Here is a 60,174-nt window from a genome sequence, read left to right on the forward strand (position 1 = left end):
GGGGGGACATCCGTGCTGAAATGCTACACGTTTTTTTCACGGGACACTTGGCCTCCGTAAAATCAAAAAGTGGGGGGGGGGGGGGGGGGGGGGCGCACTTCAAAGGCGGCCATTATGCAATCTACGCATGTGCGTATATTAAGGGCCCATTGTAAAGGCGTTGGGGCTTATTTTTCATATTCCTCGTTCATATCACAACTCTCTACCATTTTGGGAAACGATTACTGAAAAAAAAATAATCCGAAATTTTAGGGCAACTTTTGTTTTCATCTCGAGGGGCACATTTATGCTCGAGGCCGAGGGCCACATTTATTTCGGCAAAAGGGGCACTAGGGTAAATGAGGGGGGGGGGGTCTATCCCCCCCCCTGCTTTGGGTTACTGAAAATGCCAATGATGTAAAAGTTACTGAAAATGCCAATTATGTAAAAGTAGTCATTTTTTTTCATCCTAGAAACGTAGGAATAAAATAGTGTAGGACAATTGTTTTCAAGATTGAAAACAATTCATTTTCAAGATTGTTAAAATTTTAATACGTCATTAGGCAAACTTTTTTTTTACAATAATTTAAGGGCCTACATAATGCTTTGCGACAGTCAATATTGTAGGTAAAAAGATTTTCATAAAATTTGTAAATAAAACATTCATAAGCGTATATTAACTTCATTTGTAGAAATGAAGCAGGAGCTTTATATGTCAAGTTATGTTTAAAAAATAGACATAAAATAACGTCAGTACAAAATCAAGGCAATTCATAATTTAGATACACACATCGCAAACAAATTTTTAAAAATTGTGCAAGTGTACGTCTCACCGAATATACTGGCTAATTATATTAGCAAAAGAAATTCTTTAGATCCTGAATTTGTATGCAAACATGTATACAAAAGAAATATAATCCCGTCAATATTAATTGCTTCATTTTTCTGACATCGCAATCATTTTATATTTAAAGTTATATTAAAAAAATAGATATATAAAATGACGTCGATATAAAATCAAGGCAATTACTTTATATACATACATCTAAAACAAATTAAAACAATTGTGCAAGTGTACATCTCACCGACTATACTGGCTAATTCTATAAGCCAAACAAGTTTAGATTCTGAGTTTTTATACAAATATTGATACAAAATATATAATCCCGTCAATATAAAATTGATTTATTTTTCTCACATTGCAAACAATTTAAACCCCTAAAAAATGTACGTCTGAACAAAAAAATACTGGCTAAAATATTACCATCTTCAAGCAGTTTTGTTTTGGGTAAAATGGATTCCAGAATGACTGAAATGACTCAAATTTGTTTTAAATGGCAGTGATCACTTTGCCCGGTATCACCTGTGAATGTTAAGCAATGACCTGTTCTTGCTGATGCAACCATATCAAAATGACGGCAATATCTGTTGCTTAAAATTTAAAAATACAGTTCCGGGTTCTTTTTTATTTATTGTGTTTTGTGGATTTGAATAATGCAATTTGTAGGGTCTACCGTCACCTGATGCCCATGAGTATCAGTCGAATCACCGCCGTTGAGGGCCGTTGTTGTGGGTCTCTCTTTACACACCATTCGCCTAGTCGAGCCAGTACCGGCACACCGCACCAATGCCCGATAGAATGCAGCACCAGACCCAACTGAAAGATGTCGCTCAGTTGGGTCTGAGGCGCTGCATCCTCCACCAGCTCCGGGGCTAGATGCGCGTGATACTGCCGACATTGTGCCTTCTGTGCCTCAGTCATGTGGTATACCCTGGGATGAATCGCCAAAGTACACAATCCCACGTCTATAATACATGCACGCCAGGTGCCCCTGACATTACGCAGCAAGATGTTGTCTGTTTTGAGATCGTTATGAAGGAGGCCACTGTCGTGCATGCATCGCAGACCGTCCAGGACATCCAGTGCGACGGTGGACCAGGCCTGTGGGGCAAGCTTCAGCCGGTGTGATCCCTCCAAAGCAAAGTTCAGGGTCAGGGACTTCAATGTGTGATGGTCACCGATGAATTCCATCACCAGGCCACGCTTCTGGCTATCTGCCACGATGCCGTGTAAAATGGGGAAGGATGGATGCCCTGAAAGAAGACTCATTGCCCTTGCCTCCCTCTCGGCTGGGAACCTATCGGCAACCCCGACGTACTTGACGGCAACTGCGGTACCGTTCATGATTTCAAGCCGTACAGTGCCGAAGGCACCACTGCCCAGTATCACCTGACCACAGGGCGGCAGTTCCAAGTCGTAGGGGTCTACCGTCCGAACCGCCGTGTCCAGTGGCGGCAGCAGAGCCTGAAGGGCCAGCGATGGCAGGCTGAGTTGGAACTTCGCCATCGCTTCCTGAATAATTTGTTGTTGCTGCTGATCTGTAAGAGGTTGCGTTGTTGGTGCTGAAGGCAGCTGTGTTTGGCACTGTTGAGGGGGCTGGTTCTGTAACGGTGGTGTTGGTGACCGAGGAACCGGTGGGTGTGTCGGATTCGGTAATGCCGATGGCGCGATGGCTGAAGCCAGCTGGCCTGAAGCTGCGAGCGCCATCGAGGGAGTTGGTGTTGGCGTTGATGGTACACTTTCAATTGGTGCGGGAGGGGATGCTGGGTTTGCATTTACACCTCCTAGCCATCTCAGAGGGGGAAGTGGTGGCGTATTTGACGGCGTGGAGGCCAAACCCCTTGAGGATAGAAGAAAATAAGTTCCAATATTGCAACGATTTTCTGAGAAGACTGCAACAGTTTATACTTAAACATTTTTTTCGCTCTACCTGCAAAGGTTTAATAAAGTAATCAGCTGTTTGGTTCAATAGGAATTCTCTGACAGAGTTTAGTTTTTTCCGGTTATTTGATGGATCGCAAATCTTAGAAATGAAAACATGTATAGTACTTACCCACTGCCTCGGGTTCTTTGCTTTGATGGGCCGGGCTTTGGGCATAAGGACGTCTGACAACTCCAGTGCTGGAAGAGGAAAAAGGAAAATATATATAAATATAACAATAACAATAGTTGAGCCTGATTCAGTAGCTCGTTTTTGATTTACCTAATACTTGCTTGACAGTGGCTGCGGATATTGTTAGCCCCAGAGTTGTGTACAAAACTTGAAACACTAGTTTGGCCTTAAGAGAATTGATGTTTGCAAAGCATTGGAACGTTTTGTGACACAACTCCCTCAGTTAAGCTCCAAAAATATTGCTCCTGGCTTGAACCGGAACCAAGATTTGTGAAAGCACCCAAAATATCTCTTGAGATAAAAATGAACCTTGAACAAGTGTATACGCGCTCCACAGAAGAAAAATTGAAAAGTCCAAGTTCTTTGAACATAGGTGTCAGAGTTTGGCACTTACTGGACATCGTGCGGACGAAAATCCACAGTCCACGCAGGTATCACTTGTGGAGGGTTGAACAAGTAGCCCAACCTGAAAAAAAGATCCCAATGCTTGAAATATGTAGCATGTCAATATTTCCAAAACACAACTGGAAGACATTTTAGTATGACGCCCTAAAAGGTAGTAATCTTGCAAATTGTGGTAATACGGAGGACAATGAGGAAAACAAATGAATAGGACAGACGCTTAATTATTCATAATGAGAAGAAATGGAGCTGATGAAAATAATTTTATCGAGCGAGGATTGTATCGACAATGCTACGTCTACTCTTTGCACTAAACGCTTGTAAAAAAAACCAGTTTGGGAAATTTAAAAGAAATTTGTTAATGAGTCTACTCACTGGTAACCCGCAATCCACACATGTCTCTTCTTGCCCACGTAATACCATATTGATATCCATGGTTCCCTGTAAGAAGGTCATTTGAAATCACAAGTTAAATAATCTGAACTTCCCATTGTAAGGCTCAAAAGGTGAGTCACTTGTCTTCGTATGACAAAACGCAATACATGTACATTTTTAGAGTTACAAGTAGTTAGAAGATGGCAAATTCACGTACAACAAATTAACCTCTCAGCGTTGACAAAGATGCAAATAAAGGTAAAGTCAATATGTATACACTGAAAATTGATATATTCGCCGGTTTACAAATATTACAACAAATATAATGCAATGAGTCAGGCTATCATTGAAAAAGGAGATCGAAAGCGTTTACTCACTTGCGTTCTTTCAAGGAGATCTCTTACAGTGCTGTCTGATGTCTCAGTCAGAGTTAGTCGCAAAAATCGGCGAAATGCGCTGAATCGTAAATTCTCCACACGCACAGCTGCGAGTGCTAAAAAGAGCGTCCGTTCTCACGTAAACCTGTGAGGGGTCTGATTTGTGTTGCTACAAAACAAAAACGCACCGCGTGGAACGCGCACGTGTCCCCAAGAACATTCAACAAACGCGCCACTGTGACGTCACATAATGGTATATAACGAGAGCGCCCTCTGTCAATTGTCTATCCATTTTGACGCGTTCCTAGAATTTTGACAAAACAATTGAAATACAGGTATTTTTTTCGCATGTACAGTGACAAAGAAGTGCCTCCATATCTCGTGGCGTCACTTGAAACAAGGCTACTTGCAATGAAATGACTAGCGATTCACTTCTGATCTGGTACGGAACCATTGATCTCCATATACACAGTATATGGAGATCAATGTACGGAACAGAGATGATAGTCTTGGTGCGAGACTGAATTTGAATTATATTCCCCTAACGCAGCCGGTCCCTCTGAAAGAAAGATGATTCTAGACTATCATTTATATCCTGATTTGAGAACTTTGGCAACACGACGCAGGTGTTGTCGCCCACGTGCGCGGTGGGGGGGCCTAATGATCAGTCTATTGTCCTTTATAGACCATTCATAAATACCTCAGACAGATTAGCTATTCCTATTGGTCGAGAGCCCGTCACGTGGCTGGTCTTAAACGGATGATAAAGACATGGCTAGCTGGTCTTAAACACTTTTCCAGTGTCACAATAAAATGTGGACTCCTAAAAATCCAGTGCCTCTTACCGTTTCATTGGTTGAACGTTCACAATCCTCACGTGCATGCGCAACACTACATGCGAGTCAGAATTTTATAGTTCTAAATTCAAAACGCAACGCCCCAGGTGCGTTCTGCGTGACATCGCGCAGAACATGCTACGCGCGCGTCAATCTCCATAAAAGGGTTGTTTACATCTTACTCGCCAGCTGAACACTCCATTATTTTGCTAGAGGGATGTTTCAAAAAGCATGAAGTGAACTTGTTGAACAAAATCGGGATTTTTTGAACGAATTATTTGATATTTTTTTACGGATAAGGTATTTATGAATGGGAATAAATATGTGCTCGGTCGGTATTTATCACTCTGTTTAATACCGCTTAGAGTCTGGGTAATTATTAGCACCCAGACTCTAAGCGGTATTAAACAGAGTGATAAAAACCTCTCGAGCACACATTTATTCCCTTATTATCATGTTGTGGCCATCTTGATTTTTTCCCATTCAAATCAACGTAACCAACGCGACGTTGGAAGAAAAAAATAGTCTAGTTCCTTTTGGCACAAATAATTATACCATTAAGTACTGTAATTGGATACAGGGAATAATACTAAAAATAGTGGCAGCATGATAAAGGTCTATTGCATCGTTTCTTGTTTTTTTCACCGTTGAGGATAGCCTTTCAACAAGGCCATCGTGGCTTAAAGGGAATATACAACATTTGCAAACATCAAAAGATAAAACTACCAAGTTTTTTTCCGAAATACCTTACTAGGATGTTGGTAAATGACAGTCTAAAGCATCCTGTAAGGTTATGGCACCTTGTGTGAAGTCATTTTCAAGAAAATGGTATTTTTGTATACATTTCCAACGGTGGTCGGCCGACCACCGTTGAAAAAACCTAACTATTTTTCAACTACTGCTCCAACTTTACACTTTTTTCAGTCCAAATTTTGTTTGCTAGTGGTTACATGTTCATGAACGGGTGCAGGCCAGCTGGACTGGTTCCCTTACCTTACAATTTTCCGGCATCTATAAATTGATCCATTTTATCTTTAGTGGAGTCAAGGAACCAGACTAACAAAAACAGTAAATTCGTACAAAAACAGTAGGTGTTGGGCTGTCAAGTCCAGCCCAACACCTAATAACATTTTATTGACTATATAGAAATATCATGATATAAAAATAAATAATTTAATAACGTGATTTGAATGCCTCAAATTTGACGTTTTATCAGGTTTGTTGAAGCGATATTATCAAAAGTTATTACCAAATGTTTTAAACAAGATTTAGGGATGAACTATGATTTTATATACACACTTTTTAATAACGTGATTTTAATTGATACGTTTTATCAGGTGTCAAGGCGATAATAAATTACTATCAAAACGTTTTTACCAAATGTTCTTAACGAGATTTAGGGATGAAATATCATGATACATGTATGTAAACAAAGTTTATGGCCCACAAAATGCTCTAATACCTGAGAATTTGAGGGCATGCAAATCGTGATTTGACAGGCGCAGGCAACTACTGCATCCTTATAAAATGAGTCCCGAGAAAAAAAATACCGTTTTCAGTTCTTAACCTCGTAAATAGAACCTGTCCACAAATGGAAATACTGATATTTAACAACTTACAGTTTAAGATCGAAAGCTGATCGCTCGAACACTTCATGGCGTCACCGATCTTTATTTTTTTGAAAGGTCAATCCACCCACAGACTAACATCGTGGAAAGCAAGTTCAAATCTGTTTCCACTTTCAAATCATTAGGCACTTCCGGTTTCGACCGGAAGGAAGGGTCACGTGATTTGACGCGCACTAGATAAAATGAAGATCATATATTATCAAATCGATTCCCGCAAAATCATATGTTTCTAGTTAATCATAACCTATATCTTTTACAGCTATCCTTACCCATAACCAATACCAATACCCAAACTCCATTATTATCAATTACATGCACGTCAATACCAATATCACATACATCCACACCCATAACCATATCAATAACATATCAATAACAAGTACCACACGACTACCGCCGTAACCATATCAATAACAAATCACACATTTGCAGAAAATCTTTTAGAAGCTTTGTAAACGCAGACAACATTAACACAGAGGATAATTATTGAAACAAGATAAAAAGAAAACCCGTTGTTTTGAACAAACTTTAGTTCTACGGCATTTAACTATGAATCGAACTGCATAATATCAGCTGTCACATACAACATAAAATATTCACAAAACTCTATAAAGTAATGTTGTGTTAATAAACATTTTAACGGCATAACTAATTTTATGCTCGCACTCTAAATGGTTCCCATTGAAACTGACTTCGCACATAAATCATCCAAAACTATGCAAAACAATGTGTTGTTGAGAAATGCAACACAGCCTTTTCAATGCAAGTAGCTTGGAATTAACAAAACAACAAAGTACATGTTTATGCGAAGTAACCGATCATAAAGGCACTCTCATTTGTTTTATTCGCTCGAACGTTGCGCAAAATATGTAGATTAAAACAACCTTCAAAATATTAAAGAGATGCATGAACTCATACAAAAGAGGACAGAAACAGAACATTTTAAGCTTCTTCCGAAAGAAGCAACACCTTTTCTTCTTCTGTCGAGCTAGCCTTCACACCAACCCCTTCTTTCGGCAATCTCCTCCTGAAATGATCAAGACCAATTAATAAGTTAAATTCCACAAAGTTTGAGCTTTACAAACGACAGGAGGACAGACTCATTGCATTCATGCGTATTTTTATAGAAATGACACAATCGGTAAAACAAAACCGCACCCTCACATCCCATTTTAATCAATATTTGTTTCTTTACACTAAAAACTAAATACATTGTGTTATTATTCAATAACTAGTAGAAGCACAAAATAACAGATTAAGACAATACTGTGATCCATTTAGCCCAGCCCAATGTAATTTTGGTCCAATACTGAATTCGAATTTATATTCTCCTATTTTGCAGTCATTTCCGGGACAAACGCAGCTAATTTGACGCGGCGGTGAAGGTTGCTATCAATAAGATGAATACAATTTATCCAGTCTTGGCAATATTGGCAGCGCTACCCACGACTTTCCGCACCATACCTCGGGCGCATGCGATAGCTTGAATACAGCGCGCGTGAGGTGTGCTCGGAATTTCCCGGGCAGCGCTGCCAATATTGCCAAGTCTGGATTTGTTTCATGTTGTTGGAAGCGACCTCGCTTGACACGGACAGGCTGTGTAAGAGTAATGATCCAAATCCGAGTCTCGGACCAAGACTACGCCGAATGGTTTGGCCCACCACAGCCGCGTGCACAGCAAATCAGACATGCGAGCCCACACGTATGATGCGCACGTCTCGAACATGCAATTAAGAATTAATTCAGCAACCTCGTTCCCCAGTGGTAAGATCTTTCTGCGCCATGTTGTTCCCCATCATGCCTTGCGCGATCTTAACCCTGGATTTGTCTCATTTAAATGTGTCAACAATCATAATTATTGCTAAAATGAATAGAAAAGGGCAAACATACACGCGAATCTTATGCTTACGAAACTACTAACCGGAAAAACTAACAATTTCAAATGTCCAGCGTTGTGGATATGTCGACAATCTCCCACAATGCACTGGGAAAAACGAACTCTCTGTGGCAAACCCTTGATGGAGCACTGCATTGTGAATCGCCCGAATTGGAGGTGTGCACTCGCTAGCTGCACACGTGTGCAGTGGGCGGGGCTTAATTGCTCTATTTATAATTGGCTTTGCGCCCCGCCCTAAAAAAATATGCATATTCATGACAAACAGTTGGAGCACTTACCCCTTTCCACATCTGTACTCCCAGACTCCAAAGAAACAACCGATCAGCATAACAACAACAAACCAACTTGCGATTACTGTTGTAAAATATTCAAATCCGTAGTGATCAGTCAAGGTACCACTGACAATAGGACCCAGCATTGCTCTATCAAAATAAAAATGAATGAAGTTTCAATTTAATCAGAACATACAACCCTTTTCATTTCAAACATGAATGTAAATATGCAAAACTTGCCAAAACGAATTCAACTGACATATTTCCGGTTACAAAAAAAAAATTTGTACGCACTAGTTTGAAAAAAAACCCCAAAAAACAATACATGTATTTGGTGCAGCAGCAGCAACCACAGGAGCAGCAGCAAAAGCAGCAGCAGCTTCAATAGCAGCAGCAAAATCGATCAACAGCAGACACAACATAAGCAAGTAATGACAAATATGCAGAAGCAACAGCATAATCAGTAGCAACAGCAGCAGCAAAAACATCACAAGCAGCATCAATATTAGCAGAAACAGGAGCAGGAGCATCAGCAGACACAGCTACAATAACATAAAAAAGTAACAGCAATAGCAGAAGAGGCAGCAACAATGAGAGACACAGCAGCAACAATACAAAACAATAGATAGAGCAGCAGTGGTAGCAGCAATCAGCTGAAGCAGGAATATAATTAGCAGCAACAGCAACCACAACAACAGCAGCAGGAACTGCAAACATCACTAGCGGAAGCCAGCATCAACAACACCAGCAACAGCACGATCAACAACAGAAGCAACATCAGCAGCAGCCACAACAACTGCAGACAGCAGCAGATGCAACAGCTGCAACTGCGCAGCGAAAGCAGCATAAACTCAGACGCTGGAACAGCAGCAGCTTCATCATTCCAAGAAAAAAAAATAAGTAACAGCAATAGCAGAAGAGGCAGCGTGTCAGAAAGTAGTAGATGTATTGTTGTGCTGACTAGCGCCCTCTTGTGGTTTGCATATTCATTTGGCTTACTGCTGGATAGCATGTAGGGCGCCCTCAATAATATCCTTTTTTCCAATCACATTTATGTCCGTTGAACTTCCGTTCCAGCGTTTGATCCAAACTTGACCTGTTTTCCCATTTACAACAAACCAGGTTGCCTAAAATCCCATTCCTAGTTATCCCATAATCATCCAAGATCATTCCTGTGCGTGATTTTGAATAAACCACGGGAAAATCTCACCGGGATAACTTTCAACCTCACGTTTTTTCATGGTCCTTCGAGCCGGATTCGAACCAGCGACCTATGGATCGACTGCCAACATCCACCCGTCCATCCCGGACTGTTCGTCCACCCAAGCGCTTCGAAGATTTTGCACTTGGTTCCCCTACTGGTAGCCATCGCACTTCCTCCACAACTTCACATCACTCAAGCCGGTCAAGCTGTTCCCACATCTCCCAACTGAGCGACTCACAAGCTGCGAAGCTCACCGCCATGAGGAAGCAATCCCAGCTTCAGGAACTCCAACGGCAGATAGCCGAAGATGAGTTATACGACACACAACTCAAAGAGCAGGATGACCGAGCCAGAGCAGCACGTATGCAGCTTGAGGAAGTTGAACGTCAAGCGCTAAGAGAGCGAGAGACAATTACGACGCGTCTTTCTAGACGAAGAAGACTGCGTCAAGCCGAACTGGAACTACGAGATGCCGAGGCTGTTCAATCATTCTGCAAGAGGATGCAGATCCAGCTATCCATGACATCAGTGAGATTCCATGCTCCCAGCCAACTGAGCAATACATCTTTGAACACCCCAGATGTAGCCGAGACTGACCAGACTGTACTGACCACTTCACAAGTCCCTGTGAATGGTTCACCTCCCAGTGCACCCACCTGCTCTAATACTGGACAGCAACCAGTTACTCCAGTGAGCACCCTGCAGGAAACAGGATGTGACTCCCTGAAACCAGTGTTCCCAACCAGTAACACGCTCCAACAGTCGAATCATACTCCTGTCTGCAACCCCGGTGCACCACCGTCATCAGTCATCACGCCAACATCTCCTCCCACTTTGGGAACTGTTCCAGAAATTGCATCAGTGAACACCAACCTCATGGATCTCCTCATGGCATCATCCCTCGGTGTACCGAAACCAACCCTGCCGAAGTTTTCCAGTGGTAGGGAGAAAGACTTTGCGCTGCTGAAGATTGCTCTCCAGAACCTGGTTAATGTTCACCCGCATCTCAGCGAGCAATACAAGTACCAAGTGCTAATCGGCAGTTTGGACGGCAAGGCCCTGAAGCTTGCAAAATCCTACCTCCATAGCAGCCAGCCATACACCAAGGCATTGGCAGCACTGAGCGACAAATATGGCCAACCCCGTCAGCTGGTGCAGACTGAAATAGCTGCAATTATGATGACACCGCCAATCAAGCACAACGATACCGAGTCCTTTGAAGACTTCTGTCTCGATGTATCCTCCTTGGAGGGCATGCTTGAATCCTTAGACGGCCAAGCCGAAGTGGAGCTTCGATGTGGCTCACATGTAGACAAGCTGCTGAGCAAACTCTCCCCGAGTCTCCGCACCAGTTTCATAGAGCACTGCATCAAGAAGGGTATACTCAAGCCGAACTCAGGTGAAACGTACACTCTTCCCCAGTTTGCCGCGTGGCTGAAGTTGAAGTCACAGTCGCAGATGCTCGCCAAACAAGCCGTTACCGGTCACATCCAAGATCAGAGTAGTTCCAGAGTAAACCGAGATCATCGACCGGTGAAGCAGAAGCCAACTCCGACATCTGCATTCCTAACAGGAGGCAAGCAGGAGAAATCTGTGAGCCCCAGATACACCAAGCCGAAGCCAAAGCCGTTCTGTCCGTTCTGTGATGGGAAAGATCACTTCTTGAATGGCTGTCAGACCTTCAAGGCACTTTCTACCGAGGAGATAGTGAAGTGGATCCAAGAGAATAAACGCTGTTGGAAGTGTTGCCGCAAGCATGAACCCGATGCATGCACCTTGAAGAAACCATGCCACCAGTGTAAGGAAGTGCACCTTACAGTTCTGCATGAGGCTGCCCAGAAGGCTACAAGTGTTTTCATGGTGAAACCTACAAGCCGGTCCGTTTATGTGGACAAACCTAGCCGACCATGCAATACCATGCTGAAAGTGGTAAGAGTTACCCTCCACGGTCCAGACAGCAACATTGACTCTTATGCAGTACTTGATGATGGATCTGAGGGAACCATGTTCCTTCAAGATGCAGCACAACAGCTTAAGCTCAGTGGAACACCAGAGACTATGCATCTACGAACAGTCAGAGAAGACCTTGTCATCTGTCAAGGTCAATCCGTGTCTCTGTCTGTGTCACCCCATGACAAGCCAGATGTGAAGTTCTCCCTGGATGGTGTCTTTGCTGCTGGTAACCTATGCCTGTCCGAATACACGTATCCAGTCAAGATACTGCAAGAGTGCTACCCACATCTTCGTGACTTGCCACTGCCTTTGGTTGATAGAGCTCGACCAGTCATCCTAATTGGGTCAGATCACGTTGACCTCATCGCCCCAAGACGACCTATCAGGTTTGGCCCTAGTGGGACACCGGCAGCCGCTCTCACAAGACTGGGTTGGACTCTCCATGGACCAGCCAGCATTTTGAAGCAGAAAGCTGGTGAGCAACGGTGCTTCAAAGTCTCAGCCCAATCAGAGACAGCCGAGCTGATGAGGCACGTTGAGAAACTTTGGCAAGTTGATGTTGTGCCTTATGTGAACGAAAAGCACGTCGTTCGCTCCAAGCAAGATCAACGTGCGGTGCAACTTCTAGAAGACAAGACAGCCCGTGTGGATGAGGGAGGAATTCAGCGTTATGTAACTCCCCTCTTGCGAACTGACAACGCCAAGTTCCATGCTCCAAAGGAGGCTGTCCTTCCAACCCTGAGAAGAACAGAAAGGCGCCTTGCAACCCGACCATCGCTGGCAGAGAAACACAACGAGCTGATCCAGAAGCTAGTAGATGCTGGTTACGTCAGAATCCTGGCAGTGGAAGATGCTGCAAAGTCTGAAGAATCCTGGTACATTCCGCATCACACAGTCGAACACAACGGGAAATTTCGCCTTGTGTTTAATTGTTCCTTCCAGTATCAGAACCAGATACTCAATGAGCACCTACTTCCTGGTCCATCCCTCGGTGCATCGCTCCTTGGGGTACTGTTGCGTTTCCGCCAACATGCTGTAGCAGTGTCAGGGGACATTAAGGCAATGTTCCACCAAGTAAGGCTGCAGCCCACCGAAAGATGTCTCTTCCGCTTCCTGTGGAGAAACATGAAGACCGACACCGAACCCAAGATCTATGAGTGGCAGGTACTACCCTTCGGAGCAACATGCAGCCCCTGTTGCGCCACTTATGCGCTACGTAAGCATGCCTTTGATCATCGAGAGAAGTCTGCTGAAGTTGCTGATGCAGTGGATAGATCGTTCTACGTCGATAACTGCCTAGTCAGTGTACCACAGGAAGACGAAGCCAAGGCTCTCGTCCACAACATGCGTGACTTGCTTGCCAAGGGTGGTTTTGAGATTCGTCAATGGGCCAGTAATGTACCCAACGTTGTAGCCGATCTCCCTCCTGAAGCACGTTCAGATGGCTGTGATCTGTGGCTAACGTTTAGAGAGACAGACTTGGCCGAACCCATGCTCGGACTCCAGTGGGACTGTAGCACAGATGATCTGCAATACCGGCACCGGGTAGTCAACTATGATTGCCTGAACATGAGAAACATGTACAAAACCTTAGCCAGCCAGTATGATCCAAATGGGTACCTCACACCATTCACTGCCAGAGCCAGAGTTATCGTACAGGACTTATGGAAGACCAAACGTGACTGGGACGATGCCCTGGAGCCCGGAGAGATTATGGACCGATGGCAAGCCTGGGAACTCGAGCTACCAAACCTGTCTGTCATCAAACTAACTAGATGTTACACGCCCCCTGATGTCAACCCAGAAACAGCCAGTCGCCAGCTTCACATCTTCTGTGACGCGTCTGAGAGGATCTACGGTGCAGTCGCCTACCTCCGGACGGAAGATGAGAAGCATACCATACACACCAGCTTTGTAATGGCCAGGTCCCGAGTTGCGCCAAAGAAACAGCTCTCCATGCCCCGCCTCGAGCTCTCGGCCGCTTTGGCAGGGGCTCAATTGTCCAGTCTCCTTCAACAAGAGTTGACTCTACCCCTAGAAGATATTGTTCTCTGGAGTGATTCTACGACAGTCCTGACATGGCTGAAGTCGGAGTCCTGTAGGTATAAAGTCTTTGTGGGGACCCGAGTGGCCCAGATCCAGACCCTGACTAACGTGGACCAATGGCGCTACGTTGACACGAAAAATAATGCAGCTGATGATCTGACGAGAGGGAAAAGTCTGCTGTCACTCAGTCAACCCTGCAGATGGCGAGACGGGCCACCATTCCTATCCGGAAGCCCTGATCTTTGGCCAGCCTTCCCACCTGCCCTAGCGGAGGATTCCTCGGAGCTGAAGAAATCCTCCTTCTGCGGTATAGTGACCGTGGAACTGGCTGACATCCCAGACCTGGAGAAGTACAAATCTATGGATGAGCTCATCGAGGCATCTAAGCAGCTCTGTGACGGGGCGGCGAAGGATGATGGTCCTGTTGAACTAACAGCTGATCAGCGAGCAGAAATTGAGCTTCACCTATTCCAACGAGCCCAGAAATCCAGTTTTCCCGAAGAGTGGGGTACCCTCAAGGATGGTAAGGAGCTCCCTCGAGGAAGTAGACTGCTGCAGCTCTCGCCAGAGTGGGATGGAGATGACCAAGTCATCAGAGTTGGGGGCCGGCTGCGTCATGCTGAAGGAATCCCGCTATTCACCAAGCATCCAATTGTGCTCGACCCTGCACATCCTGTAACTAAGCTCCTTATCCAGGACTTTGACAAGAGACTCATGCACTATGGTCCAGAACGTGTCCATGCCGAAATCAGAAGAAGATTCTGGATTCTGCGTGGTCGACAGGCTGTCCGCAAACATCAGCGTCAATGTTTTGACTGCCAGAGGTGGAGAGCCACTCCAAGTGTCCCTAAGATGGGGGATCTTCCTTCTGCCCGCCTCCGAATCCAGCAGCCACCATTCTACTCCACAGGCGTTGACTGCTTTGGGCCGATGACTGTCAAGATAGGCAGGCGAACAGAGAAGCGTTGGGGCATCATTTTCAAATGCATGACAACGAGAGCAGTGCATTTAGACCTACTTGAGAGTCTTGACACCGATGCCTTTCTGATGGCTTTCCGAAGATTCGCCTCCCGAAGGGGGAAGCCGTATGAGCTGCTGTCGGACTGCGGAACCAACTTCAAAGGGGGTGCTTCCGAGCTGAAGGAAGCCTTCTCAGCGATGAATCCAGCCCTACAGCAAGAGCTTGCCAAACACCAAGTAAGATTTCGTTTCAACCCTCCAAATGCCCCACATTTTGGAGGATTGTGGGAGAGAGAGATCAAGTCAGCCAAGTATGGCCTGCGAGTTGTCCTCAATGATCAGACGGTACCAGAGCAAGTCCTTCGCACCGTACTCATCGAGGTCGAAGGAATTCTCAACTCGAAGCCTCTTGGCTACACATCCTCAGACATTGCCGACATTGACCCTGTCACACCGAATGTCCTTCTGATGGGGCGCTACGACCCAGCTTTACCTCAAGTTGTCTATCCAGCCAAAGACCTGTTGGGCAGACGTCAGTGGAAGCATAGCCAAGTTCTTGCAGACCACTTCTGGACCAGATTCTCCAAGTTCTACCTACCTTCACTTCAGAGTCGTCAGAAGTGGCAAAGAGATGTGGTGGGTTTGTGCAAGAACGACGTCGTCATGATCATTGACCCGAATCTCACTCGGGCGCAGTGGCCTATCGGCAGAGTTATTGAAACCTTCCCTGGACCGGATGGTCGTGTCCGGAGTGCCGACGTGAGAGTCAGAAACAAGGTCTACACACGTCCTGTAGCTCGGCTGATTCAACTCCCTGAGATGAGCAACAACGATGAACTCAAGGACGCTCCGACCTCATAGGTTGATGAACAGTTGGATGGTTTCACAACATGCTTTCTTTTGTATTTATAAATTTGTTTCCCAAATTTAGGGGCGGCTGTGTCAGAAAGTAGTAGATGTATTGTTGTGCTGACCAACGCCCTCTTGTGGTTTGCATATTCATTTGGCTTACTGCTGGATAGCATGTAGGGCGCCCTCAATAATATCCTTTTTTCCAATCACATTTATGTCCGTTGAACTTCCGTTCCAGCGTTTGATCCAAACTTGACCTGTTTTCCCATTTACAACAAACCAGGTTGCCTAAAATCCCATTCCTAGTTATCCCATAATCATCCAAGATCATTCCTGTGCGTGATTTTGAATAAACCACGGGAAAATCTCACCGGGATAACTTTCAACCTCACGTTTTTTCACAGCGACAATAGAAGAAGCAGCTGCATCAGCATCAACAATGCAGAACCATCAACAGATGGAGCAGCAGCGGAAGCAGCAACTGAAACAGGAATATCATTAGCAGCAGCATCAACAGCAGCAACGACGCAGCGACAGCAGCAATACCAGAAACATCAATAGATGGAGCAGCAGCGGTAGAAGCAGCTGAAACAGGAATAGCATTAGCAGCAACAACAACAACAGCAACGACGCAGCGACAGCAGCAACAATACCAAAAACAGCAGCACTGGCAGGGTCCACATCAGCTGCATCAGCAGCAATAATGCAGAATCATCAATAAATGGAGCAGCAGCGGTGGAAGCAGCTGAAACAGGTATAGCATTATCAGCAGCAACAACAAAAGCAACGACGCAGCGACAGCAGCTGCGATACAACAAACAGCAGCACTAGCAGGAGTCAGCAGCAGTCGCACTAGCAGCAACTGCAAACAGCAGTAGCTGAAGTCAGCAGCAAGAACAGAAACAGCACAAGCACCAGCAGCACCAGCAGCAACAGCAGCAACAGCATCAAGAACAGCAACGCGGCAACAACGGCAGCTACAACAAATTCAAAGTAGCAGCAGCAACATCACTTTAAGCAATAGCAGCAACAGCAGATGTACTAACAGCTTCAGCATTTAATGTAATTGACTCACGGATCCTAGACACCAGGATAAACGACTGTTCTGAGCTCCAGTACAAAATGCACTGAGCGGACTTGCCTTAATTGGTTAGACGCGTGATAATGGGCATTAATCGCGAATTTTCCAGATGTGCCATTGTGTTGGGTTTTTGCATGACATCTTAAACGGAAATATTCATAAAACTGTAAGCAAAACTACTTCTTATTTAAGATATAAATGTTCCAAATTTTTAAAGAAATAAATACTTCAGGATATAACAAATGGTATTGTGCAGTTTTTGTCGTCATAGATGAAGTATTTACCCGGTAAATAACCGTCAAATTTCGAGGAGAATATCGTTTACCAAAATTTCTTTTTTGATGAGGCTTTTATTAAAAAGTTTTAGAGAGATGTGATGCCGAACCGATGAAACAAAAGCGACATTTCATTGTTCATCTTAAAGCTAAAGATATTGTGCTCGGCATTACCATGGTTATGTACGTAGTTATCACTTATCAGAATTCAATAATAAAGACCAAAAACGTAGACTCATGAATATTCAAAAATATAATTCGCTGGCTTGACAGACATCGAGGCCAGATCGGGCGCAGAGCCTTGCAAATCTGAAAGCCACCGCGCGCAGTGGTCTTTGTTGAAAAGTATTCATGGTATTTACCACCAGTACGGGCCGTTATCACGCGTCTAACCAGGAGTTGGGCCGTTCTGACCATACCCCCTTGTAGGGTGATGTTCCTTTCAGGACACATCACCCAACTATTTTCACAATAGAAAAACATCACCCCAGAAGAGAATCTTTAGAAAAAGGGATGATGGGAACACAATGCTATCACCCCACAATTCCGTCTGGCTGGAGCGTCCGAGTCGTTTATCCTGGTGTCTAGGATCCGTGATTGACTGACGTACCCGAAAGACATGACTGCATTCCACAGACCTGATACAATACCGATCAGTCCCAGATTATCAGGAACTCCATACCATCTGGTTGTTAACACGGACAAAGTGAAGAAAGAGTGAAACAATATCTCAAAGACTAAAAGCTTCCAGTCAGTGACAGTTTTGAGAGTAAATGTTAATGTTTTATATGCGCGTGGAGGAAGATGGCACTCAATGGTCCCGCATTTTTTATTTTGTACCATTCATGAAGAGGTACCTGGGCTCACATAATTTTTGGATGGTGTACTTAAATGGACAAAATGCGTGTACATTGTATACAATTCGATGAGACACACACACCATAGATAAATGGACTTACTTTGCTGTGATGAGCATGTCTGGCAATGTTGGGATAGTCATCATGGCTAGCATAATCGCGATAAATGGTAAAACCACACCAATTAAAACCACGGATCTGTAAAACAAAGAACTATATTAAACAAAACATTCTAATAAGTTAAATCACCACTCAGAATAACGACTCTGCAAGTATGTACAGTCGACTCTGGTTATAGGACGAGATTCCGGTTTAAACGAGCATATTTTGCAAGTTCCAACCACTGATCTCTATAAAGACTGGATAGCAGATAAAGAGCCGCACAATGAATTGACCTATCGCCGTTTGCGAGTTAGCTTCGTCCCTTAAACATCACTATGGAGTTTTCGTAAACTAAGTTTTTGCGCGAACCACGTCAGTGTGGGTTTAACGTTTGCGACCGCGCATGCGTGACGTGCGCGTGCTGCATGGTCAGTGTGCGACGAACGCATTTCAAACTCAAACCCTCACCGATGACTACGCGTTCGTGCACAAGATTGAGGGCGATGTGTTCCATCCAGTCTTACCAATGGAGATCAATGGTATCAGCTATCTATAGTCGTTATAATTATAGAGATCAGCAGTCCCAACCTATGTGTGCACTATGAGGGAAAACAAACTTAATACGATACGCGTTGACAAAATGAGAATTCGGTTAAGACGAACGCTTTTTCGGTCCCCTTGAGGGCAAATGCAGTTATTTATTCATTTCAACGAGCCTTTTGGGGACTGTTATTGAGAAACAATTATTTAATACTCACGGAGTAATGTTAAGGAGGGGAGAAGGCCCCAGTAAAAGGAAACCTATCACAGTGCCGAACGCTCCCAAAACCATTAGGGTTCTGGTGCACCCCTGCAATCAAAATTAATATATAAATTTATTTCAAAAATTGAACATTATTATCATTTTTGCCATGTTTGGAAAACATAAAATTCAATACCCATTTAATTTTTATTTTAACAGGCATTTATACATACATACATACAATTTTACATTATTCGTCTGCAGGTTTCAATCAACAAGAACTATTACATTGACAAGTTTAACAGGAATAAGTCGAATTCTGGTTTGATGTACAAGTGAGAAGTCACCTTTTTATCAACGATGTAACCCAACGGGATCGCAGAGAAGGCGTAGAAGGCTCCAAAGGCTGCGAACGTTAAGCTTCTGCCAACAACGCCATAACCAAGCTGTGAAGAAAATTCAAACCAACAACAGTGCTAAACATTGCCAACTGAGCCTAATGTCCTACTCTTACTGACTGACTGACTCAATGATTGACTCAATGACTCATTAGTGAGCCGGCAGTGCTATCGTATAGCATTACCCCGATGATCGGGATCAGTCACTTTGCTTGGTTGTTTTTACAATCCTGTGGTTTTTTTTACAATTAGCAAGTTTTCCCATGACGTGTTAACTTTACACCCAAATTATTATCTAAACACATTTGGTTTTGTATTTAGGGTATTTAGCCATTATCCCGTAACACATATCCGCCTCAAACACCTATACATTTGATGTATCATATAAGCTCGTTGGATTGGTCGTTATCTCGTAACCATAGCAACGTACCTGTTGAAGATGAGGCGACAATACTGGGTCCATTGATGAGAAACCGACCGTGCTTGTACAAAGGAAAAGTAACAGCACCCAAATAGCTGGTATCTTCAAAACTTGCACCATTGACCCACTTTCCTCATGTTCACTCGCTATCAAACAAAAGCGTGGTTTCACACTAATTGTCAGTGTTTTATTTATTTGGTATAAATCACTATTTGAAAAAAAAAGTATATTTATCCCTCGTTAAATTCATATGGACGAACCCGAACATAATTATAGACTCGTGCGATTGGTGATCGCTGTTGTATGTGCCGCGCCCGGTTGGTATACACAAAATTACCTTTGGCGAGACAAAACAATTTGCTGCTCGCGTGGGCGTGGTAATAGCACTGATCTCTATATAAAGACTGGATAGCGGATATGCATACAACATTCACACAGTAGACTTTGCATATTGACCAATTCGCCCCCGGTCTCACGAAGATGGCCGCGTATAATACGAACGTTCTACGCGTAAATACGCGCGCGTTGTATCAACAGTTGACGCGCATTTTGGTCACGTACACATATTACGATGTTCTAAAAAGGACACATTTCCGTAGTGATTATTATTTCAAAAACGCCGAAAAAGTGATTTGCGGCATTATAAAAGTAACCACGACGTAAGAAAAATTGTAGTAAACCGTGGTCAGTTGGTCAGTGGTGGTGGCCAAAATATAAGTCAAGTGAACCGCGACGTTACAAAAGAAATCATGCTGTCTATAAAGACGGCAACTTGTCCTTTGTAGATCACCAGCCGGTCTCACCAATATGGCGTCAAATTCGTACATTGTGCAGCTCTTTATTAGCTATCCAGTCTTTATATAGAGATCAGTGGGTAATAGGCGTGGCCATGGGGCGATACATGGACGTGGTTATTGGCGTGGTCATGGCGTCGTCGTGTCATGGCATCGTCGTGTGTGCATCCATATGATACTAAATGGCTATAAACAAATTATGATACTTAAATATTAAAATTAAACATCCTTGTAATTAAATTATCTGCATGGATAGCCGACTATATTAGAGGTAAAGTCACTTTCATTATTTCTTTTTCGATTCAACCTTACCATGATCGGGCATCAGGAAGTAATTGATTGCAAAACAGACCAAGACCAGCCCTCCAAGAACAAAGAACGGGAGCTTGAAACCGCCCGCCTGTTCAGAAACAAAACATGAATATTCATGATAGTTATTAACAAATTGCTCAACAACAAAACCACTCACACTGTCTTGGTTTGTTTTTCCCATCATGTTCGTGCTGATCATTTTTCTCTCATATTTTGGTATTTTAAACTATTTGTGAGTATCTTTCTGGGAAAGCTCCGAATAAATGAAAATACTCTTTTTTTCTTTTTCTTGTATGTTGCTTACTGTCTATTTATTAATCGTCATATTTATAAACTTAAGGTGAATCAACGATTATTGATACTTTGGTACATTGTCATTTTCACAAACTAACACTGATCTTAATTTCTTCAGTAAAAGGGTTTTTAATTAAATATGTGTGCAAGCCCACACGTATTATGGATGGATTAAATTCGTGTCAAACATTTCAAAGCGTTTTTCTCCGAAATGTATTTCTGCAATATGCTTGAGTCTTTAGTTCGTGAAAACCAAAAATCATTCTATTCCGCGTCAGTGTCCCATGTACTCGCGCACAACCGGGTGTTAATAGTGTGTGAAACCAAAATTGTAGATCACGCGGTTTTCACAAAGTAAACGCCTATTACTAAACCTCATGAATATTCATCAGGCAACCACGGCATTTCATTGCTTATAATTCCAGCAACTCAACCGTGTGACAGTTTTTACAATTTCCCCACGTCTCCGCACGCGTGCGTGACTCGCAAAAAACAGGGAGGTACTATCACACACCTGGGTGGCAGCCTTATACCAACGGTTTATGTGCGTACCATGGCGATCGATAAACATGGGTCTGTGATCAGAGAATGCCGACCCAGGCCTGCAAGATATACCTACTAGTCTATTACGGTATACATCAAAATGGCGACCGGCGGTGTTCGCTTTGCAATTTTTACTGAGGACAAATTGGCTGAAATTTTGGACAATTATAATAAATCCAGTGTTTTGTGTGAATATTAAAATAATGACACAATAACTTGTTATTCTGTTTGTCCCGTTAAATTAAAATAAATGTTAAAATTTATCCAAATAGTGTACAATCAAAAACCATGTTGTATTTGTATACCAGCGCATGAGTGTTAGCACGTGAAACGGTAATGACGAATTGATGATTAAAAACTGGCTTGCTGGTGCTGATGGCGATGATTGGGGTTGGTGGTGAAGTGATGGATAAGGTCAAAGTGGTGCGTGTGGACTTAGTGACGGTGGTGCACATTTTGGTGGTGATTGCTGGTTGTGAGTGAAAATGATGAGCTCTGGTGACTAGGGTTTCATTTAGTTGGGTGAAGTCCCAATTGATAATAGGCCTACTCACATTATAGATCAGTCCACCCATTGCAGGTCCAATTGCAAACGACATTCCGATGACACATTCTAACAAACTCTACGTTCGGAAGAGAGAGAACACTGTGGTAAAGAAGCCGTGATATCTGCAAAGATATACTGTTAAAGTGCTATAGTAAGATGATACATCACCATGTTAATACAGTGAAGGACACACCTATAGCGCGTAAAGTCCGCGTGGAAAATATGGGCACTGGGCCCAATTTCACGGCGCTGCTTAACAGTTAGCAGAAAAGTTGTGTTTAGCATAGGAGAAAAATGTGCTTACCTTAAGCACTATTTCACGGCGTGTGTGTGCTAACGGTCGCGCGTGCATGGAGATTCTATTGTTACGTCACTGAGTTAAGCAAATTTTTCCTCTGAAGTAAGCGTGCCTTTTGCTGTGTTTTTGCTTACGGTCTGCATGAAATAGACGGAAGCTCAGTTAGCAGAAAAACGTGTGCTTAGCAGCGCCGTGAAATTTAGCCCTGGTCGTGTATATCTTCATTGAAGATAAGAGCGCACGTGAGCGCGGCGGCTAATTAGTGGTGCACATTATATGATCGTGCGTAATAAATTGATCCATTTGAATCAATCGATCCATTAAGCCCCGCCCTGTGGTGCTTTGACCATTTTTATGACCAATTACACAACCGTGATTTAAGTCGGACACGCGGGAACAAAATGTCCGACCGTGGTGAGCACGCGCGTACGACGCGCGCGTGCTCCGTCATTTTTATGAATCATCGACTTGAAAAATAGTTTCGATTAATTAAGACTCGGTTTTATCACATTTGAAGGTCATTTTCGATAGCTTTTGTGGCGCAAACTTAAATAAATCCGACCCAAATACACAATACTATATGTTTTCTATAACGATCGCGGTGCGGCGAGCCCCACTCAATCCCACAATGCACTGCGGTAAACATTGCGTGACGTAATTAGTACAGAGGGTTATTGAGATGACCTATTGCCGTTTGCAAGTTAGCCACGCCCCTTAGACAACCCTATGGAATAAGTTTTGTTGGTCTCAATATTGCGCGGTCCGCATCCATTCGTACATGACTCCGTGCTCCGTGCACAAGTATCCCATCAACGGCCAGAAAAGGAGAGTTGGGGTGACCTAGACTGGTTCCCATGGGCGTCGCGAGGGGGGGGGGCAAGGGGGGCGCTTGCCCCCCCCCCCCTGGAAAAGCAAAAAAAAAAAAAAAAAAAAAGGAAGAAAAAAAAGAAGAAAAAAAAGAAAGAAAAAGAGGCGCGAAGTCATAGTGGTGTAAATTTAATGAGTTGGTTGGGGGGGGGGGGGCAAAATGTCCCTGCCCCCCTCTAAAACTGATACATCGAGCATTTGTTGGGAAATACAAGAATTTTTAGGTAAAAATATGTTTTGCCGCCCTCTAGAAAAATCCTGGCGACGCCCATGCTGGTTCCCGATCCATCCACTGCATATTTCGAATGTATCCAAAGTGATTGGGGCGGGGATTAGTTTCGGAGACAATCGCAAGTGAATTCTAACGTATTAACTTCGCGCGCGAACCAGTACAGTACGCGCACGGTGTGTGTCCCGTCCCGGTCTCAAAAGAGGTAATTATGCGCCCTCTTTTGTTGGCGTACGGAGCCCATAGTTCAGTCTACTTTTCTTTATCGTCTCGTTCCTTTTTTTCATCGTTGAGGGGGTACGATAAATGTACACTAAATCCTCACCATTGCAGCGCCGACATTTTCTGGAAAGGTGAAGCTGATGATGGCACCACTGGCAGTGTTACAGGCGGACGATCCAAGTCCCTCTAGGGTCCGTATGGCAAAACAGAATGCAGTAAAAGTCGCTCCAGGAGCCATATTCTCAAGAAAACTGCAAGCCAATTAAAAATCTGTTTTTTTCATGAATGGCACTCGCAAGCTACAGTCATTTTAAAAACAAAACTTTTCTTTCTTTTGTTCCAAAAGAAACTTCACATCACAAAATTGTTTCTTTTTTATGAATCTCTGTAAAAGCTATCCCAGTCCATCATTTGCAGATCTCCCAAAAGTAACTGACGTCATTATCGTTGAAAAAACATTCTCCGAAATCACTTGAATATACGGCTTGAGGAAGGATGGATGACTCGTATTTCATCAAAAAAGGGGAAGAAAATTATCTGAGTTTGATATCTGGCCTGAAAACAAGCCTTCTGTTTGCGGCTGACGTGCTGTAGGGTGCCCCCAGCGCGAGTTAATTGAATTCCAGCTCCTTCCAACCCCAAAATCACCCCCCCCTCCTTTTCGCTCAAATTTCAAAATTGCTGTATTCGGTTGACGGTCTATCGGTCTCTTCCGATTTGGGAGCAAATCATCATGGAAGACAAATGCGATGATCATCGAGCCTCTCGGGCGAGTTCAAGGGTCACTCGCTCATCTTCATCATTGAGTGAAGTAGCCAGAGCCCGTGCCAAAGTGGAGGCGGCGAGAGTCCGTGCCAAAGTGGAGGCGGCGAGAGTCCGTGCATCTTTTGCTGAAGAAGAGGCAAAAATGAAGTTGCAAAGAGCCAAACTAGATGCAGAGTTGGGACTGCTGGGCCTCCAAAGAGAGGCAGCAGCAACCTTGGCTCAAGCCGAGGCATTGAAAGCAGCCATGGAGTTGAAAACTGGATTGTCGGTCATCTAAATAAGCACACCACTTCCTCCAGTAGACATCGCTCAGCGCAAGAAAGACTACATTCAGCAACAAGCTAGATTTCAAACCGGTTTTTCGTCAATGCCAAGCCTCGAACCTGCTTACAACAGACCCCTCTTCACTGCATCCTGCCAATGCTGCAGTCACATGTCGTCCTTTGCAATGCAGTTCGCGACGTCAGTGGGAAACCGGACATGTCCCAATTCCCCCAGAAGACCCCTGCAGGAGACCAAGGTTACGACTTTGCCAAGTATCTTGCACTCCTTGAGTTTAATTGTCAACACAGGAGTCACATATTTCGATGATCGACCCGCGATCATCATTTCACAATGCGACAAAGGACCTGGGTGTAACACCAAGCGAAGAGCTCGACCTACTAGTGTAAGGGCTTGGGAAACAGTCACAGACAGCGTCAAAAGAATCCGCGCCGTGCACATTTATAAACGACCCGACAACAGCTCTGAAGAAGTCATGGGAACGGTTGAAAGAGCAATACGTAGCACCAGAGTTCATCGAAAGCGCCTTCTTTCGCAGACTGGAAGGTTTTCCACGCATCAACAGCAGAGATCCTCTCAAGTTGAGACAGCTTGGTAATCTGCTCATGGAGGTCCAGTGCGCAATTAAGGAGGACGGATACTTACCTGGTCTTAGCTATCTGGACACGGCACGTGGTGTCAATCCCATAGTTGAGAAATTACCACATGGCCTACAGGAGAGATGGATCACCAAGGAATCAAGGTACAAAAAACCCCACAATGCCTGCTTTCCCCTATTCTCCTTCTTTGCTGGATTCATCTGCTCAGAAATGATCAGAAATCCAGAAATGATCCAAGTTTCACCATCTCCAGCAACAACAGTGGCGTGAGAGCAGAGAAACCCACCACTAGAAACACTATTATGAGAGCACCAATATCCGTACACATTACAGATGTCTCCACAGTGGCTGAATCGAGTGCAGACTCTTATGCAAAGAAGAGCGATCCCGCTAAAAGCTTCCCCATCCATCAAAAACTTCATCCCCTCAAGAAATGCAGGGCTTTCAGAGCAAAGCCCATAGAGGAGCAAAGGGCCTTCCTCAGTCAGAGAAAATTGAATTTGGTTCAAGTGCTACGCATCATCCTATCGTCTTGCAAAGGACTGCATTATTCCACTGACATGCAACAGTGATCATCACAGCACGGCCATGCATTCTGGTCCAGCTCCCTGGACACTGAAGGCCTCCACCCCTACACCACAGCATGGCGGGGAGGAGGAATTTGCCTAATCCAGCCCACCTGTTTTCAACTCACAATGCACAGAGGTATGCGATGAGGGCCTACGCCAAAATATGCCTGGTGAAAGTGCACCCACAGAAACAACCTGAAAGTGCTGTCGAGATGTACGCAATAATTGCTGCCCATCACCCTATTCCCTAAGAACCTGTGCAGGAGTCATATCTGAAATGACTGGGAGGAAAGCTGATGGTTTCCAGATTGAAGCTGCGAATTGAGGAGTAAGCCTGCATGCATCTCCCCCTCTCATCGAGTGCAACAAGATCCTAAAAAAAAAGAGCAGAAATCCAAACACCTGACGTAGCCTTTCAAGACGCCCACCTGAAGTATAGCACCAAACATCCCCAAGTTGGACTTGCATGACCATGAATCCTCGTTAAAAGTAAAACCCGGATTGAGCTGTTATATCAGGGTGTTCGTATCTCCGGATTTTTTCTCCTTTGGGCAGTTTTAGCACCTGAATGCCTTCCACCAGCAGGGGACTGATTAGTACCGCTTGACTGAACGACTTGCCAGCATGCCTGAATCGATCCTCAGTGGCCTACACGCACCTAGATTTTAGGCTGGGTTTTGGTCGGTGAAGTTTGACTGGGGATGCACAAGTGCCAACTGTGAACAGCTCCAGAACCCACGTTCTTAACAGTGGACGCCCCTCTTTTTTTGGCTCCATGCAAGAATCACGTGTGCCTAAGATAGAAGGTGACTCACGTACAGCGGGGAGCAGCAGGATGTTTCATCCCGGACACTCATCAACCCTGTCAGAAGACCAGCTGATGACAACCAGACAGCTCTCTCCATTGAAGACACAATTTTTTATATAGATTATGGATGGAGAGTTCAAGAAAGATGACACAAACAGCTGGGTAGCTCCACTGCCATTCTTGGTTGGTTCTTGGTTGGTTGGTTCTTCTCCTAAATACTCCACGTGGGAGTTTATACAGGAGGCCAGAAATACCGGGGCAAACCCCTTCTCTTAGCGATAAGTGTAACTGGGTTCTTTTAAGTGCATTTTCACAACACACGGGACCTACGGCTTAACGTCCCATCCGAAGGACGAAGCAATAATGGTTAAGTGCCTTGCTTAAGAGCACAAGTGTCCGCCTGCGGGCTTGAACCCACGTCACTGTTGCCTCTGAAACACCAGAACGTGAGTTCGGTGTTCTTAACCGCTAGGCCATGACACTCCACATTCAGAATGCCCAGGCATCATATTCCAAACAACCGGGAGCATGCTCTCGCCCGTCTGTTATCTCTACTACGCAGCTAGAAGCCAGAGATGAACAAGCAGTTTATTGGCTTCATTAAAAAGATGATCAAAAACGACCATGCTGAATTAGCTCCTCCTTTGAGAACCGGAGAGGAGTGTTGGTACCATCCTTTGGAGTATACCATCCACATAAACCCAGCAAAATTAGTCTTTGACTCGAGTCCTCAACATAATGGAGACTCCCTCAATGATGTTCTACTCACCGGTTCAGACCTAAACAATAGCCTGCTTGGAGTTCTAATAGGAAAGAACCTGTAGCGATTATAGCTGACATCAAGCAAATGTTCTACTCATTTGTTGTGAGAGAAGACCACCGCAACTACCTAAGATTCATGTGGTATACAGAGACAACGACACCACAAAGGATGTCATTGATTACCGCATGAAAGTGCACGTCTTCGGAAACTGTTTATCCCCTGCGGTAGTGCCATATACGGTCTGAGGCGAGCTGCGCAAGCAGGTAAACAAGAAAATGGTGAAGAGCCAGTGGCGACAAGTGCAGAGTCTCGCAAGCAAGTTCTGGTCCCGCTGGAGCCACGAGTATCTCCCCACCTTTCAGGGTCGGAGAAAGTGGACGGAAACTCGTGGAATCCTTCAAGAGGGAGACCTGGTGCTCTTGAAAGACAAGCATCTTGCCCGCAACGAGTGGGCCTTGGCGCTGTAGTTACTTCAACCTGCGCAGGAGACGATGGGAAGGTCCGCACCTTAGAGGTGAAGGTCACCGCGCAAGGTACCACCAAGTGTGAGACCCATCGCAGAAGTCGTAGACGAACTTTGTGTATATATGTTCCCGTAGTAGTGACATCTTAAAGACTTTAAGTGGGGGGTGTTCTGGACCGTTTGTCCAGTTTTCTGAAATAGCGACCTGTGTTGATCACTTCATAATTATAGCCAGTTTTTCTAACATGTTCATGTAACGTTTGATGACAAATTTATGCAAGTTTCCCGCATTTTGCAACTCATTTATTGACACCCGATCAACTGCCGTCCCTGCATGTAGTCACATGTAAAAGCACTGTCTGTAAGTTTATGTCATGCACTATATGCAGCTAAATTAGAGGTATGTTAGGGTTATTTTCGGACTCAGACTTTATGAAAACAAACTGTCTATGTCGCTCGGCCATATCGAAAGTAACATAGACACATGATTTACATGTACACATCTGAGTTTTATTTTTGCTTAGATTTATTTTGCTAGGTATTATCTTTTATTCAAAGGGTCGATATAATCATTGACATATATTACCACTGCTTTTCTTTATTATTGCATGTTATGAGATTAACGATTATGTGGTGTTAATCAACTTTGAATTGTGCACTAAGCGCTCATAGCCTTATGAGCCACAATACTTATTGCAGTTTTCTACTTCTTGTTACACAGTTTCATTCCTTTTTGTCACTGCCGATTAAACGTGGAGCTTGGACGCTACTTCCTGACTCCCTCGTCGTTCTTTGATAGGAGTTTGGCTGGCTGTCTAAATTTGGTTCGATACACCTAAAAGAGAACAGTACATTATATTCCCTACAACTAACAACTTACCCGAACAATAAATTGCAACCGCCGGTAACAAACGCTCCCGCCAGAAATACAAAACGGGCACCAAAAAGCGGCAGCTATATAAGAAAAACGAAAGAGAGACCAGTGAGGATAATAAGTCAAGTTACTAATAATAATAAGTTCCTAATGACGGGAAAAATTGAGGAACCAGAACCACTGAAACCAAAACCAAAACCAAGACCAAGACAAAAAACAAGACAAAAACCAGACCAAGACAAAGACTAAAAACAAGACCAAGACAAAGACAAAGACCAACGCAGAGGCCAATGACCAAGACTAAGACCAGCACAAGTACCAAGACCAAGACCAAATATAATCTTTACATATTTTAAACAAGAAAATATGTAAATACATGTAAATAAATGTAAAAAAAAAACTCTCACAACTTTGCCAAAGATGGGCGCACTTATTCCAGACGCGACGGAAAAGCTGCTGAACACAAGGCCGACGACCGTTGGTGACATTCCTTTCGCTGCAGCCTGCAAAAATGTTGGGAGAAATGGTTCAATGACAGAAAATCAGATTGTTTCTATTATGATCGCAATTCATCAAATATTAAATTTAAAGAGCAATGATTTTACCATATTACTGGGGAAAAAAAACTCCAAAGTTTCTGAAAAAGTTTTTTGGCAAAAAAGCGTTGCCTTACCACATTGTATGATCAACGGCACCTTTTAAATTGGATAAACCTGTTACAAAGGGCGCCCTCGCCAAGAACAGGGCTTTTTTCCTCCTTGATACTCACGAGTACGCACCTTAAAATATATTTAATTACACCAAGAAAAGCAACTCTCACTGATGGCGCTGAGGGAGTAAAAGAACCCTTCCAATAGGCATAATTCCTGAACAAATGAGGGCGCTGTTTAGTCCATTTGGGGGTAAAACAGACGTAAGTAATCGTGTAGTTTGGGACACCTCTAATATTTTACAGCTTCCGTTCATTAATCATAACCAATCGATCTTTCCACAAAATTAGGTATAAGATGATATTAAAAATGGCATCTATTTAGCGAATTATTAAGATGATTGCAAACACAAAACATGAGTTTTCCCGCTTGTATCATCGCCAAATGTTGAGGTATTTTGTCCCAAAACATAAATTCTGTTATAATTCTGTTATGGAACGGCCGGGGTCCTTAGCTACACGATTACCTAAACGTGTAACCAAGGTTGACGTAAGTTTACATATTGCTACAACTGTAAAATCAATTTCGTACAATTTTGAATTTTATAAATTTAAGTACAGCTACCTATAGACCTTTCTTTTCTTTGTAAACAGTGAGCGCCATTTTGTATGTGCTGCCTCAAGGCATAAATTGAAGCCGCGATAGGCAACAGATTTTGCAAAAAAGTGCATAAATTTACACCCTGATCATGTAAGAAAGGGTAAGTTTTTGTAGCGTTTGTTTTTTATTTTGTATTTTAAACAATGACTTCTGTATTTGAAAACATAAACAACTATTCTTTATTTTTGAAAAGTTGACCTTCCATAGTTTGCCAACCTGTGGTTGGCAAAACATGCAAACCAAAGAAAGGTCTATACTACTGCATTGAAAACTACTACCCAGAAAATGGTGGAATAGCGCCCTCATTCGCCCCAAAATATGACCAGTTATTTTTCATGCAGATTTCACCCACCTCTGTCGGAAAAAAGACTGCAATGACGGAGTAGGTGGACCAAGTTGAGAGCGAGGTCAGAGCCACGCTAAGAAAGGTGATCTTCTGGTGGAAAGTGAACTTTGACGTCGGAGCGGCAGCAGAATCACCCTCACTTGCAGCTGGGTTGCTTTTGATTGTAGGCGTGTCATCGACTACTGTCTCTTGCCATTGGTTCTTCTCCATCACCAGAGTGTTATCGTTGGACGCGGTGGGCGTGGCCTCTAGGTTGGACTTTCCTGATAGGCTGATTTCGTCGTGGTCCATGTCTTATTCATAAACACCCTCTTGTGATAATACCAGCTTGATGTTTGTCATTCTGTTCCTGAAACAAGTCAAAGTAACACACACATTGTCTGATTATAATTGTTTCTGTGATTAAAACCATACTGACGTCTTTCTTTTGCAGGGGGCAATATTTGACACACTGAGAGATAAAACAGAGCGCCGTCGTGCATATTACATTCCGTAGCTTTGCCAAAGTCTGGGTGCTAGACGGCTGGGCGCCAGACTATATAGCCTAAATAGAGTGTAACATATGGCGTAAAAATCGTGGCGATTTTTTTTTTTTCAAAATCAAATTAGACCAGCGTAATTATTGCCTTTAGTTAAACAAAACTACCTTCTATAGTGAATTACAAAAGTTGAAGTAGTGTGGTCCTATTATTCAGCTATGCATGTACCTGTTAGTATCATGAGGAATCTCATGTAGGCCCCTATCTTATCTAAAAGCCGTGAGAAAAAAAGATAGCCCCGTTTGGACCTCTTGAAATTGACCGTCATATATCGAGTCAAGACTGGGACCTCGAGTGCTAAACCCCCCCCCCCAAAAAAAAAAAAAAAAAAAAAAAAAATGCAAATGATATCAGGCTAACTTTACTCACTCTTTGTTTCGCCAGCAAAATTCTCCAAAGTTTTCGTAGGGCAAAGAAAAGGTCCTCAGTATTTCACCAACCAAGTTTGAAGACTCAATTTAAATTTAAGTCAGATTTTTCTTCCATATTTTGCACATGAAAGGCTAAAAACTAGACATGTACATGTCCAACCATGGTCCAACTGTTTGGAAAGACTGACCTCTTCATTCATTGCCTTTAGTCTGGTGACTGACTATAGAGAAATGTGCTGAAAGAAAGACTAGTACCAGACATGTCAGATGTTTCTTTTGGCACAGTTGATTGATGCAGTACTGAGGGGTTGTTTCAGGTGCCAGTCTATTTTTCTGTATTGCATGTTTTCAATACCTTAGTTTTGGGACTCTCATACACAGTATTTTCGGCCTAACTTGGTTTGAATGGGGTTTATAACACATTATACGTTATGCACTCCTTTTTATACGCGTGAGAGTATGATACTTTTTTTTTGCTAGGAAGGAGTCTGATGAAGCTATTTGCTCCGGTCTGCAAGTTTATCATCTGGGGTCATGTACAATGCAATGCTGCCAATCCGCCTCCAATAACAAGTTCAATAATATAGAGCCCACAAATCGAAAAGCGTACTTCTAACAGCTAGCAGTTTTGCACCGACAACGGATGGATTTTGTCTGTGAGATATACAAATCTCTACTTACCACGAATCGTCAGATAATTATAGCCGAAATGTTAAACACTATACCAAAAGGTCCTGCAACCATTAAATGACTACTTCTAAAACTCGATCAGTTGACGTCGCCGTTGCGGTTTAATTAAAGTCCATAGTTCTTATGCTGGAAAGATGCATTGAACCACGCCACGATCAGCGCCATTCAGTTTACATGTCAATTAGCCCAAGCTTGAGATGGTGGACAGAATAGGAGGGCGGTTTTATAAATACAGTAGACTACCTAAACCAGGCAGTGCCTTCTATACTTCTTACGCTGGAAAGATGCACTGAACCATGCCACGATCAGCGCCATTCAATTTACATTTCAATTATCCCAAGCTTGAGATGGTAAACAGAATAGGAGGGCGGTTTTATAAATACAGTAGACTACTTAAACCAAGTAGCGCCTTCTTATCGTGTCCGCCTTAATAATAGGCTAATGATTGGCCGCAATTCTCACTGTAAATGTGCCCCCCTCAAAAAAATCTAACGGACTGCAGCCAATCTTTGGGCACTACTAGCCCAGATATTCCTCCCACGCCTGCTTCCTTTGTATGTAGGCTGAATCATTATACAATGTATATGTCGGCTGGGTCCCATTCATTCTCTAAGGGGTAAGATGAGCGATATTGAAACCAAAAAAGAAACCAAAAAATTCATTAGTCGCCTTTCGAAAACAGCCTTAACTACATCATTTTGTGACATTCTACTCTAAATACTCAACCAACTAGATCGACACACCAGGCGAGTAAACCCCACTTGAGCTCCATCACCATTCAACTGATTTTTTCTTTCTTTTCTTTGCTGTTCCCGCCTATATATGCTCAATTAAAATATTATTATTATAATTTGCAGCTTACTAAACTTTTCTGTGTTGTTGTTCATGTAAATGTCAGTTCACATTGTATTCCTTGGCATCTGGTGTTTTGATAGTAATGTCCCAGGTTTTGACACTGTTACATGCCTTGAATATTTAATAAAGACATGAATTAATAAAAATTCAGCAATATCCGTATTGCTTTGATATCAACTAAAATGTAAATGATGAGTTTGGAGTTGTGATTTATGTGTTAAGTATAGATAAGGCCAAAAAAAAAAGTCTCCGGTTTCTGGTATGGAGCTTGCCCAAAAAGTGGTGCGGCGACGCGGCTTTTTTTTTTTTTTACCTGACTTTTTTGCTTCAAATGTGTGCTGATGACTGCAAATGGTGTCCGACTAAACTTAGTGCAAATATATGGGAGTCCAGAGAGGCCACATAAAGCTTAAATATTCCAGTCAAACCAGTGAGTTTGGCGGTTTTTGGATATCATCTTTCATTAAAAAAAAAACTTTTTCATTTTGCCGACGCGCATGGCTACGGCGACGCGCGCGCATACTAGAAACCGGAGACTTTTTTTTTTTGGCCTAAGACAATTTTTTTTACTGCATACATTATTTCACTTCGCGATAGCTGTATAAATGAACGTAAAATGTATATCGATCGGCTCTGGGGGCCTGATTCACGAGGAAAACATGTTCGAACGTGTACCCTGCATTTATTGTAAAAATTGTAATCTGTTGTATAGGATGGTGCCTGACTATATTATTGCAGTGCGGTCCAAGCCTCACTTTCAATTTTATTTTATAATGTGGCCTGTTTAAAAGTATCCAAAAGGATCGAGCAGACTGGTATTGATTTTTAATGGACTTTAATTCCATTGCTTTCATTTCTACTCGCAAATCCCTTAAATAAAGAGCTTACCTCGCTTTCAGTTAAATAAAAAATATTTCTTTTTAAATCTTGAAATGGGGGAAAAAAAACCCCCCAAAAAACGCCTGACAAAATCTCAACCCTGACATCAGACTGGGACCTTGTGTGCAGAAAAACACGCAAAAACAAAATCAGTCAGAAATTTGAAGCCTGTAAAGACTAGACTGGTACATGTCCAACTTTTTGTAAAGATTTACCCTTCAGTATTCTCGTGACATGATTATGGGAAATGTGTAGACATGCATAGAGACTACAATCCTGGCCAAATAACCCCCCAGCCCCCGCTCAATGATGTCTCTCATTGCGCGGTGTGTGCTCCATCAGCTGGAGAGAACAACATTGACCGGGGAGCGGGGGAGTGGGTAACCGTGAAAGGCTAAGGTTATTTCCAAGTGTCCCAACCATTTTGGCCGGGATTGTAGGTACCAGATGTTTCTTTTAACCATGTTGACATAGTTTATTGATGCAGTACTAAAGCGGTACTTGACTGGTTGTGTCATGTGCCAGTCTATTTTCTGGTGTTGCATATTTTTACTCTCTTACGTTTTGGGACTCTCGTTTGTTGACTAGAACGCCCTTATCTATCTACGCTTGTGGACCAGTAACAACTATAGCCCCCAGTGATAATTACGCCCATACGCTTAAAAAACACATGAAAAATACTCAGGACTCTCCAAGGTGTTTGAGACACACATTAATTAAATCTAACTTCATCGTCTTTCATTTTCAGTTCACTTTTTTTGAGGTAAACCTGCGACTGTGAGAACAAAATTCCATCCAAAGAGGATTAACCCCTAAAAGAAGTCCTGAACCCCATCGCCATTGAAAAAGGATGGCTTGGCTCCATTGCAAGAAGGAGCAGTTTAAGTGCCTACGATGAATTTTCACTCAAATTTCACAGAAATACAAGGTCCAGGTCTTCCTCACGGCTTCCAACCTTCTTTTTTTTTTTACAAACCGTCAAGCTCATGGCCCACAAAATAATGTGTAATACCGAAAACTTTGAAGGCATGCACATCGTGATATACAGGCGTAGGTAATTTCGGGCATATTCCACTGCATCCCTATATAAGTCCTGAGAAAAAAATTACCCCGTTTTCAGTTCTTTACCTAGTGAATATAATGAAAATACATATATTTACCAGCTTTTGGTATAAGATCAAAAGCTGATCGTCAGTTTTTTCGGTAAAGATATATATTTCTGTACTTACCGCAAATGGCTATACGGCTGACTTGTTATGCCCTATTCCAAAAGGTCCTGCCAGTTCTGGGTACAATAAGCCATTTGCGAGTAACCTATACCCTTTGGGATTTACATTTGAAAAACGTCTGGTACAATGACTTGCTCAGAATGCTTGGCACATTTTAACCTCGAATTCTCCAGACCAAAGACACTGTTGCTTATCACAAGATTCGGGGCAAGCTCTTGCATAGTTACGTAAGAGACGCTCAGCACCAATACATCGTTCACAATGGTTGAGAATGGCACAAAGACACCAGACCATGCCGGAGCTGGGGGTTGCTAGCATAAGGCTCGCCCCGAATAACGTGATATAGTAACAGTCTCTTTGGTCGGGAGAATGCTAGGTTAAAACGTGCAAAGCATTGTATTAAGTCAGCGTTCCAGATTTTATTCAAATTTAACTCGCAAATGGCTTATTGCAGAATACCCCGCCACTCGATCTATCCATGTAGCCGGCCACGAGGTCACGGTTGGTTGACCTCAATACACATTCTCAGCGCTACTTGTATGTACTATGCGTCATGCTCCATTGCACTCCCACTTCGTAACCGCGTAGCCGCCAAAAGGGTGGTCGGTTTGGACCTTGATTTTTTTCAGCAACTCCCATTCCTTTTGTGTTGCTTTGTTCTCAAGCAAATTCAAGGGACTCCCACTCCGTATCTGCGAAGCCGCCAACAGGGTGGTTGGTTTGGACTTAAAAATTTTTTTTCAGCAACTCCCATTCCTTTTGTGTTGCTTTGTTCTCAAATAATGGACCCCCACTCAGTATCCGCGTAGCTGGAATGGACTTGAATTGTTTCTTTTCCAGTTTATATATTCATCAGTTATTATTGGTTAGCACAATTCAACTTGTTTGCTATCGGATTGGCAGCGCTGCATTGTATATGACGTAATATATTTTCATTGGGTTAGCCAAAGCGAGAATTTACATTTGAATGGAATCAGCAGAGCTCGTGTGACATTAAGGTGAGGTTGAACAGGCGTGTTTAACCCTAAAGGGGCCGGGTTATTTTGACAATCTCTCAGCCGGGGGGGGGGGGAGAAGATTCCGCCCCCCCCCAAAGATCTCGGCCATCGAGTAACTAAAAATGGTATTTCGTTCGGTTGAGCGGGGCGAATTAGAACGAAATGTAGTTCTCAATAAGTGTAAATGTCACTCCGCCATACGCGGATGAAGATTGGAGCAAAAAGGGGGAGTATATAAGGCGGTGCTTAGTCAGCATGGACCATCTGCGCTCCGGCAGGCTCGACTTCTTTCAAGCCTTCACAATAGCAACTTCTCTACTATGGACGGGCATGCCGATCAGTCAAGGGCCACGCCCGAGCAAATAATGCAAGCCTTTCAAGCGTCAACGGCTGAGCTAAAACGCACATTCCAATATTCTTGTGTGTCGTTGCGTAATGAAGTGCTTCAGCAGCATTCCAGCTCCAAAGAGGCCCTATCCCAGCAGATTAAGGAAAGCGCTCACAAAAAGTGGAAAAAGAGGGCAACAGAAAACAATACAACTTCAATGCTAGCCTTGGTCAATGCTCTCGTCGTTATTCGTCCCGTACGCGGTCAATCGTCGGCATATATCCTCACGCGCTACGCACATGCATGTAAAATTACAGGGCGAACAGCGACCTCACGCGGCCACTATTTTTATATGCAAATCAGTTGGGGACGATCGAGAGCCTTGGTTCAATCGTCCATGTGAGGTTTTGGGGGTGGTGCTCATTATGTTAATAGCCTTAGCTGACCTTAAATGTCGTTTCCTTATTGGTCGATCGTTGCGTGGAAACTTGCATAGTGAAACGTGGCACCGTACATAATCCATACACGTACACGTTGTGTGTCTCTGCACACGGCACCAATGCACACAAACTGTGGTTCCTGTCACATCCGCAAAAGGCGAATAGCTGCAAATAATTTGATGACGTCCGGATTTACTAAGGTGTGATTGGACACTCTACATATTAGCCCCGCCTACACTTATCTGTATTCGCATACGAGGTCTGCGCTAGAAATCCGGCGCAAAATAAAGAAAAACATAAGCTTTTGCCGACGATTGAACCAAGGCTCGAGATCGTCCTCGACTGATTTGCATAAAAAAAAATAGTGGCCGCATGAGGTCGCTGTTCGCGCTGTATTTTTACATGCATGTGCATAGCGCGTGAGGATATTTGCCGACGATTGACTGCGTACGGGATGAATAACGACGAGAGCATTGACCAAGGCTACTTCAATGCTGAAGTAATAGAGAGTATTAACAAAGCTTCAGAGAATTTGAAGGGAGGAGACGCCGTCGAGTGTTCTGCTAGCCTCGAGCAGGCAATGAAAAAGCTCACCGCGAGGCAGAAGCTAATCCGTCTGGCCGACACCAGCGAGTCCGGCTGGCAAACTGTAAAGGAGTATGAGTCTAACGAGCTGGCGTCGGACTCCGAAGACGAGAGGCGTATCAACAGAGCCGAGGCTCGGGCCGCTAAGAAGCTAAAGCGAGCCAGATCGCAAGGTAGCAGAGGCAGTAGCAGGTTCAGGCCGTACTCGAGCTCTTTTCGTTCCTACGGCTCAAATTCCACCAACGCAGCCACGTCCAGTCAACGTAACTACCCCTACAGTGCCAGGCCAACCGCCAAGCCGGGTTCCTGCTTTTCATGTGGTTCTAGCGGCCACTGGAGAAGAGAGTGCCCCTTCATACAGCCAGGTAGAAGCTCCGCCCCCTCCACTGCCAGCTGCATCACTTCAGCGAGAGACGCTAGAACAACCTAGTCCGGCCAATATAAGTCACCAGACGAAACCTTCACGGCAAGAAGACACATTTAAAGATAAGTGCCTAGGAGCGTTAAATCACACTGCATATGAATGTGAACAGGGATCCACGGGGAATCTTGTAAAGGGTAGATTAAGGAAGCATAAGGCATTTTGGCAAAAACACTGCTCCAACGAGTTTATATTGGATACTATTACATCTGGATATGAAATTCCCTTTCATTCTATGCCCGAGTCATCATTTACTCGTAACAACAGATCAGCTAGCACACATTCATCCTTTGTCTCAGAAGCTATCATTCAGCTCATTAATGAAGGGTGTATCCAAGAATGTTTCACTAGACCAAAAGTAGTCAGTCCTTTATCAGTTGCAATTCAACCTAGTGGCAAAAAGAGGCTCATCGTAGACTTAAGGAAAGTAAACCTACATATCTGGAAGGAATCCACAAAGTACGAAGATTTGAAAACAGCCCGTCTTTATTTAGACAAAGGGAAATTTCTATTCTCGTTTGACTTGAAGAGTGGTTACCAACATGTCGAAATATTTCCAGAACATACATACTACTTGGGTTTCGCGTGGTCCTTTGGGACTACTACTAAGTACTACAAGTTTCTAGCATTGCCTTTTGGGTTAACCTCGGCGCCGTATATATTCACAAAGATTATGAGAGTTCTAGTTAAGAAATGGCGCTCCGAAGGTAAAGAAATAGTGGTGTATCTTGATGACGGTTTGGGCCTAGGTAATTCAGTTACTGAAGCTCGTGCACATTCTCAAGCTATCCATAATGATCTGAGAGAAGCAGGATTCATTGTGAATACTGAAAAATCAAATTGGGATCCACAACAGCACTGCCAATGGTTAGGGGTTCTTTTAGACACAGGCAAAGGTGTTATTAGTCCAGTACAATCAAAATTGATTCGTATTAAGGAAACGGCCATATAATTATGTTCCACAGTCAATAAAACCATACATGTCAAATCACTTGCCAGTGTAGTTGGCCAAATCATAGCAATGTCCCCAGCAGTGGGTAACGTAACGAGGCTAATGACTAGGTCAATATGTTATCGAATGTTCAATCCGCACCTTCTTGGCAACACGCTATTGAACTCATAGCAGAAACTTTGAGAGAATTACAATTCTGGAAGCACAATATTCTAGCGCTCAAACCAGTTCCTATGAAAACCGATTTCACGTATCAAAAGATGGTGTACTCTGATGCGAGTGGAGTAGGTGCAGGTGCATATATTGTGGATGTCAATGGAGCAATCTCACATGGTGCTTGGGATGATAAGCAAAAACTGCAAAGCTCAACTTGGAGGGAACTCAAAGCAGTCCAAATTGTTCTTAACAGCTTTATACCCTTACTGTCTGGCACTAGTGTCAAGTGGTTTACCGACAGTCAGAACGTAGTCCGTATTGTGGAAGTTGGTAGCGGTATAACCGAGTTACATGAAATGGCATATTTTATTTTCGCCTTATGTGTAGAACATGGTATCACTTTGAAGGTAGAATGGGTCCCTCGATCTCAAAATGATGAAGCAGATAGTTTGAGCAGAATAGTGGATTACGATGACTGGGCACTCGCAGACTACTTATTTCAGAGATTCGATAGACTTTGGGGACGTCATACAGTGGACAGATTTGCCAATTCAATGAACTATAAGTTAACACGCTTCAACTCTAGATATTGGAACCCTGGTTCAGAGGCAGTAGATGCTTTTACTTGCTGTTGGGCACGTGAGAATAATTTGCTCGTTCCCTCTATTTCTCTCATTGCAAAGACGATCTTACATCTCAGGCAACCAAGGCACTTGGCACTCTAATAGTTCCAAACTGGCCCTCGGCGCCTTTTTGGCCCTTGCTTATTGACCCAGCTTTAGGCTCATTCAAACCGCAGGTCGTAGATTCTAGATATTTTTCAGCATCATCGGAATCATTCATCGTAGGACAGAGTAAGCATCCTTTGTTCAAAGAGAAACAACCATCTTTCAGCATGATTGCATTGCGTCTTTCATTCTTATCACACCGTCAAGAAAATTATTGACTAGAGCAAGATAGACGATGTAGGAGACCTGCATAGGCTTGATGTTATTACCGAAGATAACTATATAGTGGTTGGCTGCAGAGCCACGATAATACCAAATATAATATTCATATTAATTGTATAGGGGCTGCAGAGCCATGACAATAATGGAGATATGAATGTTCCCTACTTACTTGCATAATAAGAGCTGCAGAGCAGTGATAGCATTATTGGAAATAGTGTGCCTTGGACAGGTATTTATAGCAAGAGGCTGCAGAGCCATGATAATACTCGAGATTATGTTTCTGAACTCTGTTACACATGGGGCTGGAGAGTCATGCTAATACTGGAAATAACATTATTCATTCATAATGCACAGCCAATGGCTGAAGAGCAATGGTAATACCGGAGACTGTGCGGTTATTATCGCAAGGGGCTGCAGAGCCTTGATAATACTAAAATAATTATAATATTGTAGCTTTATTGCTTAGCAAGGGGCTGAAGAGCCATGATAATACTGAGATAATGATTAAGCTTGTCGAATTGTAAAGGCTGCAGAGTCATGATAATACTGGAGTTTATGCAAATGTGTGATTTGAAGGTACACAAGATTATACTTATCTTTTCCCAGATGCCTTGGAGGGACTTGTCGACATCTATCACTGATCCAGTTATGAAGGATCTTTTCAACAAACTTCCCGAAGTGGTGATGAAGGACAGAGCGGACCCAACAGTCCAACAGTACTCCAACGGCTTCCAACGCTGGAAAGCATGGGCAATAGCAAGGTCACAACCGGTTACAGTCCTCCCAGCTTCGCCACTAGACGTTGCATTGTACCTTCTCAGCATCTTGCAGACAGCAAACACTGTATCTCCAGTATCCACTGCGTTCCATAGTATTGCATGGGCACACAGGTTAGCCTCTCTGCAGTCCCCTACAGAACACTTGTTACCAAGATCAGTGCATGAGGCAGCCAAGCGCTCTTTAAGCAGAGCTAACAACAGGAAAGAGCCCCTCTCACTAGAAACAATTCAACAGCTGTGTCGCAAATTTCCTCCAAAGACTTCAGACATGTACCATCTAAGGACAATAACCATCATTGATGTCGGTTTCGCCGGTTTCTTCAGGTTTAACGAACTTGTACGGCTAAAGCGATCAGACTTGTTATTTTCTAATACATATGCTAGTATTTTCGTTGAAAAGAGCAAAACAGATAGATATAGAGAAGGTTCTTGGGTAATCATCAGCCGTTCAGGGGACAACACTTGCCCAGTATCAATCTTAGAGCGTTATGTATCACTGTGTCAGATTCCCGACTCTTCGGACGAGTATATTTTTCGATCTATCACTAAACACAAAGAAGGTTGGGCACTACGAAAAGAAAATTCACCAATCTCTTACACTAGGGCTCGAGAATTATTCCTAGAAATGTTAAAGGAAGTGACATCTGACACAAGCAAGTATACGGGTTACAAAGCCCGCGCTCCGGAGGAGCTACACTAGCAGCTAGTCGAGGTATCCCAGATAGATTGCATAAGAAGCACGGTCGGTGGGTGTCCGAATCGGCCAAAGAGTCATACATTAAGGAGGCTATGGCTGAAAGGATCAGAGTCTCCAAATCACTAGGTCTATAATTTAAGAAGTTCATTCCTAACGATATCAAACAATCGGAATCATAATCACAAATCGTGCTAATATTATGGTATATATATTATTAATGTATCCTTAATTAAATTAATAAGATTAATATGATTAATACCACACATCGGTGTATGTGTAAAGCATAACAAGAATATTCTTTATTTTGATGCAAAATTAACATCTTAGATTAATATGCACTAAGTATTACATGTATCAATAGAAAGAGTCAGTGGAAGATGAAGTGCTTTTAAAATAAGAAATAAATAATGTTTACCTTGATCTGATATTAGAGTTAACTAGAAAAATTTCATATACAATGGCCTGTCGGTGGCCAACCCAATGTTGTAAAATTGGTGTGACGTGTGGGTTATTGAGAAATGGTATTTCGTTCGGTTGAGCGGGGCGAATTAGAACGAAATGTAGTTCTCAATCAGTGTAAATGTCACTCCGCCATTCGCGGATGAAGATTGGAGCAAAAAGGGGGAGTATATAAGGCGATGCTTAGTCAGCATGGCCCATCTGCGCACCGGCAGGCTCGACTTCTTTCAAGTTTATATTTAATGATCATTATTATTATAATATCGCATTATAAATGCGATATTATAATGATAATTAGATTAGATTTTGAAATCGGGCACTTTGACCATAAAGTCATGCAATGTCGTAACTCTCAGTACGGGAAAAGTACTGTGGCAGTCGCGCCGACAGCAACCCCGAGTCGTCCTCGGCCGACGTCAGCGAGCGGTCAATTCTGAGAAGGCCAAGCGAGCAGGCCCGTTTTGGGGCAGTCTACCGCCAGGCGCAGCAGGGGAACAACTTTATCCGCGGGCGGTTCTTACGCCAGCAGCTCTCGCGCCAGCACACACGGGAACAGGGCAGGGAAGGGAAACGGGGCACCTCTAAATCAAACACGGGACTCTTCACTTTAGATTGACATTCCTTTATTATAATCTACTCAGACAGACTGCAAATCATCTCTAGACCTTGACAGGTGTTGATCACCTTCCCAGGTGCCTCCCCTAAACAGGTGCGGGTTTCCTAAACAGGTGCGAGTTTCCTAAACAGGTGCGAGTTCCCTGTACAGGTTATAAATCTTCCACACTAAGTTAACATCCACTCACCACTACGGCCTCGCTACCTATTCCCGTGGACGGAGTTCCTCCCCTCTTCAACTGACCGAACAAGCCCCCGCTAAACTTATCCCAGCAAGAGCCTCACTTACGGACACAGCTGCCTACTACCGCTAATCTGCACGGGCGAGGGACTGAATAAACACGCTCAGCAACTGCGACGCACTACTGGTCACCCGTGTCTCACTACTCTGGTACGGGACTGGAACGGAACTGCAACGGAACTCCCGCACTGAGCGCGCGCTCGCGCTTATATACCCACGCGGCAAATAGACTGGCGCCGCGGCGCATTACGCGCATCAGCCCTGGCTGACGTCTAGGTCGTTGTCTACTTTACAACTACGATAGCCCCTGGCTACCACCAAACTGCTATTGCGCCACAGTACTGTTTAGAGAAATTAGCGGAAACCATACTAGTCTTATTCGTCTAGCCGGGTTTTCCAAAGTATTTTCTCGCAAGAGTTTTTATCTCTGGTTTTTCACTCCGCAGGCGTGCAGGATCAACATACCAATCACAACTTGATTGATTAATGATGGCACAGTCACAGAAAAGTGTATCAGAAGCGTTGAAGTTATTTCTAAAGATTGTCGCTGTGTATGTACTCACAATCTGGGATCTCTGTAAAAATTGGATCCATAGTTGACTATTATTATTTAGTATATAATCGTATAAATGTAAATATTAAATTCATGAAAAAAAAGAGAAGAAGAAGAAAGAATAAATAAACGGGTAACACTGCAATGCCTGTCAGTGACCAACCCAATGTTGCAAAATTGGTGTGACGTATGGGTTATTGAGAAATTTTGAAACTCAGCACATGCATAGAGCAACTCTTCCTTAACATACCCAAGAAAATTCATGACTATAGGTCAAAGGGTTTTGGAATTATGGCTATTTAATTATTCATGTACGAATGGCAATTCTGCTCTGTGTACACGACGTATATGCTAAAAAAAAATCGGTTTTCACGGCGCGTAGCGCCGGAAATTTTTTTGCTACGCGGCAACCCGTGGTCCGATTTTTATGTTTTTGGTATCAAGAGATGCGCAAAGCTCGAGGCTAAAAAGTAATAACAGCTTGGGTCGCGAAAAATGTTTTTAGAGGCTATCGCGGAAAATGTTGAAGGGGGGGGGGGATTCCGCCCCCTGGCCCCTTTAGGGTTAAGTCACTGACCGAATTCACCAGCAAGCAGTACGGACGTCAAATTTGTGTGTGATCTTTTTTTGTGCGTAATTTTCGATAGAGCAACCATGTCCTCAAATGAACAATCTTCTTCTGCACAAGAAGTACCTGTCTCCCTGAAACTTGTCGGAGATACCATCAAAGCAGCATTGGGAGATTTCAAGGGGTATTTGGATACCTCGCTCGCCTCATTCAAAAAAGTCTGAGACAGCGAGCGTAAGCAACAGACGACGTTGGAACAAGTACAGCAGCTGAAGCGAGCTTCGGAGCTGAGCTTTCACTTCAAAGGAAACAAAACCCAATATGATTTCAATGCAGGTATTGTAGAGAAATCAGGACATTGTCTCAAAGAAGACGACGGTGGGTCAGCAAAATCCCTGGTGACAGAGGTCATTGCAGATGTAAAAAAAAGCGAAACAAGCTGATAAGACTAGCCGATAAATCTGACGCAGATTATAGTGGATGGACAGAGTATAATAATATATTGTCATTTTTTTGTAATTAGCTCAGCCTTTTTTCCTTTGTACTTCCAAGCTTGTAAAGTACATTTTCTTTAATCTATATCGCTATACACTTCTTACAGGCTGGACAGCTGTAGATGAATACCTCAGTGACGAGCTCGCTAGTGACATGCCCGAGCCCGAGGATGACAAAAGAATCAGACAAGCACAAGGGCGGTACGAAAAAAGCGCCTTCAGAAAAGCAGTCAGCTTAAGAAACAAGCGTCAACGTCAAAATGCTACAGTGGAGCAGTTTTCTCCTTCTACTTCTGGCACTGGGCTTTTTCGAAGCTTTCAGCCAAACCGTATAGATTCATGCCTGGGGCTACCTCAGCTTGGAGCGCAGGACCAAAGCCAACAGACTTGTGCCTTGCCTGCGGGAAACCAGGTCATTGGAGACGCAACTGTGGACAGCAAAGACAGGCAGTGGTGGGAGGAAAAGAACCAGCAGGGGGTAGTACAACTCAGCCCCGACAGTGGTGAATCAGACGACTCACATAGTGTAGCAGAAAATGTAAATACAGAAACAGGGTATGATATCGACTTTTTTCTTGCAAACTATTATGAATATGAACAGGGGAATGATGAGCCATTGGTCAAAGGCAGATTGAAAGCGGCTGTAGATTTTTGGAGAGGAATGGACGCAAATCCAACGGCCATAGATATTATTTCTAGTGGATATAAATTGTCTTCCATTAACACTCCTTATCCCAGAAATTTAAAAAACAACAAGTCGGCACTAGAAAATAGCAGTTTTGTTTCCGAAGCGATATCAGATCTTTTGAGTAAAGGATTGGTTGCCGAGTGTGACAAACCACCACACGTAGTTAATCCATTGACTGTAGCTACCCAAAGTTCGGGAAAGAAAAGATTAATTTTAGACCTTCGTTATGTGAATCAATTTCTTTGGAAAGATAAGATTACTTTTGAAGACTGGAAAGTAACAGAGTCATATATCCAGAAAGGAGATTTTTCATATTCCTTTGACCTTAAGTCAGGTTATCATCATATGGAGATTTTTCCTGAGCATTGCAAGTTCCTTAGTTTTGCTTGGACCACAGAAGGGGTCACCAAATACTATTCTTTTTTAGTTTTGCCATTTGGTTTATCCACAGCTCCATATATTTTTACACAGTGCTTAAGACCACTAGTAAAACACTGGCGTACTCAAGGATACTTTGTAGTATTGCACCTTGATGATGGTTGGGGCAGAACGTGTACCGAGGAAACTGCCAACTTGATTGCTTCAAGCTTAAAGCCTGACCTTTTGTCGGCGGGATTAGTGCCGAATGTTCAGAAGTCACAATGGGTAGCTATATACGCAAAGTTTGATTTGGTTAGGTTTGGTATGGGATTCAAGAGACTTTTCAATTAGAGCCTCTGACAGAAGATATTGTTAGCTGTATCAATGGCATTCAGATCAGGCTTCCCTATACTTGAGCTCGGAAGCTGGCCTCAATTACAGGTAAAATTATATCTCTTGGTCCGGTAGTATAGGAAGGTCTGTCAATTGAAAACAACGTTTCTGTGCATGGAAATTATACGGAGAGTTCATCGGGACTATGAATAGGAAAGATTTCCATATACGAAGTTCACTCAACACCCTGTGTACAAACCCTATGAGATTGGACTGAAAAAACCTAAGTGTTTTCTAAGAAAATGCTTGTATTTTCTCACTGTTCAAATTGACTTTGATGACATGAAATTGCTAGCTGGGGGCTTGTTAGTCAATACAGAGGAAAATTAGTGAACTTCGTATATGGAAATCTTTCCCTATGAATATAAACTTGCTAGCGACTGCAGAGTCATTGAGGAATTAGTTTTCTGGAAGTCAGAAGTTCAAACCTTGAACAAACGGTATTTATATGAATATTCTCTTCCCAAATGTTTTGTATATACAGATGCGAGCCAAGTGGGCTGTGGTGCATGGACAGTCGGATGTGGAGGGGAGTTGGTCCTGCAAAGGAATTGGTCGAGCGCTGAAGAAACCAAAAGTTCCACGTGGAGGGAATTACAGGCCGTTTCCCTCGCAATGCAAGCATTTGCGAAGAGTTTAGAGGGTAAAGTAGTGAAGGTTTGTACTGATATCAAAGGTGTTGTCTCGGTAGTCAGCAAAGGCAGTATGGTTGAAGAGTTAATTACTTGTACTCAGTCTGGATATATTCCAATTCTGTGGAAAGCATGGTATTCAACTGGAGATACAGTGGATACCCAGAGAGCTCAATCAAAGAGCTGATGAGATTAGTAGGGAGATAGATTGGGATGACTGGGGTGTATCATACATATTCTTTCAATTCATTGATAAAATATGGGGACCTCATACAGTTGATCGTTTTGCAGATGAAACCAATGCAAAATTCATTCAATTCCAAATACTCATCCCCTGGCACAAGCCAAGTAGATGCCTTTTCGTGCAATTGGCAAGGAGAAAATAATTGGTTAGTCCCCCCTATAAACTTGGTGGCGGACGTCCTAAGACACTTGAAGTTGTGCAAAGCAGAGGGCACTTTGGTTATTCCCTGCTGGCATTCAGCCCCCTTTTGGCCGTTGCTCTTTTCCCATCAAAGTTCGTTTTGAAGTTTGGTCAAGCATGCGCATACCATGAATTTTTCTGACTCGTCAGATATATTCGTCCAAGGTCGGAATCACAAGTCTTTGTTTGGATCACTTTTATTCAAGTCGGAAGTCCTTGTGTCAGACTGAAGTTTTCATTAAAAGGAGAAATAAGCCGCATGGCAAGGTAGCCGCATGGCAAGAAAAGAATTGCCGAAAATGGCACGTATATAAAAGAATAAATATTAAATATAAATTACTTTATTAATTACCCATTCCTCTGCAGAAAACATAAAGAAGATGAGTACTCTTCAACGTTGGCTATGATACTTGACGCATCAAGAGCCCCAAACACTACTAAAAAATACAACGCTGCTTTTGCCGCATGGCAACAATGGTGTAAGGTGGAGAAGATCAATCCGTTACCAACCAATGCTAATGACGTGTGTCGTTATTATATTCTCTTCAATATTGCGGCTCCATTCTCGAGAATCGAATCAGTTTTGTATGGCCTTAAATGGCGTCATGATTGTTTTACGGACTGTAAAGAAAACCCATCTGACAGTAGATTTTTACATAATGTATCATAGGGATTAAAAAGAAGATTAGCTAAACCTGTTGAGAAGAAAGAACCCATTACACCAGAAATATTAAAGGCTGTCATAGACAAGTACGCAGTTCTGAACAGTCTGTTAGATATTCGATTATGTACCATGTTGCAGGTTTCTTGCGTCACAGTGAACTTATCAACATCAGAAGATGTGATCTCCAGTTACATTCCTCATATGTTAGTATCTTCATAGTTAAAAGTAAAACTGACATTTTTAGACAAGGAGCCTGGGTGATCATTTCAGCAACAAATGCATCTACGTGTCCAGTCAGAATGTTAAACAGATACCTAATCATTGCAGATCTTGTAGATGAAGATTCAGATGAAAGTTTCCTTTTTCGACCAGCTTAGTACAAACTAAGATCAGGGCAACTATCATATTCAAGATGTCTTGATATATTTGTAAGCGCCTTTTCTTCGGTAGGAGTCAACCCCAAGCGTTTTGGACTGCATAGTCTTAGAGCTGGGGGAGCAACAGCTGCGGCTCGTATTGGTGTGCCGGACAGGTTTTTTTTAAGAAACACGGACGTTGGCGTTCGGAGACGGCAAAGGATGGCTATGTCCACGAGTCGTTGGAAGACAGACATTCCGTATCCAAAATGTTGGGTTTATAGATAGTTTATCAGCTGTAAGTTGGTTAAGTAAGTTGTAATATGGTCAAGTCAATCCCTGGATGTGTTAAACAGGGGAAATAAAACTTGATGTTTCCTGATTATGATTCTATAAATAACAAAAAACCAAAACATTATTTCCCGCTCTTTAATTCCTGAGTGTGATAATGTGGAATAAATAATATGGGCAATGCTTGCCATCGAAGTTCGGTGTTTCCCAAATGGATTGCATTATTTGTTGTTATTTTCTTGAAGGTTGGGTAATACAGGGTGGGAAAATACGAGGGTAGGCAAAAACGAGGGTAGGCGGCATTGAAATTAATTTATTCGAGATTGAGGGGCGAATTAGAGAATAACCCCTTTGTGATAAACTTGCAGAACGGAGCAAATGGCTTCAGGCACCTTCCTAGCCCATTTATCAATTCCCCCATTCAAACTTAGGGATCACTACGAGTCCGAAAATTTGGGACTCTCAATATTGTGTATGAGAGTCCCTCAACTAAGGTATTGAAAACTTTCAATAAAAGAAAATAGAGTGGCAACGGATGAAACAACCAGTCCAACGATCCCTCAGTACTAGCACTACATCGACTGTGCCAACTAAAAGAAACAATTGGCATCTTTTCTACACATTTCTTCATAGTCAGCCACCGGACTAAAGACAACAAAGGATGAGGTCAGTCTTTTATAAACACTTGTACTACAAAAAAAAATCACAAAACACGCCACACATGCACTTATGCAGCGCCGTAGACAGTGTGCAGCCAACGTCTTTGTACATGCCCAGCAACCAGATAATGCTGTGCTAACATTGTTGTAAACTCCTAACGATGTTGTATCTAAAACACTCCAATTTTAATGACAATAAAGAATATCAACACATAAAAAAATAAAAAAAATATTTAACCACGTGATTTAAATGCCTGGAATTTGACTCATTTATTTTTAAAATGTTGCCCAAAATTTTTGGCCAACAAGATCATCCAATGTCCGATGCCCAACATGCCAAGCCCGCAGGAAAGAGACGGAAGTTCCCGATAGAGGACTTCAGAGTCTTTCTAACCATAGAGCAAGGTCCTTGCTCTATGTTCTAACTCTTTCGTTTTAAGTGTTCTCGTTGATGAATTCAACCAGAAAGAACAGGTGCTTGATGAGGCATCTCGACCTTCTCAAAGATGCGAAGAATGCGAAGAGGGTCATGAGGCTGTACCGAGATGCCTTGATTGCAAGGAGAACATCTGCAAGAAATGCACAGAAGTACACCAACGTCTCAAATACACCAAAGACCATCGCATCATTTCAGTGCAAGACTTTGACGAATTGGGGGACTTACCAATGGATCTTACGAAGACCGTCACACTGAAGTGTTGGGAGCACATTGAACAGCCGTTATGTTTTTACTGTGAAACTTGTGATATGTTGATTTGCACAAAGTGTGCTGCAACAGAGCACCGATCAGCGGAACATAACCTCATTGGTATAACTGACGCCATTGAATCGTTTCGGGAGAGTGTTAACGACATATTGCAAACGTTTGAGAAAAGCAAAGGGCAATTTGCATCAAACAAAGAATCGATCAAAATGTGCACGAGATAGGTTACAACAGAAACTGGCTAATTAGGCTCGTAGTTATATTTCTGCAAAAGCGGAGGCAGATATCGCTAAGAGCTTCTCACCAAAAACCTCAACGAAATCGGTCAGGAGAGAGACAGTGAGTACGAAAAGGCACTCACGCACAACCGTGACCAGATGGACCGCGCAGATCAGATCGTCACGGCAGTAAATGACTTGATGAGACAAGCCGATGATTTCGAGCTTTTGGAGCTCAGGCCGAAGGTGATGCACAATTTAGAATTCCAGGAGGAGCTTAAGTGTCAACCGCCAAAGCTGGATTTAGCATTTATCGGGGTCAACTGCCAAGATGTTGTCAGTGATACGGACCTGGGGGAAATATTGCGCAAAGAGAAATGGCAGTTGAAGGAAAGTTCGGCAAGGAAGGCACTGATGACGGGCAATTCCAGTTGGCCAATGGGGTTGCATGCTGCAACAGCGGGGACATTGTTGTAACCGATACAACCGAGAATCGACTATCGATGTTAACATCCACTGGGCAGTTCAAAACATCGGTTACTCAAGGAGGTGAAGCACTCATTGGAAGCTCCTTGGGGCGTTGTGGTACCCATGGCGATCTGCTTTTTGTCACAGACGTAAATAAGGTGAAAGTTTTCGACGATGAGCTACGGTTTGTTTGCGAGTTTACACCTTCGGTTGGCGATGCTGATGGACTATCAAGGAGAGCCCTTACTGATATTGCTGTGGACAAGCAACGAGTAGCAGTGGCTGACAGGGGGAGAAAGGTTATCACTGTCCACAACTTGGATGGATCGCTTGTTTCAAGCACATCAAACAACAAGGCTGGAAATTACATATCGATTAGCAACAAAGAGCGGCTGATCTTCACAAACTACGAGGAGAAGAGGTTGATGTGCACTGACTTTAAGGACAATGAGGTTTTCAACGTATTGCCATTACTTAACGGGAAACCAGCGAACTTACCGACTGGTGTCCTGTGCTATGATGATGGCAGCATCTATGTTGCTGTTCATTCTGGTAACTTTGGCAAGAGCGACGTGCAACATTACGACTCAAATGGTGCGTTCATATCCACAGTTGCTCAAGGGTTGCACAATCCGTTAGCAATGGTATTACCCCCGCTGGTGAAGTCGTTGTTGCGGACCTTCACTCCGTCAAGATCTTTGAGCGGATGTGATCCGCTTCACTACAGACAATCATGTAACTCTGACATCCAAAAACATCTACAAGATGTATGAAAAAAAATAATATAGACCAAAACAGATCATTTCGCAGAACTAATTTTTTTTTAAAGAACCCTGGGTTAGGTTTGTTTCTGATCGAGAATACGATCAACTTCTGTTTAAGGTGACCGTATTGGATGTTTCCCTGTCAATTCTCAAGACACTCATTAAAGAGGCAACTATTTTGAAAATGGCTATTTGATTTATTCTAGTTTAATTTTCCAAATAAAACATAATTGGCTATTTCCGCTATATCATATGGAGTGGTTTTTTTTGTACGGTTTTCAGTTTACTGCTCTGATGATGACACTCATCATCATAACTAATCTTCTATATGTTTGTGTTCTATTAGTAGATGCATTCCTCGTGCTATTTCTGAGTTTCATAACGAAAAACATGTAGATTTTGTTCAATTCGATTGTTTTTTTCCGCGCAACTATATAAGTTATTCCTTTTTGACTGAGACATTCTATTAAATAAAGAAAAATCAGCCGACGTTTAGTATTAAAAAAAATAACTGACGTTTAGGCCAAAACAAAAATAAGTCGGTCTCTGGTCAGTTCGCGCGTCGATTTTAATCATGCGCGTCAATCTTTTTTTTCCAAAATGTTCCGCGGTAGCTCCAACAGCGCCCTCTGTTGCCGTACCTCCTCATTTTTTTTTTTTACCAAAGAGCACCAAGGAATGGGAAATTGCACCAAGGAAAATGATCGAGAGCACCAAGGCAAATTATGGAGGACACCAATGTACATGAGGACAACAAAAAAAAACCCAAAATAGTACCCCACCTTGTGTGTACAATCCAAGCTTGAAGAACAAAAAAGCCCCCCCCAAAAAAAAAAAAAAAAAAAGCCGCGTTGCCGCGTCAATTCCGGAACTTTGGTCTGACCAGAGACCGAATATTTTTTTGGGGCCTTAGTTATTGAATACATTCTTCACAAAATACATATTTACAAACTGAAAATTCATTAGAAGAAAAAAAAATCCTTTTTTTAAGAGCATGGGGTGTGCATCTAAATTTAGCTCTGTGGATTTTTGTGTTTACTTTTGTTTATAACAACTTAACAATTAATGTTTGAGCTGTATGAAATCGCTCTGTTGTAAATTATACATGTAAACAGATCGAACATAAATTTCCGATTATTGAAATTAAACCGATTTTATCAGTAGACTTCCACCTGATTCTTTCATATGTTTTTTTAATGTAAAAATAAATTCTTCTTGGACAGAAATAACTTTAAAAAGGCTCAATTTTTTCCAATACCATCAACTGCTTCAGCTTTCAGTACGTTTTAAATTCCCATATAAATGTTCTGTTATTTTCTCGCAGACCACAGTAGGTTTGAATTCTTAATATGAGAAGAATAAAAAAGAAGAAGATATCTTTTAATCTTTAAAATGCAGTTTTATTGCAGTTAAATTGACAGTGACATGCATCGTCATACTGTTAGAGGCATAGTTGATGGAAGCTGAACGAATCGTACTTTGTCCATAATTTTTTTGGAGTTTCAGTGAAGTCACATCACAAGCCAATTTCATGTCAAATCACGAGCCATGCCATAAAGTCGGAGAATATGTAATGACAAATGTCACAGGTTAATCTCAAGCTTTGCCTGAGGACATATGTCGGTTCGTGTTAAAATGACGGGGAACTCTGCTCAGAATAAAAATCACACAGATAGCAAAAATTACAGTTGGTCCTTTCCTCTATGAATTCACTTTGTTATTATTTTATCAACACATCATAAATCATCAATGTCAACAGTGATTGGTCAAGAATCAATTATAAAATAATCACCAAAAATCAAAAATATCACACGTGTGACTTTTCAGTGGTGTAACGGTTCGAAACAACAATGCAATCCAAACAATGAAAAAATCTGAACAACTGCAACAAAAGTTAATTGGAAAGACCAAAAAATGTCAAAAGATGTGAAAGAACGATCTACCAAAAATCTCAGATCATGTGAATCCAAAGAAAAGAATTTGCAAGTGTTCAAGGTCAACAAACTTCAAATTTTGTGTAAGTCAAAAGTCAACAAGTTTGCATAGGTTCAGCATGAATGAATATAAACAAGCGTAATGAAGTCAAACCACTGAAACATCAACACGAAGAATAGCAAAAATCATTGAATACAACATACAAATGCAACATGAATTTTATACAATAGTATAATTATAAGATCTTAGCTGGGTTTCAAAGCGTCGCGTTGGAGCTCGTCTTGATCGTACTCGGATGGGGTCCGTGTAAAGCAACATCGTCCTGGCGAGTCCAGCGAGCGGCCAAAATACTCTAACAACTAATAAAAAACTAAGGTTGGTTGTGTTCACCCAGAACAGTATTCTAAGTCAGAAACAAGAATCGGAGCAAGGAAGTTGTTTGTACATGTGCATGCTTGAGACATGAGATCGGTCGTGTGGGGGCAAAGGGCATGATTGATCGTTATTCGCAACCGGTCGTAAGACACACTAACTTAACTGAATGGAATAGTCCGAATGGGATGTGTGAAAAACCTTAAACCAGTGATCATCTCGAATTAATGGCAAATATAATGTAAAGGGACTCGAAAGCAATTCTTAGTCCGAATGGGGCCTTACACACACGTATTTTGTACATGTATGTACACAACGCAATAAGAGTTTCACATTCGCAACTAAATTGACTGCTCATGATCACTTGGACATGCACTCAATGATTTAGCCAAAAAGACAGTGTGTGTGTGGGCACTGACCTACTCAAGGACACCTAGGGTACAATTACACAAGACACTCAATCCCGTGTCCGTGGTAACAGAACTAGCAACACACGGTAAAACCAGATGAGAATCAAAGTGGGACACAATAGTCTAACAATGAGGGATGGCAATATGAAGGGTCTCATCAAGAGTGGCTGAAAATCATGAACTGAAAATACTTCAACATAAGATTACAAGGAAATATAGAACACGCGAATAACACTTAAAGCTAAAAATGTTGAATTATCAGGTACAAGTTATTTACAACTATCTAACTGACCGAGGCAGTTATTCTGAAATCAGGCAAGGATTCGGGTTACATGAAAATTGGTCAAAAAGTTACGTTGTCATACCTCTGTCTTTATACTGTATTTTCATTGGCCCAGGACGATCACCTGACCGGGCGATAAATATGCATGGCACACTCCCGTTGTATATCACATTGTGATATCACATGCATGTAGACTAGTCCCCGCCCAACAGTCCAAACCATTATGCGCGGACCGCGTTTAAACCAGACTATAATTGTACTCACTGGTACCCCGCAGTACTTTCACGTTCCACAATATAATGTATAGCAGTGAGGGAGCAGTGTATTTGCAGACGATATTTACTTTAATTTGGCGGCCAGCGACGAGCGGCATTAAGATTATGTTTACGTTTTGACTGACTCTAGTAACGGTGCCTAGGCCTTCAGAACTTCGGAAATGCAGAGCTGACACAGTTAGTTTTTTCGTATACGATCCTCATCAGCCTCAACATGTCAGCTCGGAAATTCATAGTATTTATTGTTGAAGTTTCACAGGTGCAAAATTTAAGAACTTTTTAAGGATAATAATGTGAAAAGGAAGAGAGTGTTACAACTTAGTTAAATTCTTTTTTTTTCATTAAATGTGTGACAGACAAAATTTAATATTTAGGCCCCTACTTATCTCCAGAAATGACAAATATGATGATACTGGATTTCGGTGTTCTATCAGCTGGACTTTCCATGGAGAACTCGGCACCGAGCCTTTGCATTATTTGAAATTCACTGTATTTATTGTATTAATTTATAGTATTTATTGTTATTAAATGGCTGTCAAGTTGTCATAAAAAAATGACCATCGCCGTTTGATATAGATTTCTTTCTTTTAAGGGTCTGCATCGTTGTCACTACAAACCAGGTTTTTATTCATTGTCCCTACCACTATAAAATATGCCAGGGGATAAGATTTTTGTTATTAAACTTGTAAAACCTTTACCCCAAATTTTCCTGAACTTAAGCTTGTTTTAATGCCCCTACATCAATATATGTTGAGAGATTTTTCAAAGATTCCTTCAGTTTGCCACCCTTAATTTCCCTTAGAAAAACAAGTAAAACACATCATCAAGACAGAGGTATGACAAAACAGTTGTTGACTGATGTGATGTGGGATATGACGTTTTGAACACCCTCGGGGACGCATAGCACCCTCGGCTTCGCCTCGGGCGCTATGCGCCCCTCGGGTGTTCAAAACGTCATATCCCACATCACATCAGTCAACAACTGTTAAAAATCAATTCAGTGATAAAAACCTACATCGTATAACGGTAACGATAAGAATTGGATAGTGAATAAAAGGGATATAGAGCAAAAATCTACATTATCATACAATAGAGATACAGCATACAATGGTGAATCAAATTTGGCAATCAGATTATCAATGGCTACAACTCATGCTGGATGTGAGGCTGTCGAAATTATCCATTGGCGGAACAATTCTTATGCTATCACAAACATCAAACTTATATACAAGTGAACTATACAGAAATAAGAAAAACATCGGCTTACCTGTATCAACAGAGCACGTTTGCAAATGATGCGAGAAGGAGTTAGCAACGTCTCTCACGAGAAAATGACTTAAGGAAGTCCGCACTCGTTCCTAGGCTAACTTATCAAATATGCAAAGAGTAGCACTCTAAGATATTCTCGCATCGAGGTCTTCTTCGCTTCTGAAGAATTGAGGTGGGGCAGGGGTTTAAAAACCCATGCTGTTCACGCGCTCGGACAGGTTTGGAAAACTTTCCAATTGGTCAAAAAGCTAAAATAATGATATCATCTTCGGAAAGGCCAATCAGAAAAGGAGTAGTGGACCAACATTCTTGAGGGAACGTGGCCAAGCAGCCTGAGATTAACCAATCTGGTCCTCCTTTTAGGACACAATGGTCAGCGTGATCGAACTCCCTGAATTGAAACAAAGGAAACTGTGTACTTTGAAAAACTTCCATTCGTGGGGTGACCGCAACATCTAAGATGTTGTCCTTCTGGACAGGACGTGGTCAGCGCCGATGAGGCCGACTTACAAGGAAATTCCAACCACACACCGTGGAAATGGGACAAACATCTTGTCGGACCATATTTTAAAAAGGTTCCAAATTTAACAGGGTCCGACACAAAGAAATGTCTGAATGTCTTTTGACTTGAAACTGAATGACCTGCGATTGACATCTGACGGCTTTTGATCAATTTCTAATGACATCTGATGGACTGCAGATGGTTGGTGATTGACTTCTGATCTGTCGTATGTCACTTTGTATCCATTTAATTGAATAAATATATCTTTACATACAACTTCCCCCATGAAAGGCCACTGGTGGTATGCCGCTGACTGCCGATGATGGTCCGCTGGCGGTTTGGGAGCGGCAGGCCGCTGGTGGCATGCCACTAACCTACCACTGGCAGACCGCTGATGGTTTTGGTCGGCGAGCCGATGCCGACAAGCCGCTCCCCACCCATCAGTGGTCCGCCGGTGGCTTGCGGACTGGGCATCAACATACGACCGTCCTAACAAACTTGTTATCTATGGAACGCCAAAGAGGCATTTAATGTGATCATCGAATCGGTGATGGACTTTTGCAATCGGTGATGCATATTCACGATCGGTGATGGACTTTCGCGATCGGTGATGGACTTTTACTGGTGATGCATATTCACGATCGGTGATGGACTTTCGCGATCGGTGATGGACTTTTACTGGTGATGCATATTCACGATCGGTGATGGACTTTCGCAATCGGTGATGGACTTTCACTGGTGATGCATATTCACGATCGGTGATGGACTTTCGCGATCGGTGATGGTCTTTCGCGATCGGTGATCAAAGCTGCGATGACCAGTCGTTGAGTAAAATTCCATCACTGATTGCGAAAGTCCATCACCGATCGTGCATATGCACCACCAGTAAAAGTCCATCACCGATTTCGAAAGTCCATCACCGATCGTGAATATGCATCACCAGTAAAAGTCCATCACCGATTGCGAAAGTCCATCACCGATAGTCATATGCATCACCAGTAAAAGTCCATCACCGATTGCGAAAGTCCATCACCGATCGTGAATATGCATCACCAGTAAAAGTCCATCACCGATCGCAAAAGTCCATCACCGATCGTGAATATGCATCACCAGTAAAAGTCCATCACCGATCGCGAAAGTCCATCACCGATCGTGAATATGCATCACCAGTAAAAGTCCATCACCGATCGTGAATATGCATCACCGATTGCAAAAGTCCATCACCGATTCGATGATCACATTAAATGCCTCTTTGGCGTTCCATAGTTATCGGAACAAATTCCAGGACACGTATCATGAAAATGTCGCGCTGTGTATGCTGATGTGAATTCTGCTCACTGAGTATACGTACCTTCACATTGCATTTCCGGACACGGATGTGAAATCAGGAAGACCAATTTAAAGCAGATGTCTGAGGTTAGGAAACATAAATTAATTTGCCTGGACGCATTGGAATTTATATTAAACGACAGTTAAAAAAAAATCATCAAATTATAGTAAAATAGGCCTATAAATGTAATTATTTATCAATACGTAATAACAACACTTAAATCCAATATAGAAATATATTGATTTCATACTCCTGCGCGAAGATTTCATAGGACGAGTTATTATTTTCCTGCATATAACATAGTGTCCGTTATGAGCTTCCGTCGTTTTACGCGAACGGCCGTGTTGCTGATTCAACTTTGAACTTGAATCCTGAGCATTCATTGTGCGTTGGCACTGCATGGGAAGTGTACAAGTGCCGAGCGATTGAAATAGCAACTGGTTTTCCCCATGATGAGTAAATGGAACTGCACGCAATACTAACTGTACTGTTGTTGAACAATACCGGGATCAATGATGTGCACTGTTATGTTTAACTGTTAAATGCCTTCTACCTAAATCAAAGGCATTTATTGTGTTAGTTTGTGCGACACAAAATAGCAAATGGTTTTCCCATGTTGAGTAAAAGAATTGAGCTGTTGTTACGCCATTCATCGGTCGATAATGCTGGTCTACCTTGTTGTACATGTACATGTATAATATAGTATGCAAGGCTGTTGGTAATTTTTCCGTTCATGTGTTAACAACGGGAATTCTCACGCTGCAAATCTGTGGTCGAAAACTTCGGCTATTTAACCGTCTAATCACTGAAGGTGAGTAAATGTTGTCTCTTTGTAAAGATGCTACCCCGTGCTCTTTATTATTAACGGATTTTCCATTTGTATGTTTTGTTTTAACGCAAAAAAATGTAATTTATTCCGGATTTGGACGTCTATCTGCACCCTCTTTAATAAAATATTAATATTGCGCACAATAATTCTTTTTTTTTGTGAAGGAATAATTCAATAACTAATCATCTGTGGAATTTTTCGTTTGATGTCTCATTTAAAAGTGAATAACTTTCGTATTTCTAGGAAAATACCAAACAAAAACAAACCAACTTTTTCCAGGGGAAACTCGAAAATAGCACAGGGAATACACTTTTTTAAACATGATTCGCACGAACGATTAGCCTATCAATCGATGTGTGGTTGCAAGGGTGGACCTAGCTAGCTGAACCCTGGGGTCATTGGATATGAATAGATGGAAGGCCGAGGGCATGCCCCAAAACTTATTTGAAATATTCGATTCTTTCTCATTCATTATAAGGCAATTGAAGAAATGTGTTACGAACATTAGCACCCCATTTATTACTAGAGCCCCATTTTACTTGTATAACATTAGTCCACGGCTAAGGGGGGGGGGGTGTTACAACCCCTCAACACCCTCCATTATTCGCCATAGGTTTGAAATATGCGGCTGCGTACGCCCCCCCCCCTCCTCCAATGCCGCTCGCGATGTTCTTTCCCCAAACGACATCCGCCATCCGCATATAGTGTACGTATATGACGTTTTGCACTTTACCTCTCTTAAAACATGAAAAAATATATAAAATTAGAAACAAAGAAATAAATTCGAACGTAATGAAATTCGGACTTTATTTCCCAATAAATAAAAAAAAAACAGCCTCAGAAAAGAAAAGAAAACGAAAAATTTGATGAAACGGTGTTTTGAACCCACATCACGGGGATCCCTCGCGGTACAAAACCACGACTCTACCGATTGAGCTGTCTAACTGCTCGGCCAATCCTGCGCACGTCAGGCGCAGTTCTACGGGGGGGGGGGGGGGGGGGGGGGGCTAGGGGGGCTGTAGCCCCCCCCCCAAAAAAAAAAAAATTGCATTAGCAAAAAGAAGGATTGTGATGTACATGCGAACGGTCTCCCCCTAAAGAAGAAATATAGCCGTGACGAGGGTGCATTAGATAGGGTGAATGATTTTAGGATTTTATTGGCGCTCCCCATTGAAAATATGTCATGCCCCCCCCCTATTGATTTTCGGAGGCCTAAGTGTCTTGGAAAAATAACCGGTCAACATTTCAACACGCCTCCCTGAAAACATTCTGGATCCACCGTGCTAGCCCCCCCCCCCAAAAAAAAAAAAAAAATATTGGTTCTAGAACCGCGCCTGGCGCACGTATCTGATAAAAGTGTAGAGGGTGCTCAACAACCGTGCAATGTGGATGTTGTTTAGGGGGGGGGGGAAACTCCCCCCCCCCACCCACCCACCCACCCACTCAACCATGACCAGTCACCATCTGCTCTTCCTGCTGTACAGTTGAACTTTTTTGGGTTGTTTAAGTGACACTGAGTTTTTTTCATCTGTTTTAGTTTGTAGATACACGTAGGGAGATGGCGGAAGCTGCAGCAAAAACTGTGTTGGACAAGATTAGCCAGGGACATCTGGAATGTCCGATCTGTTGCTGCCGTTTCAAGGATCCCAAGATGTTGGACTGTCTTCACAGCTTCTGCCTGAACTGTCTGGAAGAGATGATGAGCAAACAGAAGTCAGAGACAGAGAAGATAACATGCCCAGTCTGCAGGAGTGAGACGCAGGTTCCCGATAAAGGATTGCTCAATTTATCTTCGTCTTTCTTTCTTAGTTCTCTTGTCGATGAGGTCAAACAACAGGAGACGCTATTAGGGAAAGTATCGAGACCTACCGCCACGTGTGACTGCGGAGATGACCAGAAGGCCACTTGGAGGTGTCTTGACTGTGGTGATAACCTCTGCCAGAAATGCCGCCAAGCCCATGGGAGGGTAAAGTACACCAAAGACCATCAGATCATTTCATTAGAAGATTGGCGCAAATCAAATATCCCTACTTTAGGTAAAGATCATGGCAAGC

At 42.8% G+C, this 60,174-nt stretch overlaps 3 protein-coding genes across 11 annotated transcripts in view; 1 reads left to right on the top strand and 2 right to left on the bottom strand.

Moving 5' to 3' along the window:
- Nucleotides 1-564: 564 nt before the first annotated feature.
- On the bottom strand, nt 565-4,516 carry LOC119724527 (probable serine/threonine-protein kinase DDB_G0281745). 2 transcript variants are annotated; one of them, XM_038195619.1, is made up of 5 exons: nt 4,088-4,516; nt 3,711-3,776; nt 3,328-3,399; nt 2,874-2,941; nt 565-2,660 (listed from the first exon to the last, which is right to left on the bottom strand). In XM_038195619.1, exons 2-5 carry the CDS (start codon nt 3,768-3,770, stop codon nt 1,496-1,498), a joined length of 1,365 nt encoding a protein of 454 aa, XP_038051547.1. In that variant the 5' UTR covers nt 3,771-3,776; nt 4,088-4,516; the 3' UTR covers nt 565-1,495. The 2 variants fall into 2 exon arrangements, with proteins under 2 accessions (XP_038051547.1, XP_038051546.1); XM_038195618.1 differs by lacking the exon at nt 4,088-4,516 and having other exon boundaries at nt 3,711-3,862.
- Nucleotides 4,517-5,996: 1,480 nt separating this feature from the next.
- Nucleotides 5,997-35,171, bottom strand: LOC119724528 (MFS-type transporter SLC18B1-like). Of its 8 annotated transcripts, none has more exons than XR_005270650.1 (14): nt 35,060-35,171; nt 30,503-30,845; nt 29,248-29,343; nt 28,847-28,920; nt 23,821-23,968; nt 22,109-22,177; nt 20,718-20,805; nt 19,621-19,757; nt 19,140-19,238; nt 18,809-18,900; nt 18,051-18,146; nt 17,629-17,776; nt 8,727-8,870; nt 5,997-7,578 (listed from the first exon to the last, which is right to left on the bottom strand). XR_005270650.1 is itself a non-coding variant. In XM_038195622.1 (14 exons), exons 2-14 carry the CDS (start codon nt 30,785-30,787, stop codon nt 7,494-7,496), a joined length of 1,488 nt encoding a protein of 495 aa, XP_038051550.1. In that variant the 5' UTR covers nt 30,788-30,839; nt 35,060-35,170; the 3' UTR covers nt 5,997-7,493. The 8 variants fall into 8 exon arrangements, 7 of the variants coding, with proteins under 7 accessions (XP_038051550.1, XP_038051552.1, XP_038051548.1 ...); XM_038195622.1 differs by having other exon boundaries at nt 17,702-17,776; nt 30,503-30,839; nt 35,060-35,170; XM_038195624.1 differs by having other exon boundaries at nt 17,702-17,776; nt 29,251-29,343; nt 35,060-35,170.
- Nucleotides 35,172-59,661: 24,490 nt separating this feature from the next.
- Nucleotides 59,662-60,174, top strand: part of LOC119725094 (tripartite motif-containing protein 3-like) — a 1,937-nt gene continuing 1,424 nt past the window's right edge. The window contains exon 1 of the mRNA XM_038196456.1: nt 59,662-60,174. This exon is cut by the window's right edge and continues 1,424 nt beyond it. Coding sequence (XP_038052384.1) covers nt 59,679-60,174 — 496 coding nt within the window. The 5' untranslated portion in view covers nt 59,662-59,678.

This window comes from Patiria miniata, unplaced genomic scaffold (genome assembly GCF_015706575.1).
Source record: "Patiria miniata isolate m_02_andy unplaced genomic scaffold, ASM1570657v1 HiC_scaffold_18, whole genome shotgun sequence".
Classification (NCBI taxonomy): Eukaryota; Metazoa; Echinodermata; class Asteroidea; order Valvatida; family Asterinidae; genus Patiria; species Patiria miniata.

What these genes read in the sequence shown, in the direction of transcription:
- LOC119724527 (XM_038195618.1), bottom strand. Translation starts at nt 3,791, where the DNA reads ATGACCTTCTTACAGGGAACCATGGATATCAATATGGTATTACGTGGG. An exon ending in GTGTGGATTGCGGGTTACCA is followed by an intron (nt 3,400 to 3,710) that starts GTGAGTAGACTC and finishes TCTTTTTTTCAG; the next exon opens with GTTGGGCTACTTGTTCAACC. An exon ending in CAAAGAACCCGAGGCAGTGG is followed by an intron (nt 2,661 to 2,873) that starts GTAAGTACTATA and finishes TCTATCCTCAAG; the next exon opens with GGGTTTGGCCTCCACGCCGT.
- LOC119724528 (XM_038195622.1), bottom strand. Translation starts at nt 30,787, where the DNA reads ATGGACCACGACGAAATCAGCCTATCAGGAAAGTCCAACCTAGAGGCC. An exon ending in TGGGTGGACTGATCTATAAT is followed by an intron (nt 20,806 to 22,108) that starts GTGAGTAGGCCT and finishes GTTTCTGAACAG; the next exon opens with GCGGGCGGTTTCAAGCTCCC. An exon ending in GTTACATCGTTGATAAAAAG is followed by an intron (nt 18,901 to 19,139) that starts GTGACTTCTCAC and finishes TTTTGATTGCAG; the next exon opens with GGGTGCACCAGAACCCTAAT.